General features: G+C 45.0%; 1 protein-coding gene across 2 annotated transcripts; it reads right to left on the reverse strand.

Annotated features, from left to right (window-relative positions):
* Window positions 1–30283: 30283 nt before the first annotated feature.
* DYNLL2 (dynein light chain LC8-type 2) lies at window positions 30284–38993 on the reverse strand. Of its 2 annotated transcripts, none has more exons than XM_027625059.2 (3): window positions 38500–38993; window positions 34337–34475; window positions 30284–32392 (listed from the first exon to the last, which is right to left on the reverse strand). In XM_027625059.2, the coding sequence occupies exons 2-3, from the start codon at window positions 34466–34468 to the stop codon at window positions 32255–32257; spliced, it is 270 nt and encodes an 89-aa protein (XP_027480860.1). In that variant the 5' UTR covers window positions 34469–34475; window positions 38500–38993; the 3' UTR covers window positions 30284–32254. The 2 variants fall into 2 exon arrangements, with proteins under 2 accessions (XP_027480860.1, XP_027480859.1); XM_027625058.2 differs by lacking the exon at window positions 38500–38993 and adding an exon at window positions 37349–37615.
* Window positions 38994–72089: the final 33096 nt, after the last annotated feature.

Here is a 72089-nt window from a genome sequence, read left to right on the forward strand (position 1 = left end):
ATGGCAATTACAGAGGTGGAAAAAACTATGGAAGAAATAATACAAGAAATTTTCCAATTGTAAAGGCCCACCAAATATCAGTAGAAGAAATAAAGCCCATACTAAACACTTCCTTGTAAAATTTCAGAACACTAAAGACAAAAAAGAGGTTTTAAAAGGGTGAGAATAAGAGATAAAACAAACAAACAAAAAAAACCAGAACAGCTTCAGATTCTTCAGAGCAAGCTGGATGCTGGAAGAAAATCAAAGAATATCTTCAACATTCAGGGGTGGGAGGGATTATTTTCAATCTACAATTCCATTATCAGCCAAAACATCAATTAAGTGTGAAGGACTAATGGAAGGACTCTGCAATGAACTGAAAGTTTAAGTTACCCAAAAATTCATATGTTGAAGTCCTAGACCCAACGTGATGATATTAGGAGGTAGGGCCTTTGGGAGTTAATTAGGTTATGAGGGTGGAGCCCTCATGAATGGGATTAATACCCTGATCAAAAGGACCCTAGAGAGCTCTTTCACCCTCTTTCCATCATGGAAGGGCACAGTGAGAAAACAGCCATCTACAAACCAAGAAGTGGACCTCACCAGACACTAAATCTGCTGGCATCTTGATCTTAGACTGTCCAGCCTCCAGAACTGTGAAAAATAAAATTCTGTTGTTTATAAGCCATCAAGTCTATGGTATTCTGTTATAACAGCCCAAACTGACTAAGAAAGACTCCTATTGCCCTCTTTCCTCAAATGTTTAACAGTCCCTGCCTAGGCATTTATGTGTAAGATGCTGTGAGAATTGAAAAAAGCAAGAATGCTCATTTTCACTACTCCATTCAACATCATACTGGAAGTCCCTGCCAGCAAATTAAAGCAATAGAAAGAAATTGAAAAATCACACAGATTATCCCTATTCTAAGAAAACATGATTGTCTACACAGGAAGTCCAAGGAATCTATGAAAGTACTCCTAAAATTAATAAATGAGTTTAGCAAGATGGCAGTATATTAGCAATGAACAATTGAAAACCAAAATATAAAGAAAAACATTTAAAATAACTCGGAAAATGAAGCATTCAGGTATAAATCTAACAAAATGTGTACAGTATTTGTATGCTGAAAACTACATAATGTTGATCAAAAAAATCAAAAAAGATCTAAAAAAAATGTAGAAACATACTGTGTTCATAGACCAAAAGACTCAGTATTGTTAAGACATTAATCATCCCCCAGTTGACATATAGATTCAATGTAAACACAATCAAAATCCCAGGTTTTTTAGTAGATATTGACAAGGTGATTTTATTTTATTTTTTATAGATTTTATTTATTTATTTATTTGACAGAGAGAGACAGCGAGAGAAGGAACACAAGCAGGGAGAGTGGGAGAGGGAGAAGCAGGCCTCCCGTTGAGCAGAGAGCCCAATGTGGGACTCAGTCAGGACCTGAGCTGAAGGCAGACACTTAATGACTGAGCCACCCAGGCATCCTGACAAGGTGATTTTAAAACATACATGGAAAGGCAAAAGATCTAGAATAGCCAAAACAATTTTGAAAAGAATAAGAATGGAGGAATCACACTACCTGATTTTAAGACTATAAAGTCAAAGTAATCAAGTAGAGTGTATTGATAAAAGGATAGACACAGAGATTAATGAAATAGAATAGAGCCTATAAATAGACCCACATAAATATGGCCAATTGATTCTTGACAAAGATGAAAAGACAATTCGGGGGAAAGGATATTCCTTTCAACAAATGGTATTGGAACAATTGGAGATCCATATGCTCTAAACTTCACACCTTATACAAAAACATATTCAAAATATTTTATAAATCTAAATGTAAAATTACAAATCTTTTAGAAGGAAACATAGAAGAAAATCTTTGCGACCAGGAATTAAACAAAAAGTTTTTAGACATGACACCAAAAGCATGATCCATATAAGAAAAAAATTGTAAGTTGACCTTTATCAAAACTAAAATTTTGCCCTGTGAAAGACACCAGTAAGAAAATGAAAAGACTATCTCACGCTGGAATATACTACTTGTAAATCACACGTTCAACAAAGGATTTGTAGTAAATATAACAAACTTACAAAACTCAATGGTAAGAAAACAATCCAAGCTTAAAATGAGCAAGGCATTTCACCAAAGAGGATTTACAGATGGTCAATAAGCTCATAAAAAAATGCTCAACATCATTAACCATTAAGGAAATGCAAAATAAATCACAATGAGATACTACAACCCACCTATTAGAAAGGGTAAAATTAAAAAAATAATAATAGCCTGACAATACCAAGTGTTGACAAGGATGTGGAGCTCAAACATTGCTGATGGGAATACAAAATGACATTGCCACTCTGAATAACAGTTCGGCAGTCTTATAAAGTTTAGCATATACTTACCATATAACTTGGCAATTCCACTCCCAAGCATTGAACCTAGAAAAAAATCTGTTCATACAAAAATCTATAAATGAAGATTTATAACAACTCTATTTGGAATAAAAAAAAAGAGCTGGAAACGGGGTGCCTGAGTAGCTCAGTTGGTAGAGCATCTGACTCTTGGTTTTGGCTCCGGTCATGATCTCAGGGTCCTGGGATGGAGCCCCATGTCTGGCTCCCTGCTTAGCAGGGAGTCTGGTTGTCTACCTCTCCCCGTGCTCCTCCCCCTGCTTGTGCATACGCTCTTTCTCAAATGAATGAATAAATATTTTTTTAAAATGTCCTTCGGTGGGTGAATAGATAAACATATGCAGTACATCCATATGATAGAATACTGCTCAGTGAGTATGAACTACTGATACATGCAACTACCTGGATGAACCTCAAAGGCACTATGCTGAATGAAAGAAGCCAGTCTCAAATGATTACATATTGTGTGATTTCATTTATGTAGCATAAAGAAAAAGACAAAACTATAGTGATAAAGAATATATCAGTGGTTGTCAGGGTTTAGGAGTTGGGGGAGAGTGTAACTACAAGGGGTAACATCAGGGAGGTTTTGGAAGTGATGAAATTGTTCTATATCCTGTGTTAAATTGTTCTATGTCCTGTGTTCTATATCAATGCATGCTAAAATTCATAGAACTGTATACCAAAAAAGTCAACTTTCCTATATGTAATTTAAAATTAAAATTTTAAATTAAAAACCCTGGGAAGATAAAGACATTTTCAGATGTGTCAGGTTTTAAAAATTTACCACCCACATACCCTTTCTCCAAAAGCTACTGAATGATGTGTTTTCATGATATCATCATGAAAAGATCAAACAAGAAAAAGGAAAACACGGTATCCAGAAAACATGAGAATCAATGCAAGAAAAAAATGTAAACTTTCTGAGTGATGTTAAATAAAAGTACTAAGAAGACAGCTGTGCAGCAGGTCTAAGAAGCAACCTGTCCAGTTTGTAATAAGTGTAGTAAGAGAACATAGAACTCCTGGAGGATTGGTATCAAGAGAAAATTGGAATAGATAGCTCATTCAGCGTGTCTGGACATAAGCTCAAAAAAGATTTTCAGTTCTGGTGAAAATTTTCAGAATGAATTAGTATATAGAAACCTAAGCAAACAAAAAGGAGGCAATTGTCAACTCCAGGAAATATAAAAAGTTGAAATATAATTATAGGGCGCCTGGGTGGCTCAGATGGTTAAGCGTCTGCCTTCGGCTCAGGTCATGATCCCAGGGTCCTGGGATCGAGTCCCACATAGGGCTCCTTGCTCAGCAGGGAGTCTGCTTCTCCCTCTCCCTCTGCCTCTCCCTCTGCTTGTTCTCTCTCTGTCTCTCTCGCAAATGAATAAATAAAATCTTAAAAAAAATTAAAAAAGAAATATAATTATAGTGCAGTATATGGTTTGTCTATCAATATTAATTGCATTATCTTGGTAATAGGAACACTGAACCATCTTCTGAAGTGTCAGGTGGTTCTGGTGAACAGGGGACACTGGGAGGAAAGAAAGAAAGAAGAAAGAAGAAAAGAAAGAGAGAAAGGAAAGAAAGAAAGAAAGAAAGAAAGAAAGAAAGAAAGAAAGAAAGAAAGAAAGAAAGAAAGAAAGAAAGAAAGAAAGAAGAAAGAAAGAAAGGGAGAGAGAAAATAAAAGGGAGAAAAGAAAAAGCAACACTGAACCAGTGGCATACCAAAAGCAGGATGGTGAGAACAGTCTGCCCCAAGCACAAACAATAAGGGGCAGCAATAATTCTCTGCAAGTAATTTAAAAATAATAATGAAACTTACTAAAAATCAATCTGGTTTTCATTGTCACTGTGCCGTAGAATTTCTAGATAATGTCAATGATAAAACACCCCTCCCCCACAAAAAATTTGTTATTTGTCTAATTTATAAATAAAATTTTAAGTTACTGTTGAGCTTTAATAATATATCTGCAAGCTTCAGGGTGACACATTTTTATTATTTATCTTTTAATGAACATTTTATGTTACATGAAAATTAATTTGAGGAATTCCCAGTTCTACAGATGGTCTCCAGTACACATGGATTCAGTTATATGCAATTGTTTTGAGAGTAAATTTCTAATGGCTCAGAATCATTGTTCAGATTCATTTTGGTTACAGTTCATGTCTCCAACCTTGTGGTACCGCATACCCTTGCTTTTAAACAGTAGATTAAAGTAACGGATGCAATCACAGTAATCGTAAAAGCAAAGAAACAGAACTTGAGTTACCTTGTCATTTCATGCAACCACGTGGAGTTTTTATTTGTGATTAAAATATAAAACAGTGAAACAGAGTGTAAATTTCAAGGTGTAATAAATTTGGTTGATAAATACAAATTCTGGTTCATAATGTTTTATTTATTTCAATAATTTTACGTGTATCTTCTTTTCTAATAATTCATTTTTTTAAGCTAAAGAATGAATCCAGAAAATTAGTGACATTAGAGGTGTGAGTACTAATTTCTTAAATTGTACCTTTTGGAGACATTTCAGTTTTATACAGAAAAATCACTTAATTGTTATTGGATGATTATTTACCTAAAACATTATTATACCAGACTGTAACCAAAGGATACAAAGTCTCTTAAGCAGATATAAAAACTCATAGATAAGTAGTTGTGCTTTTTTTCCTGCAGGAACTTGGGTGAGCCTGCAGTCATTTGTAATATTGTGAATCCAGCAACTGATTCAGTTCATCATTATTTTGAATTCCATAAAGAAACTTGAAGGGCAGTACCCATACTAACATGAAACAATATTAATCTAGTGAAGTTCAACAAGGAAAATGTGAAAAAGCAATGTATGGATCTATTTTGAAACATATAATACCTTCAACATTACGTAAAGTTAATGAAAAAATCTGAAGAAATGCAAGTTGGTACATCCAAAGCACTTTGCTAGAAACAACACAAAATTATCAAATGATTACTTTTCTCTTTTTTGTACAGTAATTAATTGTTTTTACTGGCATAATATATATGAAGTTCAATAAAAGAAAATTTTTGCTCTTTGTTTCTTTTCTGGCCCTTATTGTTATTTATTTTATTTCATAATTATTCCTGAAAATAAAGTTGTCATATAGAGGAGGAGGTATCAGAAAAATGATCCAATCCATGTGTATGCCTCTGCACTGGATATTGATTCATTGGAAAGTGATGATAATTATATTGGGAGGATGGGAAGAGGTTGAGTGTATGCATGTGTGCTAGGGAGAGTACCTAGTAAATTACCTAGAGCTTCAACTGCCATAGCAGGAAGTCAATGCTTTGGAATATGAATGTGATAGCAAAGGACATCACTGTAGGAGATGGGGATTACTCCCTCAGAGCAGTGAGATCTGGATGGGTAAGAACATGGAGCAGAGAAATGCTATCTTTCATTTAGAGCCAAGGAGTAAAACTTGACTTTTTAAACTATGTGCATGTATTACTTTGAAAGGAAATAATTACAAAACCAGAAGAACTTAAGAAGGAGAAGCCAATGTAAAAACACTGGGCAGTCAGCTTTAGATACATTTAATTATATAATCTGGAAATTATAATTACAAAACATAATAGGGATAATATAAACCCTGATGAAAGGAAAAGCAACGGAAGTAACAAAATCGGGAGGTTGATAAAGGTAGGAAGTATAACTGTGCTAACCACAGCACCTTTTATATCAAAGAATCAATCAACACTGCCTCAAATTGAAATGTGAGGTTTGAAAAATCAATGACTCTAACCTCTTTATGGTTTTATGGTTTTCATAATCACTTTTCCTTAACCTTGGGGGGATCTTTTAGTAATTAATTAATATCTCTTGTGGTGGAAAAAATATTTAAAGTACAGCATTTCCTTCAGATATTTCTCTTCTGTTGAGTTTGATTAAAATTGAGCTTACATTTCGATAAAATGTAGAGTGGGGATCAGCTTTTACAAAATCATTTTGGTCTAACTTTATCTAAAACTTTCCTTCATTTATCATTCTTCTTTTTGTATATGAGCATAAAGATTTTGAAATAATGTTTATCAGAGGTTCTGTTTTCATTCATTCTAAACTGCAGATTTCTTTTTCCCACATGTAAACAACTTTGAAATCTAGCAAGCTCAGGCAAAGGCTGGTGGCCAGGTACCGGTAGTGGAGCAGTTGTTTTTGCTGACACCTTCTGGCAAGATCAAATGCCAGCATCAAAGAACTGGGTATCAGTTCTTTGAATGAAAAGCCCAGAGATGATAGCTGAGCACTCTTTTTTCTTTAAATTTTTTTTATTTATTTAATTGACAGAGAGAAAGGGAGAGTGACAGCAAGAGAGGGAACACAAGCAGGGGGAGTGGGAGAGGGAGAAGCAGGCTCCCTGCCAAGCAGGGAGCCCGATGCGGGGCTCGATCTCACGACCCCCCAGGATCATGACCCGAGCCGAAGGCAGACGCCCAACCGACTGAGCCACCCAGGCGCCCTGGAGGTGGCTCAGTTGGTTGGGCGACTGCCTTCGGCTCGGGTCATGATCCCGGGGTCCTGGAATCGAGCCCCGCATCGGGCTCCCTGCTCGGCGGGAAGCCTGCTTCTCTCTCTCTGCCTGCAGCTCCCCCTGCTTGTGCTCGCTCTCACTCTCTCTGTGTCAAATAAATAAATAAATAAAATCTTAAATTAAAAGAAAAAGAAATGCAATACTCCATCACCTATGGGTGATGCACAAAGGGTTATATTGTATTGACACACACACACACACAATGACTTAGAGTCAAGAAGTGATTCAGAAGAGCTAAACTCTAAATGTGAAATGGTTTTGGAATATTTTGTCCAATTTGTTTCACTTCTATTTGACTTTTTATGTTTGCATAAGAATGATATATTATAAAATACATGTTTAAGTAAGTCTAAAAGAGTTCTTTCAATAAAAATTCTAAGTGATAAAAAGAAGCACTGTGTGATGATTTAATTGGCAGCATTTTTTTAGTGATAAAAAATGATTTGTCTTAGAATCAAAACCTAGATTTGATGAAATATGCTATTTCTGAGTGATAGAAGTGGATAGTTTGTTGCTTTCTTCTTTAAGGTTTTCCATATGGCTCAATTTTATAATGAATATATGATAAGGGGGCCCCTGGGTGGCTCAATCCGTTAAGCGTCCACCTCTTTTGATTTTTAGCTCATGTCATGATCTCAGAGTGGTGAGATCCAGCTCCATGTGGAATGCTGAGCTGTACGGGGAATCTGCTTGAGATTCTCTCCCTCTCTCTCTGCCCTCCCCCAACTCGAGCCCACTCTCTCTAAAACAAATAAATAAATCTTTAACATATATACATATATATATACATATACACACACACATATGATAGGAAATATCATTGACCTTCATGTAATACTATATAATTCTAAGTACATATCAAATAGAATATTTTTATGCACAATATATTATATATTATATTATACATTATATACAATGTGCATAAAACATACAATATATGATAGTTATAAATATACATATTATATAATATGTAAACTTTTCTATGGCTTTACTTTCATAATAAGGAAATAAAAGCTATAGGCCTTTTAGTATAATAACTGATATCATTTCACTGGAACCATCTTTTTTTTTTAAGATCTTATTTACTTATTTGAGAGAGAGAGAGAGAGAGTGAGCACAAGTTGGGGGGAGGGGCAGAGGGAAAAGGAGACAAGCCGAGTCCCCACTGAGTAGGGAGCCTGACACAAGGCTCCATCCCAGGACCCTGGGATCATGGCCTGAGCCGAAGTCAGACGTTAACCAACTGAGCCACCCAGGTGGCCCCTCACTTGAACCATCTTGATATTATTCTCACTTATCCATACTCACCCACATTTGCTTAGCTTGGTGTACAAAGTTCTCCATATTCTTCAGCTTTTCAGTATTTTGGCCATAGACCAGGTCTAGGGTGAGATTTCTTCCATGGTAGAAATAAATATTTCAAAACCAAAGAAACCTTTGACACTCTTTTCGGCCCGTTCCTTCTAACAACCTCTGTATATTCTCTCTCTCTCTCTCTCTCTCTCTCATTTTCTCTCTCTCTCCCTCATCTCTTACTTTTCTCCACTTTTTTATTCCCTATTTCAGGATCTCTGAGAGATGTTCCTGGGTTAGAAGAAAGTCATTTCTGGGGTACCTAGGTGACTCTTGATTTGGGCTCAGATCATGATCTCAGGATCAAGAGACTGAGTCCCAAGTCAGGCTCCATGCTCAGCATGGAGTCTGCTTCTCCCTCTCCCCCTGCCCCTCTCCCTGCTCACACTTGCTCACTCTCTTTCGCTAAATTAAAAAAAAAAATCTTAAAAAGAAGAAGGAGAACGTCATTTCCTAAAGATCAGTGGTGGCAGCTCGGGGGCACAGACATTTACCCACGGCCCTGGGTGCCTGCCAAGCTCCCAGACTTCAACCTGAAGGTTCCACCGGGATCTGAGGAGCAGCAGAGAACACCCTTCTAATCCCCAGTTAGTACCTTCTTCTCCTCACTGCCTCTACCCCACAAGGTCTTCACCATTAAAAATCATCCCTGTGCTTAAGGTTTCCAAGACTCCAATAACTATTATTCAGGAAAGCTAAAACACCACACATCTTTCCTATCTTAACCAAGTTTCTCTTGATTTGCAGTAACAGGAACTCATGCAGACTATCTCGGGCAGAAAAGGGAAATTTACTTTAAGGACACAGGTGTATCGCACAGAACCCAACAGCAGGACCTCCCCGGGGGCGGGGGGCAGAGTAAGTTGGTGTATTTTAAATAGTCTTTCCCCAGGGCACTTACCTGAATACGAGCTGGGTACTGGGCACCACAGCAGGCCCTGCGATTGGTCAAGCACAGAAGAGATAAGGTCTGTTCTGGCAAGAATGTGCGGCCTGAATGGAACGATCAGACGTGACCCACAAACTAGAGCAAAGGTGGGAGCTGCTAGGAGGGAGTAGGAGTTGGCTATGTGGGGACAGAGAAGGATGATCAGGGACCAGGCCCAGAGGGGACAAAGCCATGATGTCCTTGGCTAAATTATGGAGCAAGGGAACATGTGTGGTTAAGAAATAGGATGGGAAAGTAGGTTAGGGTGAGATCATAAAGGGCTTGGGTGCCAGGAAAATGAATTTAGCTTTTATCTAGCCAAACAAATTAGAAGCCACTGAAAGACTAAAGACGGTAGAGGGGTGTGATCAAACGCGGGCCTCTCGAGGGCCCGCCTGTCTTCGACCTGAAAGAGGAATGGGGACGCGGGAGACCATGGAGGCAGGGAGGCTTTCGGAACAGCCCAGAAAGGAAGGGACTGACCAACCAACTGAGAAACAAGCTGCGTGGGGACAGAGGGTATCAGCGCTTACAAGCTCCCCTACACACAGACCCTGACACACTGACGTCTCCTTCTGAGTGTGTGTAAGCCCTACGGGGCCCAAGAGGAGGGGCCCTGGGCCAGGACTTTCCTTTAGGGGGACAGAGGGTGAGAGAGGGTCAGGAAGCTGCATGGGCAGCCCCAGGGCAACAAGGACCAGGGTGGGGGATGGACACGTAATGGTGGTGAATACAGACATACCTAATCAGAATCTCACACACGCACACACACATGCACCACCCCAAGCACACGGTGCGGTGACTAGAGCAAAGGCTCAAACAGAGGCTGATTCAAATCCTGACTCTGCCTCTCCCTGGCTGGGAGATCCTATGCAAGTCCCTCAACCTCTCTGAGCCCCCGTTTTCTCATCTGTAAAATGTGGCTAAGATCTACCCCCTGGCTTGTGGTGGAATAATAATAGCTATGAAGACTAACCCTTAAAAATGGCTACACATTCTTGCCCTCCCGTATTTATGCCATTGCAGGGTGACCTTGTACTTCTCGTCATCAAGAGACTGTTTCTCAACTCCTTGAATCTGAGTTTGTGACTTGCTTTGGCCAAAGTGACAGTAGCAAAGGTGATGCTAGAATAGACTTGAATATTGCTCATTACCGGGGCTTGCTCTCTTGTGCTCTTGGAACCCAGCCCCCATATGAACAAGCCCAGGCTAGCCTGCCCGAAGATGAGAGACACATGGCCTCTGCCCCCATCACTCCAGCCAACAGCCAGCAAATGTCCAAGAAGGGGAGCCACCTCCCTGACCCACAGCTGACTGCAGACCCCAGCATTAGCCCAGCCAAGACCAGCAGAACTGCCCGGCCACGACTGCCAACCTCCCAAAACATGAGCAAATAAATAGTAGCTTTAAGCCACCACATTTTGGGTGGTTTGTTATGCAGCAAAATCTAATTGTTAGACTTATGCTTCTGCCTGAGATGAAGTAACAGGGATCACATGTCTCTTCCTACCTGAAACAACCAAAATAACCAAGCTTAGGCTCTGGATATTGGGCGGGTAATGAAGGACTGTGATTCCCAAAAGACAGGAACATAAATGATGTGAGCACCAAGATCGCCCCAGCTTACTGCCTAGAAAAGGTTTCCAGGTGGCATGCAGAGGGGGGTGGGGACCCAGATGGAGTCTGGGGAACTCCTGAGTTGAGGAGACATAACGGAGAGTCTGGGGAGACCAAGGTGGGTAAAGCTCTCAGGACAGAGCATGGAGGAGAGAGACCCCTGGAGATGTGCAGAGGGTCCCTTTCAGAAGGCGGATCAGCGCAGGCACACGAGGAAGTTAGCTGAGGCCAGGGAGATAACCCCGTGAAAGGAGAAAGAACAATGCCCTGCACTCTCACAGAGCCAGAAATGGAGGCTGCCACCACCAGCCAGACTGTAAAGACTCATAGTCGCAGGACAGTGAGTAGAATACTCAGGAAGGTCATGCCTCCGTAGTGGGGGATACTTAGTCCTAGATGGACCACTCCTCCAGACCTGCTTCCTAAAAGCAAGATCTAAACCAATCAGACTGTTCATAAGTAACTTCACTGCATCATAGAAAATCTAACTAAAGCTAAAACTTATGGAGTGCTTGCTATTTTACATTGCATTTTACATATATTACTCCATTTATATTACTTTATACTGACCCCTTGAAACAGCTGCAATTCTCATCCCCATTGCGCAGATGATGGAGTTTAAGATAAGACATATGAGGTGCCTGGCACATAGCATGTTCAATAAATGGTATTTCCCTCAACTCCCTACCCTTGCTCCCCAACAACCAAATGACTTCTTCTAAATTGCACATCCACTTCAAAGAGATTATGGCTTTAAAAAACCCAAACATTACAGCCTTTGGGAGGAAAGTGGTCTCTAGCTGGGGTCCAGGGAAAAGTCCTGAATGAAGAGTCAGGAGTGCTGGTTCCCGTCCAGCCACTGCCACTACCTTGCAGGGTGACCTTGAGCCAGCCCTTCACCTCTCTGAGCCTGATTCCCCTATCTCCCACGGGGAGGCAGGGGAAGGTGTAGATTAGACTTCCTCAAAGCAACCCTCTCATTCCAGAGGCCCGATGCCTCAGCCATCCTCAGGCTAAAATTCTCATGGTGGCGGATAGCAAATTTGGAAAAGCAGAGTGGTATGTAACACATACGCCCACACCCACACCCACACACACACACAAACTCAGGGAGCCTCTTGTGGAGCTCTCTTCAGAAGGTTCTCGCCACTAAGAGAACTAGCTTCCCGCTCCTGCAGCAGTGCGGCATTACCCACTTCGGCCAGAAGATGGTGTTGCTTCTCCGTGCCCGTTCAACCGCATTTCCTCTGTGCGCAAAATGTTCCCTGGGGCAGAGTTGAGTTTTCTTGACAACCTTTTAAAAAACTGAGCGTTCTGATTATGCTTAGCGATGATAAAAGTATGAAGTAGGTGCTTGGTAAATGTTGATTTGAGTTCCACTTTGTAGCTTTCACAGCATGGGGCACTTGGGTGATGATCAGTAAGTTTGTATTGATTGATTGATTGATTGTCACTGCAGGGAGAGACCCAAAGCATAAGGCCAGGGTGGCAGGACCAAAGAGCATTCAGTCCAAACACTACAATTTCTAGATGCAAAATGAGGCCCGGAGAGAGATGGGAAGAAAAACAATGTGCCCTACACAGAGCAGCTTCTCCTCAAACATCTGCTGAATTAATACATAAAGTGCATCACCACTTACTCCGAGAGGTAATAGTTTTCATACCCACTTTACAGATGAGAGAACTGAAGCTACCATAAGAGACCTGGCCAAATCACAAGGTGACTTCAAAGCACACTGTGCCCCACCACTAAGATTAATAGCTGATATTTCTATTATTCTTGGTAACCTGTCAAGCACTTTCATATACACTCTTTCATTTATTTAAACCCTCACAGGTGGGTCGCCTGGGTGACTCAGTCGGTTGAGCATCCAACTCTTGATTTCGGCTCAGGTCACGATCTAAGGGTTGTAAGACTGAGCCCCACATTGGGCTCCACGCTCAGAGGGGAGTCTGCCTGAGATTCTCTCTTTCCCTCCCAGTGCCCCTCCCCCTGCTTGCTCTCCTTTTCTCTCGAAAATAAATAAATAAATAAATCTTTAAAAAATTAAAAAAAAAAAACCCTCATAGGAACTCTGAGGAGTAAGTTTTACTACCGCTATTTTGCAGATGAAGGAACAGGCTGAGCAAGACTGTCTGCCCAAATACACATGACAGCCGAGGGGGCAGATGGGAAGATGGAGACGGCAGCCTCTGAGTCTGCCCCTCTTCCCCTGCATCGGTTTGACTCAAGTGTTCTTGGGGTTACAAGAATTCACTAGAATAATTTTTTACTTTATGTTTTCATTTAGTAATTTTTTCCCAGGTTTATTGAGCTATAATTGACGTATAACATTGTGTAAGTAACTTTGTGACTTTTAACATGTGGTGATTTGAATCATGTATTTAGTGGGAAATGTTGACCACAGTAGGTTACTTCATACACCCTCCACCTCACACAATTACCATTTGTGGCGGTAGTGGCGGTGGTGGTGGTGAGGACACTCCAACCTTTCCTGCCATTAAATACATGTATCAAATCACCACATGGTACATGTCTCAACTTCCAAGTACACAGTACTGTGGACTAACGTCCCCGTGCCCCACATTAGATCCTGGCACTTACTCATCCTAAATCCGGCAGTTTGTACCCTCTAACAAACATCTCCCATTTCCCCCACCCCTCAGCCCCTGGCCACCCCCCTCTACTCCCTGCTCTATGAGTTTGATGCTTTTAGATTCCACATATAAGTGAGACCATACAGTATTTGTCTTTCTCTGCTCGACTTACTTCACTTAGATGAATACCCTCAAAGCCCAGTCATGTCGTGGTGATGATAACTTTCTTTTTGTAGTGAATGCTGGGTGTTCACTTTAAAACTAAGAGCTCCCTCGCCATTTTAACGTCCCTGTTTCTGTCCCTGGTAGCTTTGGCTTCTTTTGTTATTCAGAGCCAATGAGAGGAAAATGCGCTCATTTGGAAAAGCCAAATGACCCCAAGAAGCACCGTTAGAAGGGAGGATTCATGGGGGCTCACATCAAGCCGAGTGGGGGCAGAGGTGAGCGGTTGTCCTGGCCCAGGCCCAGACAGCATGCTAGGTATTGCAACCCCGCTGTGGCTGGCAGGCACGCGTTCCTGGCAGCAAGTGTGACTTAGACACGGAAAGAGAAAAAGATCGCATTAGTGTCGTTCGTTTGAATTTTATAGGTTTTGTAATTTTGTTGGTATTTAATTTGCCAATTTGCTTTCGGTTTCATAGTCACATAAGAGCTATAAGCATACATTTATACCTAGTTTTATGCTTATACATACTTAAGTAATATTATAACAAAATTAGTCAACACTGGGAGTGCTGGGAAATGTTTCCCTTTAAAAGGATCGTGTTCACAATCAGGTTAGAGAAACACTGGCCATATGCGCTTCCCCTGGGAAAGAGGCTATAGCCACAGACATTTCTTTCCTCTGGATAGGAAGGAGACCTCTCCCTAGAGAACAGGGCAGAGTTCATCCCCAGGTCAGATGCAGGACGGGAGAAAGGGAGTTCCTTCTCTTATTAGTCTTTGCCTGCTAGCAGGGGCTGGAGGCTGTTGGCTCTAAGGCTAAAACGGGGGTTTCCTGTTGAAAATGGGTGACTCTCACCTGGTTTAATAAAAAATGCAAGGGGTGGTGGACCTCAAAACTGAGGGTGAAGTGGGTCCACCTTCCCCTCTAACCTGACTTGCTGATAAAAGATCCAGGATCCACCTCCAGGCAACTGAGAATAAGGACAGACCCAAGATTTCCATTGGTTTCCTTCCGAATTTTACTAAACTCTTCAAAAGTCACAAAAGTAACTTATGTTTATTGCATCTAATGAGACAATCGTGCACTTGAAAAAGTAATTAATCTTCTCCGAGCTCCCCTCAATACTAGCAACTTGGATGTAGCTCTACCTCAACTCCACTCACACAGCTGTGTCCACACACACGTATCCTATTTAGAGGGTGCTTTGGTCACGTTTGTTTGACAACATAAGATCGTGCCACACGCATGTCTTGGCCCCTTGCTCATCTCACCCAACATCAAGTCAGCGGACAGACACTCATTCTTTCTGAATTGCTGCATAACATTCCAGAGTATGGATATAACACAATTTATTCACCCCTAAGGATAGATAATTGGTTGTTTCCAAGTTTTCCTTCTCAACTGTTATAAGCAATGTTGCAATAACCGTCCTTGGATCTATGTCTGTCTCCCTTACACCCACTTTCTGATGGATTCCTAGAAGTGAGCTAGGTCAACATATGTGGGTCATTCTTTCTCAGTTCAATAGCTGTTTCCTATGTTATTCTTCACTTGTTCTTTTCGCATATATGCACTGAGTGTCTGCTGTGTGCAAGGCACTGTATTGGATGTGCAGAAGTAAACAAGACAAGGCTTTGCCCTCCCGCCACATAAATACTAAGGGGTATTCATATAGCTAATCTATATTAGTTGCCTACTAGTTATATATTGTATAACTGCATTTACATGATTCTACTCAACAAAGTGATAGTACCCTAAAAAGGAGGTAGGTAGAGATAAAGGACAAGGGCAAACAAGAGAGTGACTCAGAGAGGCTATGTCCAGCTGGGGCAAGGGCCAAGGCCCTGGCCCCACTCTTCTCCTCCTCCTTGGTTGCCCACAAGAGATAATCTCTGGAATTGGAGGACATTTTCCCCGCTCATACTAGCCTCTATTTATTATGGTGGCCTTCTATGTGTTAGATGTTTCACATATATTCTCTTATTCATACTAATTCTTAGAAACCCACTGCATTCGTTATCTATTGCCGCATAACAAATTCCCCCCGGGACTTAGTGGCCCCAAACAATAAGTATTTATTATCTTACAGGTTTTATTTGGCCTTTTCTGTCTGGCTTCTTTCACTTAGCATAACATTTTCGGGGTTCATCTATATTATAAGCATGAATCAGTATTCCATTTCTTTTTATGGCCAAAAAATATTCCATTGTATGGATACCATACTTTTTTTATACATCAGTTAATAGACATTCTTTTATTTTTACAAATTTTTTAATTTCAGTGTAGTTGACACAAGATGTTACATTAGTTTCAGGGGTATAAGATAGTGATTCAACTTCCCTATACATTAGTCTATGCTCACCACAAGTGTAGCTCCCATCTGTCACCATACAATGCGATTGCAACATGGACTAGATTACTATACCATACCTTTTATTCCTGTGACTTATTCATTCCATAACTGGAAGGCTATATCTTCCATTCCCCTTCACCCATTTCCCCCACCCCCCTCCCCTTTTCCTCTGGCAACCATCAATCTGTTCTCTGTATTTATAGGTCTGACTCTGCTTTTTGTTTGTTTATTCATTTGTTTTGTTTTTTTAGATTTTACATATAAGTGAAATCATATGGTATTTGTCTTTCTCAGTCTGACTTATTTCACTTAGCAGAATAATACCCTCTAGGTCTATCCATGTTGTCACAAATGGCAAGATCCCCTCCTTTTCGTGGCTGCATAATATTTCATTGTACATACATATCACATCTTACTTATCTATTCATCTATCATTGGACACTTGGGGTGCTACCATATTTTAGCTATTGTAAATAATGCTGCAATAAACATAGAGGGGCATGTATATTTTCAAATTAGTGTTTTCCTTTTCTTTTTGTAAATACCCAGTAGTGGAATTACTGGATCATATGATATTTCTAATTTTAATTTTTTGAGGAACCTCCATACTGTTTTCCACAGTGGCTACACCAATTTTCATTCCCATGAAAAGTGCTTGAGGATGTAGGGATCCGAAGGGGTACGTGCTCCCCAATGTTTATAGCAGCAATGTCCACAATAGCCAAACTGTGGAAAGAGCCAAGATGTCCATCGACAGATGAATGGATAAAGAAGAGGTGGTATATATACACAATGGAATATTATGCAGCCATCAAAAGGAATGAGATCTTGCCATTTGCAACGACGTGGATGGAACTGGAGGGTGTTATGCTGAGTGAAATAAGTCAATCAGAGAAAGACATGTATCATATGACCTCACTGATAGGAGGAATTCTTAATCTCAGGAAACAAACTGAGGGTTGCTGGAGTGGTGGGGGGTGGGAGGGGGGTGGCTGGGTGATAGACATTGGGGAGGGTATGTGCTATGGTGAGCGCTGTGAATTGTGCAAGTCTGTTGAATCACAGATCTGTACTTCTGAAACAAATAATGCAATATATGTTAAGAAAAAAAAAAAGAAGATAGCAGGAGGGGAAGAATGAAGGGGAGTAAGTCGGAGGGGGAGACGAACCATGAGAGACGATGGACTCTGACAAACAAACTGAGGGTTCTAGAGGGGAGGGGGGTGGGGGGATGGGTTAGCCTGGTGATGGGTATTAGAGAGGGCACATTCTGCGTGGAGCACTGGGTGTTATGCACAAACAATGAATCATGGAACACTACATCAAAAACTAATGATGTAATGTACGGTGATTACCATAACAATAAAAAATTTTTTTAAAAGTGCTTGAGGGTCCCTTTTTATCCACATCCTCACCAACACTTGTTATTTCTTAATGGACATTCTCTTAATTAATATTTACAAAGCACATATTTTTCTATCCTACATTGTCCTTATTAAAAATTATAGATAAGATTAGAGTTGCCTTACACTCCAGCCACCCAAAGCCAGTTCCCTGCCCAGAGGATTAAAGTTTATCCAAATTTTTCTCTGTACATGTATTCAAATGTTTATGTACCTATACTAAGTTATCTATTGCTGTGTAACATATTACTCTAAAACGTAGTGGCTTAAAACAGTAATAAACATTTATTATGTCACGCGGTATCTAAGAATTAGGAATTCTGGAGTGGTTTAGCCTGTTGGTTCTGATTCAGACTCTCTCATGAGGTTGCAGTCAAGATATTGGCAAGGACTGCAGTCCTCCTGAGGGTGTGACTGGGGCTTCCCAAATGTCTCACTCACATAGATGAAGAGTCAGTGTTAGCTGTTGGCCTCAGTTCCCCTCCATCCAGGGCTGCCATATTTAGTAAATAAAAATATGAATGCAAATAGTAGATAAATCAGTTCTGGAGATCTAATGTATAGCACAGTGATGATAGTCAACAATACTGTATTATAAGCTTCAAAGTTGCTAGGAGACTAGATCTTAATTGTTCACATCACAAAAGAGAAATGATAATTATATGACATCATAGAGGTGTTAGCTAAGCTATGGTGGCAATCATGTTCTAATATATAAATGTATCAAATCAACATATTGTACACTTTAAACTTACACAGTGTCATCTATAAATTTTACCTCAATTTTTTTTAAAAAAAGAAAGTAAAACCCAACTATATGCTGCTTACAAGAAAGTTACTTAAATATAAAAACACAGATAAGTTAAAGTTAAAAAGGTGGGGGAAAGATATACCATGCTACCTGTAATCAAAAGAAAACTAGGGGCGCCTGGGTGGCTCAGTCGGTTAAGCATCTGCCTTTGGCTCAAGTCATGACCCCGGGCTCTTGGGATTGAGCACCAAATCGGGCTCCCTGCTCAGCAGGGAGCCTGCTTCTCCCTCTCCCTCTGCCTGCCGCTCTCCCTGCTTGTACTCTCTCTCTCACTCTCTCTCTGTCAAATAAATAAATAAAATCTTTAAAAAAAGAGAGAGAGAGAGAGAGAGAAAGAAAGCTGAAGATGCAATAGATTTCAGAGCAAATAATATTACCAGGGATAAAGAGAATCATTTCATAATGATAAATAAATCAATTCATTGAAAGGATATAACAATCCTAAATGTTTATGAGGAGCTTCAAAACACATTAAACAAAAAATGCTAGAAATTTAAGGAAAAATAGAGAAGTTCATAATTATAGTTGGAATTCCCAACACTCCTCTGTCAATAATTTAGAGAACAAGTAGAGAGAGATCAAATTGGCCCAATGCCCAGTAGCAGTAGGATATGCATTATTTTTTCATGTATATTGAAAATTTACTATGTTAGACCATATTCTGGGCCATAAAACAAATCTAAATAAATTTTAAAGGATTCAAATCACAGAAGTATATTCTCCTACTACAATGGAATTAAATAAGAAGTCAGTAACAAAAGATAACTGAAAATCCCCAAATATTTGGAAACTAAATAATTTACTTTAAATAATCCATGGATCAAAGAAAAAATAAAAAAGAAATTAGAAAGTAATTTGAACTGAATTAAAATCAAAATACAACCTATCAAAATTTGTGGATGCTGCTAAAGCTTAGAGGAAAATTTATAGCACTAAATGCCTATATTAGAAAAGGAGAAAGAACTCAAACAATGACCTCAGTTTCCACAAAAATAATAAGAGTACATTGATCCCAAAGTAAGCAGAAAAAAGAAAGATTGGAGTGGAAATAAATAAAATAGAAAACATAAAAATTAAGTAAATAAAAGAAACCAGAATCTGGTTTCTTGAGAAGATCCATAATGTTGATAAACTTCCAGCAAACTAATCGGGGAAAAAAGAGGGAAGAAAAAATTACCAAAGTAGGACCGAGAGATGACATTATTATGGATTCCATGCAAATAAAATGATGATAAGGAAATATCATTAACTTTTTGCAGATGAATTCTATAACTTAGATGGAATGGAGAAATAACTGTAGAGATGCAATAGCAAGTTTACTCAAGAAGAAGAAGATAATCTGAATAGCCCCAAATCTACTCAAGAAATTGAATTTGCAGTAAAAAAAACCTATGCACAAGGAAACTCAAGACACAGATGGACTCACTGATAAATTCTATTGAACATTTAAGAAAGAAATAATAACCATTCTGCACAAACACTTGCAGAAAATTAAAGGGGAGGAAATAGTTCCTAACTCATTCTAGGAGGCTAACCTGATTCTGATGACAAAACCAGATGAAGACCTAACAAGGAAAGAAAACTACAGACCAACATCCCTCCTGAAAATAAGTGCAAAACTTCTTCACAAAATTTTAGCAAATAAAATTGAACAACATATAAAAAGGACAATCATCATGACAAAGTGGCATTTATTCTAGTAATGCAAGTTTGCTTTAACACCTCAAAAGTCAATCAATGTAATTTCCCATATTAACGGAATAAAAAAGAAAGACCACATGATCATCTCAACAGGTGTGGAAAAAGCATTTGGCAAAAAGTACAATCCACCAAGAAGACATAAGAATTTTGAACTTTTGGGACACCTGGGTGGCTTAGTCGGTTAAGCATCTGCCTCCAGCTCAAATCATGATCCCAGGGCCCTGGAATCGAGCTCCATGTTTGGCTCCCTGCATGTTTCTCCCTGTCTGCTCCTCCCCGCCCCACCCCACTTGTGCTCTCTCTCTCTCTCTCTCTCTCCCCCAAATAAATAAAATCTTAAAAAAAAATAAAAACTTTAAAACATTTTAGAAAAAAGTAGGAGGAAAGCTTTGTTACCTTGGGTTATCAGTGTTCTTAGATACACCAAAAGCACAATGCAAAAACGAGATAAATTAGATTTCATGTTTACTTTGTAAGAGACAAGAGAATGAAAAGACAAGCCACAGACTCAAAGACAATATTTGCAAATCATGTATTTGAGAGTGGACTCAGATCCAGAATTTAGAAAGAGTTCTTAAGGGGTGTCTGGATGGCTCAGCCGGTTAAGCAACTAACTCTGTTTCGGCTGAGATCATGATCTCATGGGTCCTGAGTTCAAGCCCCAAGTCAGGCTCTCCACTCAGCAGGGAGTCTGCTTGAGATTCTTTGCCCCTGCCCCTCCTCCCACTCAGGTGCTTGTCCTCGGGTGTTCTCTCTAAAATAAATAAATAGGGCGCCTGGGTGGCTCAGTTGGTTGAGCGACTGCCTTCGGCTCAGGTCATGATCCTGGAGTCCCGGGATCGAGTCCCACACCGGGCTCCCTGCTCAGCGGGGAGTCTGCTTCTCCCTCTGACCCTCTTCCCTCTCATGCTCTCTGTCTCTCACTCTCTCTCTCAAATAAATAAATAAAATCTTTAAAAAATAAATAAATAAATAAGGAATTCTTAAAACTCAACAATGAGAAAACAAACAACCTAATAAAAAGATGAGCAAAGATATAATGGTAACAATCACATAAGAAGATGCTCAACATCATTAATCATTTGGGAAATATAAATTAAAACCAAAATTAGATACTCCTACACACCTTTTGAAAAGTTAAACTTAAAAATTAAAATTGACAATAGCAAGTGTTGACAAGATGGGGAGCAATGAAAATCTCACACACTGCTGGTGGGAATGTAAGATGGTGTGGCCCCTCTGGAAAATAGTTTGGCAGTTTCTTTTAAGGTTAAATATATGCTCACCATAAAATCCAGCAATCCCACTCCTAGTTACTTACCCAAATAAAATAAAAGCCTACATTAACACAAAAACCTGAATACAAATGTTTATGGCAGCTTTAGCTAAAATTGTCAGAATGGAACCTCAGACGTCCCTGAATTGGGGAATGGATAAATACTCTGTGGTATATCCATATGACAGGACTATTCAACAATAAAGAATAAACTATGACACACAGAAGAACAGCATGGATAAATCTCAAAATAATTATGTTGAGTGAAAGAAACCAAACTCAATAAAAAAGAATACATACCATATGATTCCATTTTTATAAAATTCTGGAAAATGCAAACTCATCTACAGTGAAGAAAAGTAGATCAGTGATTGCCTGGGACTGGAGGGAGGCAAGGAAGGGAGAGGAGGGGTTACAGAAGGTCATGAGAAAACTTTGGGTGGGTGAGAATGTTTGATATCTTGATTGTGGTGATAGTTTTAATGGCATATACATATGTCAAAACGTACCAAATTGTATTCTTTAAATATGTGCAATTTATTGTATATCAATTACGCTTCAATAAAGCTGCTTTTAAAAACGACTTGCCTCTTTGTACATGTTTAGATTCTTCTATGAGAAGGTATAACTTTCTCAGTTTGCAATCCGTGATGGTCAGTTGTATGTGTCAACTGAGGTAGGCCATGGCAATTAATTATTCAATCAAACACTAATCCTGGTATTGCTGGAAAGGTGTTATGTGGGTAAGATTAACATCTACAATCAGTTGATTTTATGGAAAGGAAATTATCCTGGATGATATGGTGGGCCCGATCCAATCAGCTGAAAGGGGTGCCTGGGTGGCTCAGTTGGTTAAGCGACTGCCTTTGGTTCAGGTCATGATCTTGGAGTCCCAGGATCGAGTCCTGCATCGGGATCCCTGCTCAGCAAGGAGTCTGCTTCTCCCTCTGACCCTCTCCCCTCTCATGCTCTCTATCTCATTCTCTCTCTCAAATAAATAAATAAAAAATCTTTAAAAAAAAAAAAAGAAAGGCATTAAGAACAGACCTGAAGTTTCCCTGAGGAAGAAGAAATTCTGCCTGTGGACTGCAGCTTTAGCTCCTGCCAGAGCCCCAGCCAGCCAGCCTACAGACTTCAAACTTGCCTACCCAGCCCTCAATCACATAAGCCAAGTACTTGCAATAAATACCTTTATATATATTATATATGTTAATATATATTTTATATATATGATCTATTAGGATCATATATTATTATCCTATTGATCCTATATTATCAATAATTATAGATATGTATCATATATATATATATATATGATACTGGTTCTGGATAGGATATATATATATATATTTCCTGTTGCTGGTTTAGTTCTTTTTTTTCTGGTATCATAAAGTGGCCCTAAATGACCATAGTCCCTACTGCCACCACATTACCTTCCCAGCCTGCACCTATGGCCTCAGGGAGAGTTCCCTTGGACCATTTGACTGAGGAGCAGTAACTCAGGACTAGTTTACAGATGGTTCTGCACAATATGCAGGCACCACCCAAAAGTGGACAGCTGTAGCACTATAGCCCCTTTCTAGGACATCCCGGAAGAACAGTGGTGAAGCACTTTGAGCAGTGCACCTGCTTGTTCATTTTGTCTGGAAAGAAATGGCCAGAGGCATAAGTCTATACTGATTAATGAGCTATGGCCAAAGGTTTGGCTGGATAGTCAGGGACTTATAAGGGACATGATTGGAAAATTGGTGACAAGAAACTTAGCGTGTAGGTCTCTCTGAATGGGCACAAAAGGTAAAGATATTTGTATCCCATGTGAATGCTCACCAAAGAGTGACCTCCACAGAGGAGGATTTTTAAATAATCAAGTGGATAGGATGACTTGTTCTGTGGATATAAGTCAGCCTCTTTGCCCAGCCATGCTTGTCATTGCCCATTGGTTTATGAACATAGCAGCCAGGGGGCAGGGATCGAGGTTATGCATGGGCTGAGTAACACGGACTTCCATCCACCACGGCCAACCTGGCTACAGCCAATGCTGAGTACCTAATCTGCCAGCAGGAGAGACCAAAACTGAGAGCCGGCGCTATTCCCTGGGGGATCAGCCAGCTACCTCATGGCAGGTTGATTACATTGGACTACTTCCATCATGAAAGGGATAGTGCTTTGCTCTTACTGGAACAGACACTTACTCTGGATGTGGATTTGCTTTCCTTGCATATAATGCTTCTGCCAAAACTACCATCTGTGGATTTCCAGAATGCTTTATCCACCGTCATGGTATTCCACACAGCATTGCTTCTAATGAAAGAACTCACTTCACAGCAAATGAAGTGCAGCAATGGGTCCACGTCCATGGAATTTACTGGTATCACCATGTTATCCCATCATCCTGAGATAGCTGGCTTGATATAAAGGTTGAATAGCCTTTTGAAGATCTAGTTACAACACCAGCTAGGTGACAATACCTTGCAGGACTGTAGCAATGTACTTCAGGAGACCGTAAATGTTCTAAATCAGCATTCCAGGTATGCTGCTGTTTCTCCCACAGCTAGCATTCATGCTTCCAGGAATTAAGGAGTGGAAATGGAATGTCACCACTCCCTGTTACCCCCAGTGATCCACTAGCACAATTTTTGCTTCCCATCCTTGCAACATTATGCTGTGCTGGCCTATAAGTCTTTATTCCAAAGGGAAGAATACTTTCCCCAGAAGGCACAATGATTCTGTTGAATTGGAAGTTTGGACTGCCAGTTTGGGCTCTTCGTGCCTCTGAATCAACAGACCAAGGAGGGAGTTACTGTACTAGCTGAGGCGATTGATTCTAACTAGCAAGGGGAAATTGGGATTCTACTACATAATGGAGGTAAAGTATGTCTGGAATATAAGATAGCCCTTAAGGAATCCCTTGGTACTACCATGTCCTGTGATTAAAACCAATGGAAAATTGTAACAACCCAATTTTAGGCAAAACTTCTAATGGCACTTCAAGACCCTTCAAGAATGAAGGTTTGGGAGCACTGTGCTAGGAAAAGAACTATAACCAGCATTAAGGTGCTTGCTGAGGGCAAAGGAAATATGTAATAAGTAGGGGAAGAAGGTAGTTATAAATACCAGCTATGACTACCTGACCAATTGCAGAAATGGGGACTATAATTATTATTTATTCCTTATTTTATTATAAATATATTTTTGTGTATATGTTTTTTCTTCCCTCTCTTATCCTTGTATTCTAACATAAAACATATTAATAATAGCTCACTTTAGGGGTGCCTGGGTGGCTCAGTCAGTTAAGTGTCTGCCTTTGGCTCAGGTCATGATCCCACGGCCCTGGGATCGAGTCCCACGTTGAGCTCCCTGCTCAGCCGGGAGCCTGCTTCTCCCTCTCTGCTCCCCCTGCTTGTGTGCTCTCTTGCTCTCTGTCAAATAAAAAAATCTTAAAAATAAAAAAAAAATAGCTAACTTTAGATTATTGAAGTTACAGGATTATCAAGGAGCAGAGTGAACATCACCCAAAGACTTTGCATCCTCTTCTGGGGAAAGGGTTAGCACATTTTCAGTTGTACACAGGATAATTGTATCATGTTAGGTGGAAGTATGACTTGTTATTAATTTGGAAATTAAGTACAGTTTAAAGAGATGCATATGGGTGCTGGGTCGACAAGATGTGGACTAAAATGATCAGTTTCATGTGATAACTTGGCTTGGCTCTAATACCTAGATATTCAACCAAATACTAATCTAGGTGTTATTGTGAAATTATTTTGTATATGTCACTAATATCTACAATCAGTTAACTTTATGTAAAGATTATCTCAGATAATCTGGGTGGGCCAAGTTCCAACCAATTGAAAGGCCTGAGGTTTCCCTGAAGAATTCTACCTGTGAACTGCAGTGTCAGCTCCTGCCTGAGCTTCCAGCCTCACCTTCCTTACAGCCTGCATGAATATTCCAGAATTGCCTACCTGTACCCCACAACTGAGTAAGCCAATTCCTGGTAATAAAGCAGATAGATTAGATAGGTGGATGGATAGATGCATAGATGCATAGATAGATAGAACAAATAGATAGCCTTCCTACTGGTTATGTTTCTCTGGTAGAACAGGTAAAAACCACCTAAAAAAAATTGCATCCCCAAGAGTCAGAGCTTGTTTTTGACCCAAAAGGGATTACCCAACATATTCATTAGGCATGATCCCCAGAACTCCCAGGCAAATCCCAGTTCAAAAGATTATCCTGATGAAGGCATGAATTGGGCATGTCAGGGCAGCACCTGTACAAGAGTGTTCTGTCTTTCAGGGCATGCCTTTGGATATCTTAGTCCTTACATGTTTATTAAACTATATGCAACACGTTGGAATATTGCATAGCCACTTAGAAATACACTTTTTATACACTGAAAGGGAACATAAAATCTCACATCATTAATTGCTTCTAAGGAGGGAAACCCAGTCAGTGCTGGGGGACTGAAGTGGGAGGGAGAATTGTTACTTTCCTACCTTTGGAATATTGTTTTTGAAGATTTAATTATTTGAGAGAGAGAGAGAGAGAGAGAGAGAGAGAGAGAGCAGGGGTGGGGGATGGGCAGAGGGGGAGACAGAATCCCAAGCAGACTCCCTGCTGAGCATGGAGCCCTGTGTCGGGAGCTGAGACCCTGAGATCATGACCTGAGCTGAAACCAAGAGTTGGACGCTTAGCCAACTGAGCCACCCAGGAGTCCCTACCTTTGGAAAATTGAATCATGTAAATGTATCATCTAGACTAGGGGTTGGCAAACTATGGTCCACATGTCAAATCTGGCCCACTGCCTGTTTAAAGTTTTACTGAAACACATCCATGCTTATTGGTTTATATGTTGCTTATGGCAGCTTTCATGCTACAGTGGCAGAGTTCAGCAGTTGTACAACCACATACATGATGTCATATGGCCCACAAAACCTAAAATACTGTCTGACCCTCTACAGAAAAAAAATTGCCCATTTCAATCTAGATTTTAAAAAATGGAAAAGTAGGGGTGCCTGGGTGGCTCAGTCATTAGGCATCTGCCTTTGACTCAGGTCATAATCCCAGGGTCCTGGGATTGAGCCCCATGTTGGGCTCCCTGCTCGGCGGGAGGCCTGCTTCTCCCTCTCCCACTCCCCCTGCTTGTGTTCCTGCTCTCGCTCTCTGTCAAATAAATAATTTAAAAAATCTTTAAAAAAAAAGTAAATTGACATTAAAAAAAATAAAAGGTGCCCCAAGATAATTAAAAACATATACATGAATGTTCATAGCAGCACTATTCACAATAGCCAACATAAACAAAATGTGATATATTCATATGATGGAACGTTACTTGGCCAGAAAAAAAGAATGAAGTACTGATAAATGCTACAACACAGATGAGCCTTGAAAACATTATGATAAGTAAAAGACACAAGACACAAAGGCCACATTTGTATGATTTCATTTATATGAATGTCCAGAATAGGCAAATTCAAAAAGACAGGAAGTAGATAAGCAGTTTCCAGGGGCCAGGGGGAAAGAGGAATGAGGAGTGACTACAAATGGGAGCAAAGTTTCTTTGGGGAGTGATAAAAACATCATAGAATTAGATAGTGGTGATGGTTGCACAACTCTGAGTATGCTAAAAACCACTGAATTGGGGGCGGCCGGGGGGGCTCAGTGCCGAGTCTGCTTCAGATTCTTTCCCCCTCTCCCTTTCCCCACTGGCGTACACTCACTCTCCCTCTCTAAAATAAAACCTTAAAAAAAAAACCCCAAAACACTGAATTGTACACCATCACCAAATACAGGGTATTCCAGAGTTCAGTAGGGGGCTCAGCACCCAGTGGTGAATCTGTCCCCTCTACCACCTCAAACTATGATCAGAACTGGCCCGGGAGTCAGGAGACCAATCTCTACATCTCAGTTGTCCCCAGCATCCGTGTGACCTTAGTTAAGTTTCTTTCCGTCTGGTCCTTCATTTCCTTCTCTATAATATGGGTGCATTTGGACAGGGAACAGCAAGGCTGGGGTGACAAGATATGAGGGGGTATCTGAAGGACCTGACTCCCCAGAATCCTTTATTCTTTCCCCAAGCTTTCTTGTCACAGAATCTAATAGTCAGTATCCTCCTCCTCATCGCTTTCCAGTTTCAAAGCGCATTCATGTACAGGTCATTTAATCCTCATAACCACCCTTTAGGATAGATAGGTATTATCCCCATTTTCAGATGAAGAAACCAAGTCTCAGAGAGAACTTGCCCAAGTTCATACAACGGGCAAGTGTTGGGAGCCGGGACTCAACCCCAGGTCTTCTGATTCTAGATCCTGGGTTCTACCCACACTACGACACTGTCTTTGCATGTTTAGCCTCTCTCTGGAAACTCGAGAGCGCAATGTCTAGCAGCTTCACCACAAACACTATACAGCTTTGGACAAAACAAGAGAAGGGAGGCACAGGGAACTGGGGTCCTCTTTGATCCCTTATGAACCTGTCTATACTGGTACAGTAGCAGTCTAAGCAGGGGAGCATGCCTCTACAGCGGTGTGGACACCAAGCCCAGGACATCACAAAGATAAACATACAGGTACACTTGACCTCTTCAACAGGTGACATAGCACACTCCTTACCAGGGTGGTAAGGAAGCTATACCTTTAGTTCAGGGGAGGCTGAAGAGGTCAGAATTCTGGGATTCTGTTCTCTAAGTCCACAAGATTTATTTACCCCTCTGGTGAGACCTCAAGGAAGGGGCAGCTCCTCAATCCTTAGCATATGGGAGGAGTGAGAAGGGAGGGACAGGGACCTATCCTCCATGCCCTTACCAAAGCCGAGCCCAGGAAAGGGAGTATCAGTGGAACCAGGGACTTGCTCCTGAGCTCAGAGAGCTGGGCCTCAACCTCAAGGATTATCAGTGAGACCACTGCTGCCAAACCCAGTTGAGCCCTTACGAGTCACAGTGCCTGGGCTCTAGAAACACTACCAGCTTCATGGGCTCTGGCAAGTCACTCACCCTCTATGATTCAATTTGCTTCTCCAAAAATGTGGCTAATGACTGCTGGGTCTAGCTCAGAGGGGTGCTTCGAGGTTTCCAGGACATAAACAAACTGAAATGTTTTAAAATGTACTTTATGAACACATGCTTTCATTCTTCCACAGCTGGCAAGGGGAGTGACCCACTCACTCCTTTCCAGGCAGCAGGAAATTACACACAGGTTGGGAAGCAAGAGGGCATCAAGCCAGAGTCTCTTCAGGAAAGACTGGGCTGCCCTGAGGTAGGGGGGCTGCCCATGCTCGCTTACACTCTTCCTTTTCATTTGACCAACCAACATTTATCAAGCATTTACTACAGGACAAGTGCTTTTCTGTGTGAAGATAAGGCAGCGAAGGAAAGAGAAAATGGCCCTGTCACAGTTTATTCTAGTTGTGAGAGACCAACAAGTAAACAGCAAACACGTCAAACACTGGCAGGTTCTATGCTGAATTAAACTGGGTAAGGTGAGTAGTGGTGGTAGGGACGCACTATTTCATACAGGATAACAGGCTGCCTGAGTAAAGACATGAAGGAAGTGAGGGGACAGTTTGGGGGACAGCCACACCTTAGGTCTAGGCTAGTGGACACTAAAATTCTGGAGACACACATATCCATGGCAACAGAGACAACTCCCTACCATGCTGGTTCGGTTTGCTCCCCTTGGATTTATTCTCCACTCTTCTCTTTCCTGCTCTGTTGCCTCCAGATTGCATCCCTGGGTCAGCCTTGCCATCTGCCTTTCAGTTATGTTTAGCCAAAGGCCCCAGAAGACTGAAGAGGATGAAAGAAAGGTAGGCTATGGACAATCCCGCTCTCTTTGCCTGGCCCCAGTTCTGACAGTGACGGCATTCCTCTATACCACAATGTCCATCTGCCTTCCACAGCTCCTTCTGGAACCCATCCCCACAAAGCCTTGCAGAATTAGCCTTCCAGATGTGCAGGTGTACCTACCTGTGAAGGGATATGTTGTCCATGGATACCAGCTGGATGGCCTCTCCCACCAGGGCAGGAAGGGGAGTTTGGGTGCTAGAGATACCCGTCACAGACAAAATGTGAACCATGGCCTCACTCCCATCCCTCAATGCTCCAGCTCTTATCAAATTATTCACACCAGCAAAAGCAGAAACAGAATTTGGGGGTTCTAGAGTCCCTTAGGCCCTCACTGCCCCAGACGCAGAACCCTCTCCAAGATCCAGCCCAACTTCCCACCTGAAGGAATTCAATCTACCTACCTCCAACAATCAATAGCTCATTACCCAATTTATTTCCTTGATTGTACATTTAGCACTATTGGAAAAAGCTTATCAATGTGTAGGCCTGCTCTACCTGATTAGACTATGTATGCCATTGAAGCACAGAACTTATCTTGCTCTCTGTGACAGCATCCTAGGCTCAAGCACACAAAACTCAGTAGATGTTTTTGCGTCAGTGACAATGGAAAGGAGTACAAAGCACCTCTGCTCCCTGACACTTCCACAGGGATTGTAACAACTGCTTGGCATCAGGGGTGGGCAGATACTCTCAGAAGTACTGCCCATCTCTTCAGGTGTGTGGGGGCAGGAGCCCCCAAGTGGGATAATGCAGGAGCCAGAGAATCACTCAGGTTTCTAAAGATCTAAAGATCCCCCACTTCTCCATTTCTAAGTGGCTACAGCCACTTAGCTGATAGTGTACAGGCCTCAGGGAAGCACAGAAGGAAGAACAGGAGGGCTACGAGCTCCTTGGCCAAAGGTTCTAAGAAGCTAAGCTCCTCCAGGTCCAAGACAGCAGCTGGAAAACTGCCATCTGGACCTGGGGCTGGAAAACAGGGAAGGCAACATGTGCTATACCAAAAACCCCAAATGTGGCTCAGCTGGTCATCTCCAACAAGGGACCTAGAAAGCCTTGTGGGTGAGTACTGCTGGCTCATTTTCCCAATTAAGGGGCCTCAGACTAGACCCTACAAATAAGACCTGATTCAAGCCCATCAGTCTCTCTTTGCCTGATCTTCTCTTCAGCCCCCATTCCACTCCACCCTACCCTCTACCCCCACCCATGTGTGGCACCACTGTCACCAGGGCAGCCCTTTGGACTCCCCTCCCCTCCAAAAAACCCAAACAGCTCAGAAGTGCATCAATCGACCTTTAATGTCCAAAAGAGGCATGGATGCAGAGCATAGGAGATGTGGTGGGGTCTCAGCCCCTGCTCCAGAAATGAGGGAGAGATGAACACAAACCAGACATTTCCAACTGGCCACACAAGTCTGGGAAGGCAGGGGGAAACACAGATTTGGACATTCATAAAAAAATGAAACCTAAAACCAAGCACTCAATCTTGTGCCCACTGAAGGGTTTGATATGGGGAACTCACTCACCATCCCAGTACCCACCCTCCCCTGTCAGCATCAAAAAGAAAGCTCGGCACACACTAAAGGCTTGGGGAGGGGGAATTCTCCTGCCTCCCCACCAGCCCCAAGGATGGACTCAGAGGAAAAAAAAAAAAAAAGAAGTAAGAATGAGCTGGATCCCAACCACCCCCCTCCCACAGTGCCAACCCTACAATGAGAGTTTTAGATGCAATTTACAAGAATCAGCAGCCCTGTCAGCAATGACCCCCCCACCCCCATCCCTGTTTGATCAACAGACAAGATTTCCCCCTGCACTCTCCTTGGAATCTCCTCCCACTAGCGGCCCTGCTCACGTCCTGATACCTGGCTTCACCACTGCAAGACTAATCCCCTCCAAAGTTCCTCCAAAGGTCCTTGCAGCCCTTTATCACTTCCATCCCCACCTCCCACAAGGACTGCAACCACCCACAAAGTCACTTTCCCTCTCCACTAAGAATCAGTTCCAGGGCAGATGGCATCATGGCCATCTCCTCATGGGCTATCCTCCCAAAGCCTTCTGGGGAACAGACAGCCATAGGGCAAGCAGTGTCTGGGCCAGATGCGTGGGGGGGGGGGGGGTTGACAACTGTCTTCACCCCCAAAACAGACACCCCCCAGAGATTAACATAAAGGCCCAATTAGAACTAACCATGCAGCCTATCTACCCATACACCCTAGAGATTCCACACTGCCCTGCCCCTCCCTCCCCTCTATCCCAAACCGACACACACACACACACACACACACACACACACACACACACACACACACACACACGAGAATCAAGGGAGACACTGATTTGGTTTGATTGCTAAGACTTAACTAAGGAACTACAGTCACCAGAAATTCCCTTGCCAGCCAACTAACAGGGGCTGCTCTAAGAGAACTCCAGAGGAATGAGAAAACCAAGGGCTAAGCAGGGAGCAGACAGAAGGAGAGAAGAATGAATAGAAGAAAAATCAAGCTAATCCTACCCCCAACATCCTCCTAGCATGAGCTCTGGCAGGAAGAATAGAAGAAGGTAATCCACAAAGACACAGCCCTTACTTAGAAACTCTTCTGACAAAGACAGCAAGACAAGTCTGCTCCCCACTCCCACACACCACAGACAAACACGTCTCAGGGCCCCTCAAAAGAATCCACCCCCACCCCACCCTCTGCCCCAAGTCGTGGAATCACAGTTCAGTGGAATATTCTCCCTGGTACTAGAGATCAATCCCCCTAGCCTCCTTCCTATCCCTCTCTCCTTGCCAAGCCTTATGCTGCCCCCCAGCAGCCTCCCTGGCCCTTCCAAAGCAGCACCCACCACCAGGAGGTGGCTGCACAGTTTGAGTTCTGCCTCCAGAAACCGACTGCTCTCCCCCTGCCCTCCTAGTCTTACAGGCTTCGTTGAGGGCTTTTTTTTAGTTTACGTAGGGAGAGAAAGAGAAGAGGGAGGGGTGGGAGAGATTTCCTAGTGCAATACAACCAAAGAAAAGATTCTGAAGTCTTGAAAAATAAACATAAAGCAGCCTTCTTCCCCAGGCAACTAAACAGAAAGAAGTTTGGTTTTGTTTACTGCGACATACACATGAAATCGAGTATACAGTCCATGCAGTAGCACAGCCATTGGAGAGGACATCCTGATGCTGGCCCCGGTGCAAAACAGTCCCAGCAACGCCGCCTGCCTGCCATCGCTGCCGCCGCCACGGACACCTCCACTGCGGCCTCCTAGCCGGACTTGAACAGGAGGATTGCAACTTGACCCAAGTAAAAATAGATGAAGTGCTTTGTCTCGTGTGTAACATAGCTGCCAAAATTTCGGCCCACGATACAATGCCAGGTAGGGTTATATTTCTTGTCAAATTCCTAAAAAAAGAATAAAAGAGAGAGAAGAAAAGGTGATTAGGACAATTGGAAGATGAGAAATCACAATAGGAATCTGATTAATTTAGTTATCACCACCCCCCACCCCACCCCTAGCTCACAGCCTCAGCTCCCCAAACCTCAGGAGCTCAGGTTAAGGCTGGCTAGGACAACTCCTTCCTTCATTAATAATGGAACACCGCAAAGGCTCCATTATTTCTCTCTAGCACTTTACACCCCGATTATCTCTCCTCCTCCTCCTAGCTACCCTACTCCGTAGTCCACCCTGTGATTCTTTAGCAAAGGAGTCAGGAAAGCCCAGGGCATAAGAGACCACTCCAGTGTCACACAGCATGAGGAAAACAGAGGAGAGCCTCCCCGACTTGCCACCTGCTGCCTCCTACATTACTAAACCAGCATTTCCAAATGCCACGAACCAAGACCCTAGAGCCAAACATCAGGAGTACCAGGAAGCGGTTCTTTGTAAGTCAACGTTAAAGGCACTCTTGTGTGCCAGGTACTGTGTGGGCTATAAACAGCAGAACAAGGACATCGGCCATGAGATCAAGGCAATTCCCTCACTTCTCTCAGGGGCACAAGTTCAGCATCAAAGCAACCTAGGAAATCCTTATGACCTAATCAGACAGGCAGTTCCCGGTCACTCCATAGATCCAGCAGGAAACAGATGGCTCAGTAGATGCACCCCGCCATGCAAGAGACCTCCACCATGGACCCAGCAAAGCTGCCAACCCTGGGACTGTCCCCCAGGTTCTTAACTTACAACTTGTTTGGCCTCCTCACTGCCCCCTACACCAAGGGACTCCAAGAGGTATTAGGGAACAGTGGGAAGGGGATGGGTCACCAAATCCAGCCCTAATGCTGACTCTCAAGACTCTGAAACATAGGACAGCCCTGGTCACTGCCCTGGTTCTCATTTTCCCCATCAGCAAAACAAAGAAGCTAGGCCAGATATAATCTAAGGATTCTCCTGACTCAGAGTCCATGATTCTGGATCCTCCTCCCTGTACAGGACAGATAAGGCATCACTCAGCAAGGAGCCAGCACCCCCAGCTGGCTCTTCACCCACTGGCTCCTTATACAGATAGTCTCTCAGGACTCGAGTTTCCTCTTCTCATCCCACCCCGCCTAAGTAGGAAAGCAGATCTGTAAAATTTAAGGATGCCCTACCACCTCTGTGGACCAGAAAACCACTACACTTAGGCATCCCTTTTGGGATACTAGGGCTGAAAACATCAAAGACTAGGATTATGACACCAGCAGACATGGATTCTGACTGGGAATCAGAGGCCCTGGTACTACTTCTCACTTCTAGCTCAGCGGCTTCCTGTGTTAACCATATTCATTCATCCATTCGCTCAGGAATTTTTCAGGGACTAAACCTATTACCCCAATATTGCTCATCCATTTTTAGCAAATTATATATTCAAGCCCACCATTAAGAAGGTGGGGAGAAAGAGATGATATAGTACCTGAGTCCTTTTCAAGAGAAAGAAAACTTCCTATATGATAGGGATTATTATAGGGATACCCCACTTTAAATGATGCAGTTCCTTGAAAAACTTGTATATGATCTTATATTATCTGTTCAATTATCCTTGATCTACATTTTGAATAGTTCTGAATTGAGCTAGTTACATTTGATACTAAGCTTCTCTCCCCAATGCCTTGCAGTCACATAATTATCTATAAACACACACACACACACAGACACACACATAAGCACACCTCAGCAGAGTTCCTATTAAGAACTCCTAAGGTGAATGCTTTGGCAAGAATCACTCCCTAATTTGTCTGCTTTGCAAGCTCATGGGTTTTGTTTGCGTGGACTATACCTGCTTTCCTAAGCCCTCAGTTCAGATCTCCCCGGGGCACAGCTCAGATGCCCATTCCTACCCCTAGCCTAAAGCCACAGCATTCTTGGCGCACCTTCTTGATATAGGCAGCAATGTCCTTCTCTATGTTGTACTTCTCCATAGCCTGCGTGGCGCAGTCGACAGCATCCTGTTGCATGTCCTCAGACATGTCTGCGTTCTTGATCACTGCCTTCCGGTCAGACATCGTGACACTGCAGAAGAAGCAGAGAGGTCAAACTGACAACCCCATACGCTATGCAACAAACATTAGCAGCTGAGTGTGGAGCCTCAGTGGGAGAACAGAGTACAGAAGGTGATGACAACAGAAAACACAGACATGAGGCATTATTAGAAGAGGGAGGTCCTAAGCTTTTAGCAAAGACCTGGTCCCCAAACCTGAGAAATACAAGGTAGATAGGAAAAAAAGACAATAAGCCATCAACTTTTATCATTTGTAAAATAAGGTTTTCCCAACTCTAAATTTATCTCTGATATTTTAAATAGCACCAATTGCCAAAATATTACAATATTATCACCTATTAACTGTGTCCTTGGGCAAGTTACCCTTTGTGCTTTCATACCATCACCTTGAAATGGAGACTACAGGGTTACTGAGGGCAAACCAGGTGGCCTTAACACCTGAACACAATAAGCTCTTGATTTAATGACCATTATTGCATCACTGGTAACACAGTGGAAAGAAGATGGACTAGAATCAGTAGGCCTGACTTCTGGTCCTGACTATGAACTCTTGTAGTCTTGGACAAGTCACTCAGCCTTACTGCATTCATTACTTCCATTTTAGCAATGAAGATAGCTCTCTATCAGGGGTTGTTGTAAGGATTAAGGTTATATGAAAACATCTGCAAACAAGGACAATCTACACTGAGGTCTGTTGGCCTGATTCAGCCCACCACCTGTTTCTGTAAAGTTTTACAGAACAGTCAACAATGGCAGAGTTGAGTAGTTGCAAGACAATGCAAGGCCTGTAAAGCCTAAAATATTTACTATTCGGCCTTTCACAGAAAAAGGTTGTCAAGGCCCAGCAGTGACAGAGATAACAAAAGGTGAGGAATTATTTTAACAGCCCCGTTTCATATCCCTGCTATCTAAGCCTTGGCATTCACATCCTACAGCAACCAGAATTCTGGGGTAGACCTTGCATGGTCCGTTCCTGGGATGACAGGAATCCCAAGAAGGCTGGTCAGAACCTGCCTGGCAGTCTATAGCATGTGAGTGCTTTGCGTGAACAGAAGAGATGAGCTGCAAAAACCAATCCTCTGTCCTTGACCACATTCCCATCACACTGATCCCCCACACCCCCCCCAAAAAGAGGACTCTGTCACCCAGCCCAGTAGACAAAAGATGTCGTCATTCCAGCCCTGTCTGATATTGAGGCTACACAGGAGGCCTGCCTGCTCAAGAAGAGATCCCTGGTATCATTCCAGGCCACGCTGATCTCTGTGTCCACACTAGCCTGTGTACTGGGTGGACTGAAAGGGAAGCAAAACTCACGATTACTCCTTTAGCCTGCACCAGATGCAAAGGAAGCATACATGCCAGCTGCCAGCCACACAGCCCCTGACCGCACCTAAGGCACTTCAAACTAAACAGGGCTGGTTCTACTTCAGCAGAGACTGTCAGAGGAAAGGGTTAGCGGACCAGCAAAATCTGACCCCACACCCCTACGAGGAAAAGTCAGAGCTTCAAAGAGTATGTGAGCACCACCAGGTGCTGAGGAAAAGGTCAGGAGAACCCTGTTCAAGGCCTGACTGGCTACCTACATGACCTTGGGCAAAGCAACATTCTTCATTTTATAAAAACGGATAGTTGAAATAAGATAAATGGGGAAACTTCAATGAGTTTGAAAAGATATACAACAGCAGAAGAGGAAGAATGTTCTGATTATTATAAGGCTCTTTATATTTGAAGAAAACTAGTGTCACCTGGTGGCCTATTCCAGGTTACCACTCAGAAGGGGGCACTGTTTACAAACGCAAGGGTGGGGGTGGGGCCTGGTTAGAGACTGTGAAGTTAAAGCATGAAATTGGCACCGGTTTTCCCAGCAAGCTCACCTGCTCCACCGCCTCATCCCCAAAGTCCAAAGGAACAACTTTGTCACAGTAATTAAAAGCCACCTTACTCTCTAGTAGCAGAGAGCCTGCGGTTACATAACGTCGGTCTTGTGACTACAATGCTACGATTCTTCACCCCTGGGCCCCCAGGCGTCTGAGGGCTGAGGCCTAGCCCCAACCTGCCCTGTCCAAGGTGCCAGTGAGAAAAGGATGAGGAGGTGCCTGGCCTACCCACCTCCCTCCTGGGACAAAAAAGCAAGGAACCTGGGCCTCCGACAAAAGGTGACCAGAAGGCCCCAGGCCAGCTCCTCAGTTAAAAGCCAGGGGCTCTTTGAAAAAGCGAAGAGGGCACTCCAGGACAGCTCCCCATCCCCTATCCCCGGTTTTGCGACAGGAAAGGCCAAGTCTCCGAAAGACCTGGACCACCCTCCCCAGCCCCCAACACACACAAATGCTGGTATTTCCTCCCCTGAGATCTCCAAGGGGGCTCATCCCTCCACCATGCCATCCTCCGGAGAGCTGCGGCCCCCAAAGGCCAGCACCTCGGGCATGAGAAAGCATCCTCCCCCCAACCTCCGCCCCGGTGGGTCAGCCGCCCTCCCCCGCCCGGCCTGGAGCAGCGCCGGAGTGACTGGGCGTCCTCGCTGCAGGAAGGACGCCCCAGAGGGTGGCGGCGGCAGGAGGCGCCGCGTCACGCCCGAGCCCTCTCCACCCCCTCTCCCTCGGCCCCGAACACCAGAGGCCTCCACGCAGCGCAGGGAGACTCCCGGGAAGGCGGGGGGGGGGGGGCGCGGGGAGGAGGCGGGGAGCCGCGCCTCCGCAGCCCGGGCCCTCCGGCCGCGCCCGAGGGTCGCGAGGGCACAGGGTGGCGCAGCCCTGGGAAGGAGGGGCGCCGAGGGCGTCACGCCGAGGCCAGCTCTGCTCCGGGCCTCGGAGCTGGGCCCCGCGCGTGGGGCTGCACGCTACCGGCGCGGGCCGCCGCCCGGGGGACGCCTCCACCGACCGCTCACCTTCACGGAGGCTAGTCCGCGCGGGGCCCCGGGGGAGCAGCAGCGATGGCCTGAGGCAGGGCGCGGGCAGGGGCGGTGTCCCCTCGGCTCCTCCTGCAGCAGCAGCAGCAGCAGCAGCAGCAGCCGCCGCCGCGGTCTCCGGCTCCCGCGGCCCCGGGCCGATCGCTCGCCGCCGCCGTCCGCCCTTCGAGCTTCCCCGGCCGCCCGCGCTCCGCCTCGCGCCCGCCGGCCAGCCCGCCTGCTCCTCGCTGGCGCCTCGCTGCTCCGCTCCGCTCTGCCGCTGAGCACGGCCGACGCGCGGCCCCCCCTGAAATAGCGCCCCGCCCCCGCCCCCCCGCCGCGCGCGCCGCCGTCCGCGCTCCCCATTGGCTGCGCCCGCCCGGCCCCGCACTGCGGGCTTCTCCCCGCGCCGCTCTCGCCCCACATCTTGTTTCCTCCCACAATGCCTCGGGGCGGAGGGAGGGGGAGCGGGAAAGGGTGGGGGGAGGGAGATGGGGCCTTAAGAGAAAGGAGGAGAATGCAGACCCCTCCACCCAGGGCTAGGAGGCAGGCCTAAAAAGGAATAAGGAGGAGAGGCTTAGAGAGAGGGAGGGGTGTAAAGACCCCAATGCCAAGAAGAATAAAGGGAGAGAGAGGGATGGAGATTTCAGACCCTGGGAGTAGATGGTGAAGGTAGAGATCCTAACCTGAGGAAGAGGAAGGGAAAGGAGGTGAAGTCATCAGCCTCAGAGGAAAAGACAGGACACCCCTTCCCTACCCCCAGATCTGTTGGAAGGAGCAGAACAGCCAGCTCTATGGAGAGGTAAAGGCATAAACAGCCCCAGGGCTCCCCTCCCCTTATATTCAGGAAAAGTCCCTTCCCCACAGCAGCTCAGCCTTTGTTCCCGAGTCTCAAGGCCACAGGACCTCAACTCCCAGCTGGAGCCCCAGCTGCTGTTTATCATCGAGAGCAATATGGAGGCAGACCCTAAGCACAGTTGTGAGAAGGGAGGTTGGTCTTTGGCATGCAGGTTCCTGGAGTAGAGGTGAGAGTAAGCCATTTCTGGTTGGTCAAGACCTGTCGGGGAGTGCCTAGAACCCCCAAGAAGAGCGAACTGTAGTCTGGCAGAGCTGTGAGGAAACTTAAAATTCAGCCCATCCATATTCCTCACCTTACAGAGGAGAGAACCAAAGCACAGAGGGGGCAGAGCCCTCCCCAGATCACCGCAGGTCAGGCCTGGTCTGGGCTTCTAGGCTGAAAAGTGGTGCTTCTAGGCAGTGGCCCCTCTGGTGGCTGAAGAGGCTCTGTGGGAGTGTGTGTAAATGCCTGTGAACTTGGGGAGAGGGCCTGCCCTCCACTCTACCTCACCCACCTCCAGAGAACAGGATAAGTCTGCCTTTATCTTCCCCTCTGTTTCACAAAGGAAGTGTCTACCTAAAGGGGTGGTGAGAATCTTTATAGGGAGCCACGCATTTGGGCCACACAGTGAGGATTAAGAAGCTCCCCTTCCCATCATTTTCCCCTCATTGCCCCAAACTTTGGTCAGGAAGTCGGACTTGCTCTGGCCGTGGTCTGCTCTGGTGTGGAGCATTATAATTTAATATTCATTATGTGTCAGGGGAAACCTGGAAAATCATGCCCTCCCACTTCTGCTTTCCACAGCTCTGTCATCTCCCAGCCTCAGTTGGCATTCCAGAGAAACAGACAAGCCTTGATGTATCCCCTCACGCCCAGGGTATTCTGATGTCAGCCTCTGTGTGAATGAATGGGGGGCGGGGCACATCTGGGTGAGAGGGAGGAGATGAAGGATACTTGATCACCTTAAGGCTTGTGGAGAGCTGGTATCATGGACTACTGGGAAGAGAACTTGTACCCTCTTTCTCCAGTGGTCATTAGCTTCCAGCCCATTCTATGGCCTGAAGGTCAGAACTGCCATGTATGGTTGTGCAGGTTGTTCACTATACAATGACATTCAGCCTAAAGAGCAAGTGGCAGCTAAAATATAGCCTGCACTTCACTTGCTAAGCTGTGTGCCCTGGTACAGGCCAGTGTTCACCCAAAAGATGCATACTTTTTTTCAACTGTGCATAAAGGTGACTGAACTAGTGGTGGCCCTTCCAAGGCCATACTGCTGGCATAAAGATCCTCCCTCTCCCTGGCCCCATTGCCTAGAGTAGCAAGTGTTTGGTCATTCCCAGTCCTGGGAGATGGTGGGGTGGAGGTAAGGGCACAGAGAACTTCAACTCATAGGCATCAGAACAAAGGCTTTGACTTTTAAGAAATGTGGGTGTCCGCGTGTGTGTGAAATATGTGTGAGAAAGACTTAAGGCTCTGGGATGTCAGGAAGACTTGCTAATAATAGTATGGTTTATAGATAATAATTAATACTGTGCCAGGCTCTAGTCTAATTGTTTTCAATGTATTGTTGCATTTAAATCTAGAACAATCGCAGTGAATAGGTATTACTGTCTTCTGGTACAGATGTGGAAACTGCCTTAGAGAAGTTCAGTAACTTGCCCAGGATTACCCTGCTTTTGTCAATGCAGGTGTCAGCCCCAGGCTCTCTGTTCCCTGGGCCTATACTCTTAGCCATCCCTCTATCCCACCTCCTAACAGAGAAAAGAAAAAAGTGTAAACCGGGGGGTTGGCTCTCTACCTGAATTATACCAGCATTTTGTAAACTTACCTGATTCTGAAGCCCTTTTTGATGCAAACATTTATTAACCTCTCCGGGAACTACTATTCCACAGGACACAGTTAGGGAAACGTGCTATAGTAATTACGGCTATTTATGTGAAATGCTTACTGTTTAGGGTAATCACTGTGCAACGTAATAACTGTTGTCATTAATATGTCAGCTTAACTTGGCAGACCTTTTTATTTGATGCCACTACACACCCGTGATTGCCCAGTTATCTGTTGCCCAGATGGCAGAACCATGTCTTCAGATTTAAAAATCAGAGTGAGGGGCACCTGGGTGGCTCAGTCGGTTAAGCGGCTGCCTTCGGTTCAGGTCATGATCCCAGGGTCCTGGGATTGAGCCCCGCATGGCATCAGGCTCCCTGCTCGGCGGGAAGCCTGCTTCTCCCCCTCCCACTCCCCCTGCTTGTGTTCCTGCTCTCGCTCTCTCTCTCTCTGTCAAATAAATAAATAAATAATCTTAAAAAATAAATAAATAAAAATCAGAGTGAACTTTCGTTCTTGTCTTCTCTGCAGGCTCCTTACCCTCCCCCTCCTTCTTTAAACTAAGAGTTCCCCAGGGCACTGTGCTTTGGTCACTGTTCAACTTAAGTAGTTTCATCCACATTCATGGTTTTTTACCATAATCTGAGTCCTGATGGCCCCCCTAATTCTTAGCCCTCTTTACTGTGGGTGTCCCACAGACTCCTTAGACTCTTCACATACATACATATAAAGCCTAGTCATTAGGACCATTGGCCCTGGGGCCAGAATGCCTGGGTTTGAACCTCTTTCCACCACTCTACCAGCTGTGCAGAACTGGTCAAGCTATTCGTCATCTCAAAATTTCATTTTCCTCGTGTATCAATCAAGAATAATACCTATTTCATAGTTATGAGAAAATGCATTAAAAACTCTTGGCATGATGGCTGGTCCATAGAAATGATTAATAAACATTAGCCGTCATCAACATTTCTTTTCCAGACTTGTTTCCCTTCCTTATATTTCTTACCTCAGTTCACGGCCCCATTATCCACCCAGGGACCAAGTCAAAAACCTGTGAACCCCTTCACCCACCCCATGTCTGTCATCACTCAGCTCTTGACTATTTTTCCAGCCCCCGTCCCCTTTCATTGTGAATACCCTGCATGGGGAACTCATCATCTCTTCTAGTTGGTTCCCGGCCTGCAATCCTGGCGGCTCCTCCCCAATCCACACAGAGTGATCTATCTAAAATACAAATCTCCCAGGCACTTCCCTCTTCTCTGCTCAGAAAAAAAAGACTGCTCTTTCCCATAACTTACCTCCCCCATCTCACCCTCCACATCTCCCCACCCCACCTTCTCTCCCCACACTTCCCATCTCCCTCGTTGTGCTCTAGTAACACCCAGCTACTGCCTGTGGTTTCCCCCACACCCAGATTCCACACCTTTGTTCATGTGATTCCCTTGCCTGGGAGGTTTGTGGCTTTCTTTGCTGGCTAACTCCTTGGTTTGAGTGTCCTCTATGAAGCCTGCCTGCATCCCAGGTGTTTATCACTAACCACCTTCTAGTAAACTTGTGAGGCTTAAGTTTGTCTGTAGTTCCTTGCAGACAGGGATTACATCTATTTATGTGTGGGCTGTAGAACCTAGCATAGTTCTCGGAACAAGGGAAGTTCTCTGTCTGTATTGGTTAAATTGATCATGCTTATCAGGGTAGGACCTGTGGAACTCCCACAGTGGAGAGGTCAGGACTTAGGGGGCCACCAGGGCCCACATGGTGGTAAAAACCATGAATGTGGATGAAACTACTGCATGGATGAAAAATATGAATTAGGACACTTCATCCCTTCCTCCACCCAAAGAACCGTGTTAGGGTTCTCCCGTTTCTTTCTCTAGAACTAGCAACACCTGCTATTTACACTGGGGGCCTTCCTGCCCAGAACAAGTTGCTAGCTAAGGTAAGTCATTGTCAGTGCTGGGAAATGCCTAGGCCTGACTTGTGAATGGATTTCCTCCTTATACTTCCTGCTGGGTAGTTGGCTGATATTCTGACCCTTACAGGTAAAGACAATCAAAGGCTCTCCACCCCAGTTGACCGGGTCACCCAGAAGAAAGCATGGCAATGACAAAAGTCATTTCACCAAGCCCTTCAGCTGTTGGCTTGCTTCAAAGACTCCAAAAGGATGGGGAAGGGTGGGAATATACCTGTGTCATATACCCTGACACTTGGTGAATGCAAACCCTGGTGCCAGTCCCCTCTGCCAAGTCCCCAGTGGGGGGGGGGGGTGGAAATGAAGAAAGCAATATGACGAGAACTACTGGAATCTGTCCCAATTCCTCACTGATTTCTTGAGTGGCCTTGCAAAACATACTTTCCTAGGCAATCATTTACCAAGCCCTAAATATCACCCTTCCTCCTTCCCAAGTGCCCTGAAACCTGGAGGAGCCAGTCAAGGTCAACAATGTGCCTGAGAACTAGTGAGATGAGCACTGGACTGGGAGTCAGAGAAGTCCTGAGCCCAGTTTGGCTCTAGTCAAATAATTTCATTTACCAGAATCTGGATTTCTTCATCTAGAAAATGTAGGACTGGATAATCTATAAGGTCCCTATCAGCCCCCAAGTCTATGATTCTCTGATTTCAATACCCCATCACAAATGATGCTTTCCCTGTGGGCCAGAGAAATTTCTCTATCTGTAGCCAAGATTAAATACCCTCTTTTCTGATCCTTCTCTCTGATCCACTTAGAATTCAGAGAGCATTTCTCTGCACTCCCATCATCCAACAAAGTTGGTATATCATTCTGTTCAGCTGTGTATTCCTCTCAACTAACAAAGCGCCTTGACATAGTTAAGATTCAATGAATGTTTGAGCTTCAATTAAAATATTAAAGCAAGTGGTCATCAAGAAAGAACCAAAGAGAAGATGTTCCAATGCAAATAGGGGTTTCTAGATCATGACTCCTCCTAATTTAGGAGTCCTCCTCCTTCACTGTCTGCTCAATCCTGAGGAACCCTGCCTCTGCCATAGGAGAACCAAGACAATAATATAGAAATTTTCAGTCCTTGTCCAAAAGATCAAGTTAGGGTTCTTGGATGCAGGAAACATCTGAAGAAAAAAACAGTACCAGAATAGCCCCCCTGACTCCAGGGAGCAGGAACCATGGAATGGTTTCCTCAGGGCATCCCAGGGGGGCAAATCACTGGCATTTTCCTTGAGTCACCCAACTGTCGATTCAAATTCCCAAAGAAGGGCATCTGACTGGACAGATTGGGTCACAGGTCCACTTTTTGGCCATGGAAGTGAAGAGCAGCCCTTCTAAGATCAAGGGGGGAATATCTGACAGAAGGAAAATCCACATGAAGTTACAAGAAGCAATAGAGTGGGTGCTGGGCAGGCAGAAACACAGATGTCTACTCTTGGAGATCCTCCAGGGTGGGAGGCGAGATTATTTATGAGGGAGTTCCTTGTCCCCACTGTCATAAAAACAAACACTAAGCTCTCTCACCCTCAGTCCCATAGAGTGAGGTGGGGAATGGTGGGGGGGAGGGTCCTAATAAATGAGGTCTGTACAACTTTGCCTTCCTCTCTGAGAACAATTTTGAAGAAAACCTTTGCCTTGTTAGGCATATTGCAGTATATTCCAGTGGGCAAAAACTTAAACAAAAAATCTTCTCGCCAGGAAATGGAGGCCCACCTTACATTTCAACGTAATAAGTTCTATTTTTACATATATAGCAGCTTTATTGAGATATAGTTCCCATACCATAAAATCCACCTTTCTAAAGTTCACAATTCAGTGGTTTTTAGTATTCACAGAGCTGTGCAACCATCACCACTGTCTAAATTTAGAACGTTTTCACCACTCCAAAAAGAAACCCTGTATTCATTGGCAGTCACTCCCCCATTTCCCCCTAGTTCCCACTAATCTCCTTTCTGTTTCTATAGATCTGCCTATTGTGGACATTTTGTATAAATTGAATCATAAAATATATGGTCTTTTATGAGTCTTTTAGTTCAATTAGTGTAATGTTTTCCAATGTCATCCACGTTATTGCATGAATTTGTACTTCATTCCTTTTTATGGCTGGTTAATGTTCCACCATATAAGCACACCACATTTTCATTTTCCATCCATCAGTTGATGGACATTTGGGTTGTTTCCACTTTTTAGCTGTTATAGATAATGCCTTTATAAGCATTCTTGAACAAGTTTTTGTGTGGATATATGCCTCCAATTCTCTTGGATATATACCCAGGTGTGGAATTGCTGGGTTTTGTAATAACTCCACGCTCAACCTTTCGAGGAGCAGTCAGACTATTTTCTAAAACAGCTGTGTCATTTTACATTCCTACCAGCAGCATATGAGGGTTGTGATTTCTCCACATTCTCACCAATACCTGTTATTGCCTTTTATATTGTAGCCGTCTAGTGGGATGAAACAATACCCACCAGTAGCTTTCATTTGTGTTTCCTTAGTGGTTAATGACCTTGAGCATCTTTTCTTGTAATTGGCAGTGTGTATGTTTTCTTTGGAGAAATGTCTGTTCAGATCTTCCCCCCTTTTTAAATTAGGTTATTTGTCTTTTTTTTTAAGATTTTATTTATTTACTTGTGAGAGAGAAGAGAGAGCACAAGCAGGGGGAGCGGCAGGCAGAGGGAGAAGCAGGCTCCCGATGTGGGGCTCGATCCCAGGACTCTGGTATCATGACCTGAGCCGAAGGTAGACACTTAACCGACAGAGCCACCCAGGCATCCCAGTTATGTGTCTTTTTATTATTGAGTTGTAAGAGTTCTTTATAGAGGGCACCTGGGTGGCTCAGTCGTTAAGCGTCTGCCTTCGGCTCAGGTCATGATCTTGGGGTCCTGGGGTCTCAGCAGGGAGTCTGCTTGCCCTCTCCCTCTGCCCCTTCCCCCGCTTGTGTGCGTGCTCTCTCTCTCTCTCAAATAAATAAAATCTTAAAAAAAAAAAAAGTAGGGGCGCCTGGGTGGCTCACTTGGTTAGGCGACTGCCTTCGGCTCAGGTCATGATCCTGGAGTCCTGGGATCGAGTCCCACATCGGGCTCCCTGCTGAGCAGGGAGTCTGCTTCTCCCTCTGACCCTCCCCCCTCTCATGCTGTCTCTCTATCTCATTCTATCTCTCAACTAAATAAAATCTTAAAAAAAAAAAGTATGGAACCAGAAAAGACTCTGAATAGCCAAAGTAATGTTGAAGAAAATCAAAGCTGGAGGCATCACAATTCTGGACTTCAAGCTGTATTGCAAGGCTGTAATCATCAAGGTAGTATGGTACTGGGGCCCCTGGGTGGCTCAGTCATTAAGCATCTGCCTTCGGCTCAGGTCATGATCCCACGGTCCTGGGATCGAGGCCCGTGTCAGGCTCCCTGCTCAGCGGGAAGCCTGTTTCTCCCTCTCCCACTCCCCCTGCTTGTGTTCCCTCTCTCGCTGTGTCTCTCTCTGTCAAATAAATAAATAAAATCTTTAAAAAAAAAAAAGCTAAAAATAGAACCACCCTCCGACCCAGCAATTGCACTGCTAGGTATTTATCCAAAGGATACAAAAATAGTGATTTGAAAGGGCACATGCACCCCAGTGTTTATAGCAGCAATGTCCACAGTAGCCAAATTACTGAAAGAGCCCAGATGTCCAACAACAGATGAATGGATAAAGAAAATGTGGTATACGTATACAATGGAATATTACTCAGCCATCAAAAGAATGAAATCTTGCCATTTACAATGACATGGATGGAACTAGAGGGCATTATGCTAAGTGAAGTAAGTCAGAAAAAGATAAATACCATATGATTTCAATCATATATGCAATTTAAGAAACAAAACAGATGAACATGGGAAGGGAAGGAAAAATAAAATAAGATGAAAACAGGGAGGCAAACCATAAGAGACTCTTAACTGTAGGGAACAAACTGAGGGTTTCTGGAGGGGAGGTGGTTGGGGGGATGGGGTAACTGGGTGATGGGCATTAAGGAGGGCACTTGAGGTAATAAGCACTGGGTGTTATACACAACTGATGAATGACTAAATTCTACCCCTGAAACTAATAATACACTATATGTTAACTAAATTGAATTTATTTTTTTGAACATTTAACATATTTAATTTTAATTCCAGTATAGTTAGCATACAGTGTTATATTAATTTCAGGTGTACAATATAATGATTCAACAATTCCATCCATCACCAGTGCTCATCATAAGTGCACTCTTTAATCCCCATTACCTATTTTGCCCATCCTCCCTCCAGCTCCCCTCTGGTAACCACCAGTTTTTTCCCTATAGTTAAGAGTCTGTTTCTTGGTTTGCCTCTCTCTCTTTTCTTCCTTTGCTTGTTTGTTTTGTTTCTTAAATTCCACACATGAGTGAAATCATGTGAAATCATATGGTACCTGTCCTCTGACTGACTTATTTCACCCAGGATTACACTCTCTAGCTCCATCCGTGTCATTGCAAATGGCAAGATTTCACTCCTTTTTGTAGCTGAACAATGTTCCATTGTATAAACATACCACATCTTCTTTATCCATTCATCTATAGATGGACACTTGGGCTGCTTCCATAATTTGGCTATTGTTAATAATGCTGTTATAAACATTGGGGTGCGTGTATCTCTTTGAATTCGTGTTTTTGTATTTTTTATAAAGATTTCATTTATTTATTTTAGAGAGAGCATGAGTGACTAAATTGAATTTAAATTAAAAAGAAATTTTTAAAAGCCACCTTTAAATATATCTATTGATATCTATCTTTTGATAGAGATTATGTTGAATCGTAGATCAGTTTGGGGAGTATTGTTATCTTAACAATATATTAAGATAATTAAGATAATGTTAACATGTTCTGATCCACGAACATGGGATTCCTTTCCATTTATTTAGGTCTTCTTTAATTTCTTCTAATAATGTGTTGTAATTTTCAGTGTACTTATCTTTCACTTCTTTTGGTAAATATATTCCTAAGTATTTCATTCTTTTCTTAATGTTATTGTAAATTGAATTGTTTTCTTTATTTCATGTTCAGATTGTTCGTTGCTAGTGTATAGAAATATCATTGATTTTTGTATATTGTATTTTGGGGTTTGGTTTTTTTTTTTTAAGATTTTACTTATTTATTTGACAGAGAGAGAGATAGAGCACAAGCAGGCAGAGAGGCAGGCAGAGGCAGAGGGAGAGAGAGAAGCAGGCCCCCGGCCAAGTGGGGAGCCTGACATGGGGCTTGACCTGGGATCATGGCCCAAGCTGAAGGCAGACACCCAACTGACTGAGTCACCCAGGCACTCCATTTTTGTATATTGTATTTTGTATTCTGCAACCTTGCTGATCTTATTCATTAATTACTAATAGTTTGTGTGTATGTCCATGTGAATTCAGAATTTTCTCTTTACAAGATCAAATCACATATGAACAGATAATTTTATTTCTTCCTGTCTAATTGGGGTGCTCTTATTCTGTTTTCTTGCCTAATTGCCCTTGCTAGAACCTTCAGTATACTGTTGAATAGAGTTGGTGAGAGCAGACATCCTTGTCTTATTTCTAATCTTAGGGGTAAAGCTTTCAGTCTTTCAACACTAAGTTTAATGCTAGATGTGGAGTTTTTATAGATGTTCTTTATCAAGTTGAGGAAGTTCACTTCTGTTCCTGGTTTGTTGAATTTTTTTTTTTTCCATGAAAGGGTGTTGGACTTTTTCAAATACTTGTTCTCCATCTATTGAGTTGACCATGTGGTTTTGTTACAATACAAATACAATACAAACACAATCTTGTATTACATTGGTTTTCAAGTATTAAACCCATCTTGCATTCCTGGAATAAGTCCCACTTGGATATGTATAATCCTTTTTATATGTTGCTGGGTTTGTTCTGCTAGCATTTTGTTGAGGATGCTAGCGTCTACATTCATAAGCAATATTGATATATAGTTTTCTTTTGATGTCTTTGTCTAGTTTTAGCATCTAGATAATACTGGACTGCTTTGGAAAGTATTCTGTACTATACTATTTTGCTGGAAGAGTGTGAAGGATGGATATTATTCTTTAAACACTTCGTAGAATTCAGTAAAGACTTTTAGGCTTAAATTTTTGTTTGTGGGATGTTTTAAAAATTCCACAGCAACCTACTTCTTTTAGGTCTATTCAGATTATCTATTTCTTGAACTAGTTTCAGTAGTTTGTCTCTTTCTAAGGATTTGTCCATTTTATCTAGGTCACCTAATCTGATAGCATGTAGTTATTCATGGTATTCCTTTATAATCTTTTTATTTCTTTAAGATCTATAGTAATGTCCCTTCTTTCATTCCTGATTTTAGTAACAGTCTTCTCTTTTTTCTTGGTCACTCTAGCTAGAGATTTGTGAACTTTGTTCATCTCTTCAAAGTACCAGCTTTTATTGCATTAATTTTTCTCTTCCTTTTCTAACAATAAGGTGGTTCTTGAGCACTCAGATGATACAAGCTGCTTGGGTCAGGGGAAGCTCAGACTGTGACTGTTTCTTTGAGCAGCTGGATTCAGACTCAGCTGCTTGTCCATTTCCCTCTAGATCAGGGGTCTCTCTATTTCAGTGTCTCCCTCACCCCCATAATCCCTGCAGTGATGTGACAAAGAAGACAGAAACCACACTATTACTTGGGGGCTATGAGGGACAAAATTCCATGAAATCACAAAGACTTCTTAAACAAGCTCTCTGGAAGGGGGACGGGGATGAGTATCCAGGAGCAGCTTCAGACTTCTCTAAGCTCACAGCCTAGTCGGGGAGACACACATGTGCACAACCAACTTGACCCCAGGCTAAACTACAATGAAGGCTGTGATCGAGAGTGAGCAAATGCCCAACGGAGGACACAGGGTTGGAGGGCAATCAATCTATCTAGAAGAATCAGGGAACGGAGGAGTTGTCATTTGAGGTAAGTCTTGAAGTATAGTAGGATTTGAAGGAAAAAAGACAAAGAAGGGAGGGGAGATTCTTCAGTCAGAGAGAAGCTCACAAGCTAAGGCAGGGAATGGTAGAAAGTCGGGCCTGGCAGGAGCACAGCATTCTGGAGAAGGAAAGAGTCTGGACAGAAAAGCTAGGGCCAGACTTTGGAGGTGGCTAAAGGATGTGCTATGGAGCTAGAACTTTATCCTTAAGAAACCTGGAGCCCACCGCAGGGCACTGAGCAGGAGGATGACATGACCAGCCTTTCCAGCCTTTGTTGGAACTTGTGGCTGTAAGAGAAACCTAAGTTGGTTTACTCAGGCTGTCTGGTGCCATCCATACCTACAGAAGCAAGCAGAGACAGCTGCCTTTACCACTGTTGATCACACCCTCCTTGGGACTCCCCACTCCCTAAGCGTCATGGCACAGTACTTCCCTGATTACTTCCTACAACCCCGGCTGCTGCTTCTCAGTCTCCTTAGCAGGCTCCTCTTCTTGTGCACATCTTCTGTTGGTGCTCCTCAGAGTTCTGTTCTAGATGCTTTTGTCTTCTCACTGGACCACCTTCCCTTGGAGATCTTGTACGTTGCCATGGCTTCAATGACCAACTATGGACTGGGAAATCCCAAATCTATGTGTAACTTTCTCAGACCTCTCTCCTAATTTAGATCCATCAGATCTACCTATCCACTGGACATCTCCATTTAGCTGCTTTGTTCTTTAAAATTAGATCCAGATGTGAGTAGATAGAAAACCTCAAGTAAAATGGCCCAAACAAAATAGGAGTTTATGTCTCATTCAGATAAATGGAATCTCCAGGTATTAAGTCCAGGCCTGATATGGCAGCCTGGGAGTCATATCTCTGAAATCTGTCCCTTTGTCTCTATCCCCAAGCCACCATTCTCCTCCAGGTCAACTGCAGCAGCTCTGCCATTCTTGCTCCTCTCAAATGCATGCTCACCATCTACACTGTCCAACATGGTAGCCACTAGACACATGGTGCTATTGAACACTCGAAACATGGTTCGTCCAAATTGAGATGCACTGTAAGTGTAAAATACACACTGGATTGTGAAGGCTTAATATGAAAAAAATGTAAAATATCTTAAGATTTCTCTATTGATTATATGTTAAATGATAGTATTTTTATATATTAAACAAAATATATTATTTTTAAAAGTTTTACCTTTTCTTTTTACATTTCTAATGTGGCAACTAGAAAATTTTAAAATTCATATGTGGCTCACATTTGTGGTTCTCCTCACGTTTCCACTGAAGAGCACTGCTCCACACCAAAACAGATCTCTCTAAAACACAAATCTGAACAAGTCACACATCTTCTTAAATCCTGTCAGGGGCTTAACCATTGTTTTTAGGATAAAGTTCATTCCACTCCGTACGGTTCCCAAGGCTTCATGACCCAGCCCCAGCCTCACCCTCCAGCCTTATCTTTTATCACCCCCCTCCTCCCCGACCCTTTGCACGCTGGACTCCAGCCCTGCATACTTCTTACGGTTTCGCTCTTTTTCTTTTTTTAAGATTTTATTTATTTGACAGAGAGAGCACAAGCAAAGGGAGGAGAGGGAGAAGCAGCCTCCCTGCTGAGCAAGGAGCCCGATGTGGGACTCGATCCCAGGACCCTGGGATCACGACCCGGGGCCAAAGGCATCCGCTTAACCAACTGAGCCACCCAGGCGTCCCCTTCTTTCGGTTTCTTAAATGTACCAGGTGCTCTCTAGGCTCTTGGCCTTCACACTTGCTATTCCATGTCTGGAGCCCTCTTTCTCCTCTTGGGTTCTTAATGTGCCACTCATCTTTCCATCTTCAGCTTAGACATCTCTTCTCCAAGGCCTTCCCAGCTACGCTGTTTCTCTGAGCACCCTGTACGTCTCTATCTTGACCTCACTCTAACCCACTCTCAGCCAGCAGTTATGCCAGCTGTGTCCTTTTCCAGACTAATTAGAATCTTGCCTGTCACATTCACTGTGGTATCCAGAGGAAAGGCTGACATGTGGCCAGTAGTCAGTCAACAAGTATTTGTTGAGTCAATGAATGAATCAATGAATGACTCACCCCAAAGCCAGATAAACAAAGTTTCAGAGAGCAGTGCCGGACCAGATGACTTCTAAGTCTCAAAGAAATGGTCACCTAGTGACCATGAGGTTCCCAGTCTGGGGAGTGAGGCAAAGGGAAACTTGGCAACACATTGTCCTGTCTCCAGTCCTGCTCCAGGCCTGCACTGGCTCATTTACGGAGACGCAGGCCCACCGCTGTCTCTTCCTCTTCCCAGGAAGGGCAAATAGTGCTTTCCTCCCAGGAAAGCTCCCTGGCATGTGCCCCAGCATTTTTCAGAAAGAGCTGTGTTGAGGATTCTCACCAGAAATGAGCTTCCTCCTGGGCGGGGGTGGGGTGGGGTAAGTAGGAATGGGGGAAGGAGGTGAGAAAGGTGCCCATTTTGCGTCGCTGTCTACCTAGCACCAGGAGAATGGATGTGCATGTTGCTAATAAAGTGCGAGCCTCTCTGTGGGAATTTTCTTTGAGGAGACGGGAGGTGAAGGAGATGGGGAGATGGGGACACAGAACTGAAGGCAGGGAAGTACTTGGAGTCACGAAGCCAGAGAGGGGGTACCTGGGTTTCCATTACTAATTTGCTGTGTGACCCGAAACAAGTCACATGGCCCTCTCTGGGCCTCAATTCCTTATCTACAATCAAAAGAATCAGCTTTCTGCCCCTTTGGAAGGGTTGTTGTAAGCATGATAGAGGCACCTGACTGGCTCAGTTGGTGGAGCATGTGACTCTTGATCTCGAGCCCCATGTTGGGCATGGAGCCTACTTTAAACAAAAATTAAAAATAAATAAATAAAAATTAAAAGCTTTACTTAAAAAAAGAAGAATGGAAGGCAATAATGGACGTAAATGGGTTTTGAAAATACAAGTATCAGAGTAAAACTACCATGCACAGGCAAGGTTTTTCAGCTATTGTTCTATTTGGGCAGGAGATGTACACAGTTGTGGCAATGAGGCTGGGAGTTCTGGGTGAGAACCTACGTTCTCTCACCCAAAGTGAGTCTACATGAAGGCAGAGCGGGAAAACTTCCTCTTAGCCATGGAGCCTGATCTGCCTATTGGGCCTTGGGCCAGAAAAGCTGAATCCTGAATAGAGCCTTGAGGAAAGTGGGCCCAGCAGGGCACCTCAAGGCCCTGAAAAAAAGCACAGTCCCCTTGTGGCCTCCCTCACCACTTCTGACACATTCAGGAGAGCACGAAGGCACACACACACACACACACACAAATACACACCCTTCGTAGATGACACCCACACTCCAGGTCCTCTGCCCAGTGCCCTGAACCTCAGAGCTTCCTGTTACCCCTTCTCAACTTGGAAGGACCCCCAGTGGATTGACCCTGCCCTTAGCCCAGCTAGAGACCACCCCTGCCACGGGCCGCTCCATGTGGAGTCCCTGATCCCCAAGGAGTCCATCCAGCACAGAAACGGTGGCTAGAGTCCTCTCTGAGCTAACGAAGTGGGTCTTGAAGGTGGGCTGCGCACTGGAGGCCCTCACTCTCGGGGTAGACCCCGCGCCCGGCAAAGCTATCCCTCACAAGTTTTATTATTCTCTTCTCTCTCTTCCTTTCATAACGATGTCAGTTCACACAAAGCAATCAGGGATACCTGCAGTTCCCAACCTGGAGAACTGAAAACATTCCCCAGCATGCCGCCAGTGTGAAGAAGCTCTGTAATTAGAGACGGGCAAGGGTTTGTGTTCCTGACCTCACTCATCGATGAAACACTTCCGTCCCCTTCACTTCCCATGGCGCCTTTATCAAGAAAGTGTGAAGCTGGGCCCTTCAGAAAAGTGAGTTCCGACTCCCTACTCCCCCATGGGCAGACGCTAGACCTCACCATGATTCAAATCCACTGTCATGTCTTCATTCCTTCATCCAACACACATTTAATGGCCCCCTGCCATGTTCCAGCACAGGCACACACCTAGTGTGACCCAACCCCAACCGTTGAAGAGACCATCGTTTAGGAAGGAAGTTAAGGTATATGATGTAAATAGCTCCAGTAAAAAAAACAAAAAGTGATGTGTGATAAGGAAAGTGCAGGCAAAATCCTAGGTAAGAGGAAGATAATTTGGGGAAGGGTAGCTGTTTCTTGATAGGCAATATAGTGCAGCGGCTGACAGTATAGACCCTGGGACAACAGACCTGGGTTCAAATCCTGTCTTTGCCACCCTCTAACTATGTAGCCCCAGAGAGAAATGAGGAGAATTTTGAGGTTTTTGTGAAGATCAATTGCAGGGTCCAGCTATACTCAGGGAAAGTGGCATAGAACGTGGGTTTGCTGCATGTGTGGAACCAGAAGGTAAGGCATTCTAGAATGATAGGGCCACAGGAAGGAAATGTGGTGCTTGTGTGGAATTCCTTTTAGCTACAACATAGGCTGTGAAAAGGGAAGAAAAAGAGATGAGATTGGTAAATTCGGTTGGGGTTAAACTTTGGAACACTGGATGCCAAAATGAACGTAAGAAGTAGAATGAAGTAGGGCAGAGTGCCCACCTAGCCCCAAGCAGTGGCCCTCATCTTTAGAGCCATGTTCAATCGGGCCAAACTTCAGGGTCTCCAAAGTGGGGAGCCAGCCCTTGGGTCTTGGTGCATTGACCTGTCTCCTGGATTCTGCGCACCTAAAAAGACCATTTCCAACCTCTCTAGCAAACAGCCCTGGAAACAGGGCCAAAGAAGAGCCTTCATTTTCTTTCACAAAGACACACGGACATGGGCATCTCTGCCAATCTGAAGGCTGGCGTTGGGGCACAAAGGATGGGAGACACCTCTGGAGAAGTGGCTGATGGGAACGGAGGTGGGAATGGAGAGTGGATTCAGCCAGGAGAAGCTGAGCAGGCTCATAATCACTATCGTTAGCCTCTGTTTTGCTCTGGGGTTACACATAACCCCCTCCATGCCATGTCGGAGTGGGGCAGGCTGAGAGCAGAGAGTTCATCAAAAACAAAACAAAGGAGAGGCTGCAAAAGGGGCCAGCTTCCCAGAGAGGGATTCCTAGCTCAGCACCACCCCCAATCCTGGGTTGAGGGGGCCAGACTGGGAGGCCACCTGGTACAGCGCTCAGTGTCCTCACCTGGGGCAATCAGGAGGCCTCAATTCTTGTCCAGCTTGTGTGTCTCTCTTTGTGTGACTTTGGAGAGATCACCTTCCCTTGGTCTCTCTTCCTTCTCAGTAAAACAGAAGGGTTTTCCTGGAAGGATCTCAGAGGTCTTTCACAGCTCAGAAATCGAATGTCTGTACCCAAATTAAACAATGCCCTGCTGTGAAGATTTAGGGTTTCAAGTGTGTCCTAAATATTGGAAGGAACCCAGAACACACAGATGTGAGAAAAGAAACTAGAGGGGTTGTCTGGAGCCCCCAACCGTCAGTGCGCTCAGGGGTGAGGGCTGCAGAAGGGGTAGGGGGCGGAGGAAGAGCCAGGGGAGGGAGAGCCGCCTATCTGAGCACCTGACATCTCAGAGCAAAGGAAGCTAACTGGTAAGAGGATTCTTCCCCCAACTCCAGCCCAGGATCCTGTGGAAAAGCTGCATTATAATCGATAGCCTCGTAAATAAATAAATAGTCAACGCATCCTGTCTCCAGCTCAGGGCTTCTTCAGGAAAATTGAACCTCGCCCCACTTCTGCTCGCTCATTCTGGATTTCTATGGAGGCCTCTAGAGGGAAGGAATTCTTACAGGTCATCTTGGGCATCCCCCTGCCTCGGGGCCAGCCTGCCATCAGTCAGGCCTGCAGGAAAGAATTAGGACGGTAAATCTATAGCTAACATACCCACCACGCTTCCCCCGACACAGAACAAAACAGTGTTGTTTTAAGCTATCTACACTGTATGCAGTTCCTTTCCCCCAGCACTGACAATTGGGGTTTAATTGTCTCAGGGAGGAACTCAGGCCTCAGAAGCGGTCAGTGATCCAAACTCCCGGCTCTGGTTTGGCTATCTCACAACTAGCCGACGGAGCTCTGGCTGCCTGGAAAGTGGCAAAGGACTCATTCTCTGGTATTTTCTAAGAGGCGAGCGTGGCCAGTAGCACAGTTTAGTGGACTCGTAAAGCTGGTTACTCATTTGCAAGGCCGCATTAATGAACTCCCCCGAAATATGGGGAACGTGTCTACACAATAGACTTCCTACCCTAGGAAGAGACTATGAATTGCAGCACACCAACCTTCAGTCAGCTCTTCAGGGTCCAAAGAGTCCACAAGAAATGATTTGGCCTGGCTCTCTCCCTCTGAGCAGCCCCCAAGATCCAGCCCTGAAGTTGATGGGCCTCGGGTCTGATGTAGGGCAGCCGGGTCTGGCCCGGGGCTTCCCGCTCTCCCCACAGCAGGGGCTGGGGCTGGGGCTGGCGCTGAGCAGCCACACGGCTTGTGGCTGCCACCAGAGAGGAACTGGCAGCAGACACAGCAGACTCTGTTTTCTTTGCAGGCTGGGGGTAACTAGAGGAAGCTGAGAATTCCTCTGCTCTGCTCTGCCTCGGCAGGAAGAGGGGAGCAGGGAAGGCCAGTGGACTCTGCTTCCAAAGGAGGAACTGTTCAGCTCCTAGAATTAAGTGAAGTTGCGCAGGCCAAAGATGGACGGGGAAGACAAGCGTAGGGCCCCATGGTGTCCCTGGGGAGGGTGTCAGGAGCCTGGGTCCCTTTCTGGAGTTGCTCTGGGGCGATGGTGGGAGCTAACATTCATTAAATGCTTGCTCTACGCCAGGCACTGCGCTAAGAACTCTTGTCCCGCGAAGGCAGTGGGTATAAGGGCTCGAACAGGGCCTAGGTGACACAGGACTGGGTCCAAACCTAACTCTGCTACTCACTAGCTCTGTGACCTTGAGTGAGTTACTTAACCCCTCTATACCTCAATTACTTCATTAATAAAATGGGAATAACAGTACCTACCTGATAAAGTCATTTGAAGATTAAGTGCATTTACATACAAAAGCTCTTAACACAGCGTCTGCCATGGAGCAAGGTAAGTTTTTGCCGTTATTACTTTGTTGAATCCTCACATAAAGCTCTGGGGAGCTATTAATCTGAGGCTCAAAGAAGTCTAATGACTTGCCCGAGGTCCCAGGTCCGTTTGACAGACAGCCTGGGTGCCCTCCTAAGATCCTCTCTCTCTCTCTCTCTCTCCCCCGCTCAGGGGAAGCAGCTTAGAACCCGCCAGCCCCCACCCAGGCCCACTCCTGTCTGTAAAGTCCACGGCTGCTTCAGCAGCTGCAGGAACAAAGATGGATCTCTACCCTGCCTGTGGGGCCTGGCATGCCTCTTGGCGGGGGCGGGGGGGAGTGGGTTGGGGCTGGGGGTGTCCAAACCACCGACCGGGGGAGTCTTCCAGACGCCCCACACCGCACCACGGCCCCAGGGCCTTCCCTGGAGCCTCCCACCTTCCGGCACAGTCTCCCCTCCTCGTGCAAGATGCCGGCTGCCAGACTGGAGGGATCAACAAACCGGCGCTCTGGCCCAGCGCTGAGCCGGCTGGCTGCTCCCCGCCCCCCGCAATCCGCAGTGCACAGTCGCTCCGTTCCCCTGCCAACTTGGCAGCGCGGCTCTGCTGTTACTATCAACACCTCCGAGGGAGAGAGAGAGGAGTGCGTTCTGATCGCCTGGCGCACCGAGCAGCAAATTTCGCGCCGGAGCCAGCCCTGGAATGTCTCCCACGCTCCCGGGGCTCCTGGTGGGGAAGGAAAGGTGCGCCTGACCGCAGAGGCCCCGGCTGCAAGCCAGCCTCCAGCAGGGGGTCTGGGCCCACCAAGGCCGCAGCCCCCCAGGAGCAGGCAGCTGAGAGAGAAAGGGCTGCAGGGGGAGGGGTGCCGTGAGGCCAGGCCAGTGCACTGGAGGGGTGTCAGCCTCACCCCAGCGCTTGCCCCGGGGTGGGGGTGGGGGTGGTAGCTCAATTCCTGACATGGTTGGCCGGGGCTGGGGGGCAGCCTATGACCAGGATAGAAGAAACAGGTCTTTCTTTCTGCGGACTGGGAAGTCCTGGAAGGTGTGGACCATGCCTCCTGTCTTCCATCTTTCTTGGACTCATGTGCAGAGCTCTTGCCCCCCTTGTAGGATTGGATTGGGAGCCCCTAAAGGACCACATTTTCCCACCGAATGGAAACTTCTCACAGACAGAAGCCACATTTCCTTTTCCCAACCCTCTCCCCCAGGCTCTCCAGCCCTGCCCCATGGGCTCCCTAAAGCAGCCGAGCCCCCCCTCAGCACCTGCCAGAGTCCTGGGGCCCCACTGGGAAGAAGAAAGAACCCATATTTCCAGGGACCCAGTGCTCCACCTCCAGCAAGGCCCACCCACAGCCCCAGGTCTGTGGCCAGTCATCTGCCCCTGACATGACCCAGGGTGGTCACTGTGCAGCCTCTTCCAGGAAGGATTTGCTTTCCCAGCTTTCTGGCTGCTTGGGAAGGGAATACCTTTGTGTCCTGCTTTTGGCATCAACAAAAATGGTAGGTTCAGGGGAAACTTCCTAACCCTTATACCACCCAGCCAGCTGGTCTACCCAAGGATGAGCTGTATGCTCCCACTCTTCATGTGCTACCCGCCTGTCTCCCCTGTAATGTAGCAATAACTTTTCATAACTCCCTGGGACACAGCTGATGGTGATAAAGACATGCAGATGATGCTTATGTTTCTAGGGGTGTGCCTGGCACTTGGAATCAGTATGTTTTCCTTCCTGCTTTCCTACTCGCCTACCTCCCTACCCCCTTCCCTCATTTCTTTCTCTGCTCCTTCCAGGAGTCGTTCTCCCAGATATGAGACCAATCCTAAGACCATCTCTATTCCCTGCTCCACAAGCCTAAAACCACCAAGAGAGACACAGCCACCTATCTGGTGAAGAACCCCCCACCCCCCAGGTCCAGAAGGCCAGCTGGCTTTCCAGGGCCAGGAAACAGGAAAAGAGAATTCATTCAGTGAGTCAGGATGTAAATAAGCCACAAGAGGCTGCGCCATTCCGGGCTGCACCTGTGAGCATCCCTCGGCTGAAGCCGTGTCAGCGTTTCCATGACAAACTCATATTTCTGGATGCCTCTCTTCCAGCTTCAAGAGCATGCCTTGTGCTGAGACCTGACACCGAAAAATGCGTTCATCGTGCTTTTTTCCCCCTAAAAAGGATTGCACACTCTAAAAATCCACCTGCTTGTGATATCTATTTGCTTTTCTTTCTGAGAGTTTTGTGGACATTCTATTTGTATGGTAGATGTGCAAGCAAATGATAATACACATGGGAGTTCTGGGGCAGAGAGCATCCATGGCCCAGCGTACGGCACAGTAAGATGTCCCCCCTCCCTCCCTAAAACAGCTCTCACACCCACTTGCCTGTCCCAAAGCCTGAAATTCTACCATCAGAGACTTACTGCTTTTGAACTTATCCATCCCTAAGAGTCTACTGTGACAAAGCACCAACCCCTAAAAGGGACAAAGCTGCCATCTGATGAGAGGTTAGCAAAAGAACCATGAGGCATCAGGAAAAATGGCGAAAGGGTAGGAGAGCCCTAAAAAAGTAGATGAGAGCCATCCAAGATATGTTCCCTATTTTACAGGTTTGCTAGGCCTGCTTATTGGAGTGCGCACACATGCGTGTGCAAATACACACACACAGTGCTCTTTATGTACAGCGGTTGTTCCAAAAATCTAAGTGGTATTCAGATTCACCTGGCAATGCTTCCAAAAATGCAGGTGCCCAGGCCCTGCCCCAGATATATCCAATGAGCCTTTCTAGGGCTGGAGAAGAGCCCAAGACTTTGCATTACAGGGAAGCATCCGGGTGTGCTGCTGATCAGTCAGGTTTAGAAACCACTGCTATAAAGGATAGAGCACCAGGAGAGAAAACAGAACACCAAGTCTGGGCAACAGCATGCTGTTTCCTGAGGGACCCTGGGCCCGGCACTCTGTGAACCTGGGGGCAACATGTGAGACCCAGCTCCCATGACCCGTATGAGGCAGTGTGTTCTAGAATGCCCACTGAAAACCAGCAGACGATGCAAATGGTCATTGTTACCCCATGCACTCATGGCTTGTAGCATGCTCAGATGCATTTCATGTGTATACATGGACCTGGGGCTCCTACAGAGAGGGCAGGTCTGGGCTTCGTCATTCTCCTTCACCTAAGCTCATGTCTGCCTTCACTTCCAGATGGACTCTCTCACCTCAGGACAGCGCCCTGCTCACCTCTCCCAATAGCTTGGCACAGTCCCTGATCACTTAAACGTGATTTTTTCATCTAACGGGTTTATCCGCTGTCTACGATCTCTCTGATGCCCATCCCTTCTGGGGGAGAAAGAAGGAAGAGGAGTAGTCACTCTGTTTTATGACAAGGGGAAAGCCAGGCAAGTGGGTTTAGAAGGCTTTATACCATTTAAACAGAGCAGTGATTCTTTTCTTTTGAAAACCTGGTGAAAATGTACTCACAAAAATTCCTAATACAGTTTCAGGGACTTCCTGATATTTTTACACGGACCGTCTGGGAGTAAAGAACAGCTGCCCCACATGGCTCTGGCAACCCAAGCCCTTGGAGCTCCTAGAGGGTCACGTTCAAACGCATGAGCATCTTTTCAGTTGTGCCTTTGCTGAATAACGGACTTGTCACCCCTCGCCAGCCAGCTGTGAGATGAATTTAACTGACTTTCCCTCCCTCCCCAAGGAAGAGAGTTAAAACCCAGTGACACAGTGACATATCACCTGTGTTGGACAGAATCTTCTCAGACCCAGACTATGCCTCCCTGTTCCTGTTCCTTCAGCACAGAGGCTAAGCTGCCATAGGGTATCAGGAGGATGGGTGGGCTTTACTGCAAAAACAGAAAACATGGCTCAGACTGGCTTAAGCAATAAAAGGAATCTATTGGTCCATGACAACAATAAAGTTGTTCAGGGTGGGTGGGCTTTTCTGCAAATGGTCTGAGCCGTTTGCTCTGAGTTGTTTTTTTTTTTAAGATTTTATTTATTTATTTGAGAGAGAGAGAATGAGAGATAGAGAGCACAAAAGGGAAGAGGGTCAGAGGGAGAAGCAGACTCCCTGCTGAGCAGGGAGCCCGATGTGGGACTCGATCCCGGGACTCCAGGATCATGACCTGAGCCGAAGGCAGTCGCTTAACCAACTGAGCCACCCAGGCGCCTGCTCTGAGTTGTTCTTGTCTGTTTGTTTGCTTTTGGTCTCTCTGTCCTCCCCCATGGTGTCAACTTCATCTGAAAACTTTCGGTCTTCAAGGCTGCAGTGTGGTCTTGCCAGCAGCAACCAAAGCTGGATACACCTTCATCCCCACGTAGAAGAGAGAGCAAGCTGCTTCTCTGGTAGTATCCATGAAAGAAAATGGAGGCTTCTTTCTTTCCAGAACCCCTCAGTCAGTGTCTCCCACATGGGGAAACATCCCATCCCGATTAGCACCTCTGACGGGGCAGTGCTGCATGGCTGGGAAATTCAGAACTTGCTAGAGATGGCGTGCCTCAGTGCTCAGACCTCCGGTCCTAGTCTTTGGGCTCAGCCTCCTACACCTGTGCACTTTAAACTGCTTTCAAGAAAGAGATTAAGGACTCCAAAGAAATGATTTTATTTTATTTTTTTAAGAGACTCTTTTTTTTAAGATTTATTTATTTATTTATTTGAGAGAGAGAGAGAGAATGAGAGATAGAGAGCACGAGAGGGAAGAGGGTCAGAGGGAGAAGCAGACCCCCCTGCTGAGCAGGGAGCCTGATGTGGGACTCGATCCCGGGACTCCAGGATCATGACCTGAGCCGAAGGCAGTCGCTCAACCAACTGAGCCACCCAGGCGCCCCAAAGAAATGATTTTATAAATGCTCAGGTTCCAGTCTTGTCCCACACCAGCCCTTGGCAAAAGCCTGAGCCTTCTCAGGAAGGTAAGTGAAAGTGGATTTTCACTTTCCAGAAAGGGAAGGAAACAGAATTCGCAGCCAGTCAGCTGAGCAGAATTCAGGCGGCACAGGGATTCAGAGACCTGCGCTGTGCCTCCTTTCTCTTTTAGTCTTTTGGGTGATCATGAACAACCTGTTTATCCTCTCTGGCTTCTGTACAGAAAGAGTAAAATGGTCATCCCTTCCATTTACAGTGGTCCTGTATAAGGAGCAACAATTTAGAAGGAAGATGGATTCTCAGAACATTCCAGGCTTGTGTGCTACTGCTCAGAGCATAGAGATTGTGGTGTGTGGAGTGGTTTCTGACTAGTGCTCACTTGTCAAAACCATACCGAAGGTTTTTTAGTGTAACTCCAATAAAATTATGGGTCCCCTGAGGGCCCTGGCTCTGCTTGGACACTCATGTAAAGAAATATGGTTCAGGGGCACCTGGGTGGCTCAGTTGTTAAGCGTCTGCCTTCGGCTCAGGTCATGATCCCAGGGTCCTGGCATCGAGCCCTGCATCGGGCTCCCTGCTCGGTGGGAAGCCTGCTTCTCTCTCTCCCACTTACCCTGCTTGTGTTCTCTCTCTGGCTGTCTCTTTCTGTCAAATAAATAAATAAAATCTTAAAAAAAAGAAGAAATATGGTTCAGCAACTGAAAGTCATTTAAAGAGGAATTCCAATTATTTATTAGTGTCTTTTGAAAAGATATAAACACTTTGCACATTTTTTTTTCTGTAGCCCCTTTTTCTCCTCCCTAATTCTGTCACATCTATAGCTACTCAAGGGCCTTTTACGTGTCAAAATCTCCACTCTCTCCAGCACCCAAATGTCTTCCCTTTTTCTGAGTTTTTTATTAGGAAGGGTGATCTAGCCTCTTAGGTCAGGTCCTTCCCCTTTTCCTCCAGTTTCTCTCCATACCCATTCTCCCAATTCTCCATCTGAGAAGATCTGGATATCAGTTATTAAGCCAAAACTCTCTGTAGAATACTCACACTTCAATAAATCTTGTCCCTGTGACATAAGCATCATTTGGGGAACAGACTTGCAGTCTCATACACACATAGATTATTCTAATACTGGGTATTAGGGTTCTCCAGAGAAACAGAACCAATAGGATGTAGAGAGGTATGTATAGAGATTTATTAAAGGAATTGCTCACATGGTTAGAGAGGCCAGGAAGTCCCATGATCTGCCATCTGCAAGCTGGAGAACCAGGAAAGCTGGTGGTATAATTCAGTTCAAGCCTGAAGGCCTGAGAACCAAGAGCTCTGATGTCCAAGGGTAGGAAAAAATAGACATTCTAGATCAAAAACAGAGAAGGAAGAGGTGCCTGGCTAGCTGGTTCAGTTGGTAGATCATGCGACTCTTGATCTTGGAGTTGTGAGTCTGAGCCCCACGTTGGGTGTAGAAATTACTTAAACAAAAAGAGAGAGAGAGGGAGGGAGAATTTGCCCTTCCTCCACCATTTTGTTGTATTTGGGCCCTCAATGGATTTGATAATGAACACCCACATTGATGAGGGTGGATCTTCTTTACTCAGTCTACTGATTCTCTTCCAGAAACATCCTCACAGACACACGCAGAAATAATGTTTTACCAGCTATCTGCTCATCCCTTAGACCAATCAAGTCGACACATAAAATTAACTATCACATACCCCATCCTGAAGTAGAACATCAGCTTTAGTTGTATTTGTTAGTAGAGACAGGGGGTCATAAGCCAACCATCTTGAGAACATTACCTTATAACAGCTTTGACTCCGGGAGCTATTTTTCAGAACAAGTCTGCAGAATATTCTCCACTGGCCTCTCCAGCTCCACTCTCCAGCCAGTTCCACTCTCCAGCCGTCTCCACCCTGCTCTGAGATTCAGGAGGCTGAGCTACCAGTGGTCTATCCCAAGAGGCTTTCTTGCCCTCTGGTTTCTGGCTGGCTTTGACCACTGCGGGGCATTGATAGGAGATGGGAAGGAGGAGGAGGTCAGGATGTTTATTTGGCCAGCTCACCCTGGTGAGCTGATGGTTGGCCAAGTCTCCTGTCTCAGACTCTCTCCTAGCTGCAGCTGCCCCTGGGATCTGGTCATTACTCCCCACGGGCCCCTTCAGCCTAGAGGTGGTAACAAGTCCCCATTGTTGCTGGTCCCTGCAACTCATTACCACCTTCCCTTGCTTTCTCACCCTTGCTGCTTCCCTGAACCCCGTAAATAGCCCTTGCATCCAAGTCTGCTCCCTACCCAGAGTGACAGGACCCAGACTAACTCAGTGCCCCTGACTTCCACAGCATTGTCACCTCATTGAGGCTCATCTTATCAATATAAAGTAGAGGGGGGAGGGAGGTAAGATTATAATCTTTTTCTTATGGAGGATCTGACATGTGAAATTTTAAAAATGATTCAGTCAAATGTCAAGGTCTAACTTGCTTCTCTGGACCGGAATATCCACCATTGTTGGCCAAACTAAGGGTTTAGTCAGTGGCTGAAGAACAGTGTCTCTCTGAAAAGCTAAGCGGAAAAATAATCCACAGCTTGTCACTGCCGTGAACTAATTGGGCTGCTGCAACCAGGCAGGAGCCACTAAAATTTAGGGTGTGGCTTTGCGGCTCTAGTCAGCCAGTCTACCTTATCCTGACCACAATGAAACCAAAAAAGAGAAACACCAAGGACCTCCTACAGAAAGACTGAGTCAGCGATCAACATGATTTGAGCAATTGTAGAAAAGCCTCTCACCCTCAAAAATACACTCACATCCCCCATTTCCATCCCAGGCTTGATGAGGATGAAACCATATCTGTCCATATCTGAAATTTCATCAGTAGAGAGGCATAACTTTGCCTTTGGCTAAATGTAAATATAGTTCCCTGAAAGGCATAATTTAGTTACATTTGATTAATATTCCCATTATGTGCAAGGCACTGTGCCAAGTGCTAGTTAACGTTGTAATCCTATCAGTTACCCCTGACTATGAATAAACTGAATATCAGAAGAGAGAGAAACTGCAGAGAAGTGGGGGAGAAACGTGCCCCACAGGGAGGAAACTGAAGACACACTCTGCCTTTCATCATCCTGGGCTCAGGAGAGGCTTTGGCTTAGAGATATAACTAGAGGATCTTGCAGCGTGTGGATGGTGTTGAAAGCCATGGGATTAGATCAGGCCACCCAGAAGGAAGGAAGGGAGGAGAGAAGAAGGGAAAAGAAGAGAGAAGAGAATATCCAAAAGCTAAACCCTAGGGCATCCCAATCTTAATGCTGGCGAAAGGGGATAAGTGAATCCATAAAAGAAAATGAACAAGGGAGGGGCGCCTGGGTGGCTCAGTCAGTTAAGCATCTGCCTTTGGCTCAGGTCATGATCTCGGGGTCCTGGGATGGAGTCTCGCATCAGGCTCCCTGCTCAGCGGGAAGTCTGCTTCTCCCTCTCCCTCTGCCTCCCCCATGCTCTCTCTCACTCTATCTCAAATAAATAAATAAACTCTTTTAAAAAAAGAAAAAGAAAAAGAAAATGAACAAGGGAGAGCTGGTGAAGTAGGGGGAAGATTGGTTGACTGGAGTGTCTGAAAGCAACTGAAGAAAACCTTTCAGCAAGGCGGTGATCAAATGACGGAAATTGCTGCTGATGGGTCAAGTAAGAACAGAGAACCGACCACTAAATTTGTCAGCATCGAAGTCATTGGGAACCGTGATAAATGTGGTTTCACTGTCATGGTAGGGGGAACAAGCCTGATTGGAGTATGTGTGACAGATAATAGGAGGTGAGAAGATAAAAACAGTACATTAAAAAAATTTTTTTTAATTTATTTTAAGTAATCTCTATGCCCAACATGGGGCTTGAACTCACGACGCTGAGATCGAGAGTCTCATGCTCCCCCAACTGAGCCAGCCAGGTGCCCCAAAACAGTATAATTTTTTTAAGTTTTGCTGTGAATGGTTAGCAGAAAAATGACGAAGTAACTGAAGGGGAAGGTAGAGTCGGGGATTTCTTTTTTTAAAGATGAGAGTTATAGCACATTAGTGTGTTGATGGGAATGGTCCAGTAGAGAAAAAATTTGACAATGCAGATAAGAAGGTGGATAACTGCTGGAGTGATGCCTTTTAATAAGCAAGAAGGGATCCAGTGCACAAGGCAAGGGCCTGGCCTCAGTCACATGGATGGTCCATTCATCATAAGAGGAGAGAAAGCAGAATGAGTCTGACAGCCTGAATCTGGAAGGTTGGTATTTTTGGTGGTGGGAAGATAAGGATTTTTTTTTTTCCCTGATTTCTGTCTTCTCAGTGGGGAAAATATAATATCAATGTCTGAAAGTGAGAGGCAGGGGGAGTTGTGGGAAGGCCTGAGGAAAGAGGAGTGTGGAGCACTTATTCCAAGGAGTAGGATAATGACTTGCCTGGGGGATAGATTGTAGGATTGCTGGGCAGTGTGGTGTCCTCTGAGGTCAAAGTCATGACTTTAAAGGGAGGCCTTTCACCACATTCAACAGGTGGGGCACAGGTGTGGAAGAGGTAAAAGATTGGACCCATGTTAGTGTTTTACTAGGCTTATAGGTTGGGAAGGAAGAAGGTCAAGATGGTTGTATTCATTATCAATTGCTGTTAAACAAATTATCCCAACACTTAGTGTCTTAAAACAAGAGACATTTCTTAGCTCATAGTTTCTATGAGACAGAACTTGGAATTTGGAAGCAGCCTGGCTAGCAATTCTGGCTTGGCATTTGTCATAAGGCTGCAGTCAAGATGTTAGCCGGGCTGTAGTCATCTGAAAGCTCGACTGGGCTGGAGAATCTCCTTCCAAGATGGTGCATCATGATTGACAAGCCAGAGGTGGCTGTTGGCAAACAGACTCAGTTCCTCTCTATGTGAGCCTCTCCAAAGGCTGCTTGGATATCCTTGCAACCTGACATATGGCTTCCCACACAGCTAGCAATCCAAGAGGAAGAACTAAGCAGAAGTTATCCTTTTATGACCTAGACTTGGGTCACATTGCATTACTTCTGCCACATTCTATTCCTTAGAAGCAAGTCACCAAGTCCACTCCATGTTCAAGTGGAGGGAAAATTAGACCCCACCATTTCAAGTCAGGAGTATCGTAATGGACTGAATGTTTGTGTCTCCCCAAGATGCATACATTGACTCTCTAACCACCAGTATAGCTGTATTTGGAAATGAAGCCTCTAAGGAAGTTATTACGGTTATATGAGGTCGTGGAAGTGGGGCCCTGATCTGATAAGATTAGTGGTGTCTGCATAAGAGCAGACACAGAGAGGTCACTTGCTTGCTCTCTCCATGTGCACACGAGGAAAGACTATGTGAGGACATAGCAAGAAGGTGACCATCTGCAAGTCAAGAAGAGGGCCTTTGCCAGAAACTGAACTTGACCAAAACTTTGACCTTAGACTTCTAGTCTCCAGAATGGCAAGAAAAGAAATTTCTGTTGTAGAAGCAACCCAGTCTATGATATTTTGTTATGGCAGCCCAAGAAGACTAAACAATTGTCAAAGAACTTGCAGACATACTTTAATATCGTTACAAAGGACAAGGATATATGAAAGTGTGTTTATTGTGATGGACCACGGATTCTAAGCTGAGAAGGGAGGGGGATGAATGAATAGACTGGAGATCACTGAATGGAAGAAGTTCCTGAGTGGGTGGAGGAATGTAGAAGTGGGAAGTAAATTGAACAGATACGTGGCCAGAGAGAACGACTTGAAATGGGGATTTGGGGACATGGTACAGCTGATGCTGCTGACAAGATCTAGGATGAGATGTGGGAGGAGGTGACTGAGGTGGGAAGGAAGGGAAAGATTGTTGGTGGCAAGGAGATTAATTAACAGAGAGGCAGAGTTTTGGCAAGATCATTTAAGAGACATTGAAGGAACCAGGATGATGCTGAAGGTAGGGATGGAGAGAAGGATAGTGAGGAAGGCATAAGGTCTTCAGTGAATGGGGAGTGATAGAGAAGAGAGTAGTAGCAGGGGGCAGAATTCGACAGCAGGTGGGACTCGAGGGGACATTCCAGGTTCTAGTCTGAGTCTGGGGGTAGGGTAGTGGTGTTAGTACTGAAGTAGCCATTAAGGAGCCAAGTTAGGAGGAAATGAAGGTTCTGAGAAAGCTTGATAGAGAGAAGAGGAGGAGAAGCAGAAGATCTGAGCACACACAGACGCACACTCCCACATACAACCAGATAATAGTACATATCTCAGGGGGTTGATAAAAGGACTGAGGAACACTTCATGCTTAGTGCCTGACAGTGTTTTCTGACACAAACCATTCTCTGACAGCTACTGGGTGTCCAACAATTCAATTCTGACACTACGCATACTTAGCATCAGGGCCCAGTCCCACAAGACTCCCCCCACTTCAAATGCCAGCCATGAATGGGTTGCCCAGACTTCCTATATTTCTGCCCAGATGACTTCAAACTGGGGGGTTCCTACAACCTCCACTCAGGGTCAGGAATTTGCTAGAATGACTCACAGGACTCAGGATAACACTTTACTTACATTTGTTCATTCATTATAAAGAATACAAATGAAGAGTCAGATGAAGAGATACGTACAGTGGGTCCAGAAGGGTCCCAGTGCAGGTGCCTCTGTTCCTGCGGAGCCGGGGTGCACCACCCTTCCTGTACATGATGTATTCACCAACCCAGAAGCTCTTCAAATCTTGCTGTTCAAGAGTTTTTATCTTGAACAATCTCCAGCCCTCCTCCCTCTCTGGAGATTGGGGAGTGGGGCTGCAAGTTCCCATCCTCTAATCATGCCTATTAGTCTTTCTGGTTTTTTTTTTTGTTAAGATTTTATTTATTTATTTGAGACAGAGAATGAGATAGAGAGAGAGATAGAGCATGAGAGGGGGGAGGGTCCGAGGGAGAAGCAGACTCCCCGCCGAGCAGGGAGCCCGACGCGGGACTCGATCCCGGGGCTCCAGGATTAAGTGACTCCGAAGGCAGTCGTTTAACCAACTGAGCCACCCAGGCGCCCGCCTATTAGTCTTTCTGGTGGCCAGCTTCTATCCTGAAGCTATCTAGGGGCCCCACCCTGAGTCATCTCATTAGCATAAACTCAGAAGTGGTCAGAAAGGGCTCATTATGAGTAACATAAGACAGTCCTATCACTCAGGAAATTCCATGGTTTTTAGGAGCTCTGTGTGAGAGCCATGTAATTATTTATTATACCACAGCCCGCCACGTAGTAAGTGCTGTATAAGATACCAATAATCCCTTGTTACAGATGAAGCCACTGAGGTACAGACAGGTTAACCAACTTTATGGACAACTGGCCATTAAGGACCAGAGTTAGGGACTCAAACTCAGAATCGTGTTAAATGAGAGAAAAAGCCAACTTACTGAAAGTGCAGCCCATCCAGAGGGTTTTAGGCAAACCCTCCCTGCTACTGTTCTTTCTCCTTCTCCCTCCTTGTCCTTCTTCTTTTTCTTCTTCTTGAGATAGTCTGAGTTGGTTTCTGTTATTTACAACCCAAAATGCTCTGACCAGAGTAACTACACCAAGGGGCAGAATAGCCTATGGGAGTGGTACACGCTGTTCCTCTTTAAGAAATAATTGTCTGAGTCTAAAATATGGGCTTTCAGACATAAGCTGCAAGTTGAGGGAAGAACAAAAGGAGAGTTGAATTGCTTTGCTTAAAAATCAAGAGGATTTTTTTTTAATTTGACTTCCTAGGAAGAAATTTTAAGTTGCCTCCAACTTGACTTTATTATGAAGCCGTCATGAATAAATAAGCATCACTGTACCCAAAACTTACATCATATCTCTATTTCCTTCATACCAGATTTTAAGAAGTGGAATTATTTGGGGGGACCTGGGTGGCTCAGTCATTAAGTGTCTGCCTTTGGCTCAGGTCATGATCCCGGGGTCCTGGGATCGAGCCCCACATCGGGCTCCCTGCTCAGCAGGAAGCCTGCTTCTCCGTCTCCCACTCCCCCTGCTTGTGTTCCCTCTCTCGCTGTGTCTGTCTCTGTCAAATAAAGAAAACCTTAAAAAAAAAAAAAGAAGTGGAATTATTTGGTCAAAGGGCATGGATATCTTTAAGGCATTTTTTTAGCTCATACCAAGTTATCCTCCAGGAAGACCAAAACAGTTTAGGGGTGCCTGGCTGGCTCAGCCAGGGAAACATGTGACTCTTGATCTCGGGGTTGTGAGTTCAAGCCCCACGTTGGATGTAGAGACGACTTAAAAATAAAATCTTAAAAAAAAAAATCAAAACAGTTTATGCTCTGCCAACGATGAATGAGACGTCCAGTTTCCCAACGTGTTCATGTCTTTTTAAATCTTTGAAAATAGGTGAAAATTGCTTTCTTTTGTATTTTGATATTACCAGTAAGACAACTTTATTTTAATGTGTTTATTGGCCGCATCTATTTCTTCTTTTAAGAATTGCCTGGCCTCTGTTTGGTGCTTCCCATCTTTCTGATGAACAAAATCCAGGCAACTCCTGTTGCCTGCCTACTCTGCCCACATCGGTTTACTTATCGCCACTTCTCACAGGGTGACCAACTTGTTGGGGTTTTTTAAAGATTTTATTTATTTATTTTTGAGAGAGAGAGAGTGCATGTGGGGGGGAGGGGGAGAGGGAGAGGGGCAAGCAGACTCCCTGCTGTGGGCAGAGCCCAATGTGGGCCTTGATCCCACGACCCCAAGATCATGACCTGAGCCAAATTCAAGAGTCAGATGCCTAACTGACTGAGCCATTCAGGCGCCCCAACTTGTTGGGTTTTAAAAGTGAAAATCCTGGGGCACCCGAGTGGCTCAGTCGGTTAAGCGTCTGCCTTCGGCTCACGTCATGATCCCAGGGTCCTGGGATCGAGCCCCACATCGGGCTCCCTGCTCTGCAAGGAGCCCACTTCTCCCTCTCCTCCCCACTTGTACTCTCACTGTCTCTCCTTCTCTCTCTCTCAAATAAATAAATAAAATCTTTAAAAAAATAAAAATAAAAAAATAAAAGTGAGAATCCCATGTCCTGAAATCCCCTCGATCCCAGGTATACCAAGACGGTTGGTCAGCCAACTCTGGGCCTTAGATCTTCACCTGGAAAATGAGGACCTGAGGTCCTCTCAGGTCCCTCCTGGATGTTCCTTCATTCACCCCACAAATACATACCAAGCTCCATTGCTTCTGCTAGGGAGGCATTAGAGATTCCCTAGGGAATGGGACCCAAGTATCCCTAACATCCATGATGGTTCCCCAGAGGGATAATATTTTGATGACTTTTCAACTAAGACCCATGCAATTGGTTGATAGCTGACAAGGAAGCCCTAATATGGGAGTGGGAAGAATGGTCCCCAGGGCACACGGGAGGGAAGTTAGATGCCAGGAAAGTTCAGAGGGGGATGAAGGGGCAAAGGTAAATGCCATCTACTTTGAAGTTTGGCCAAGGATCCACCTGTCCACAATTCAGACTGGGAAGGGTTAACAGCGTAAATTTCCCCCAAATCAGAGGCAGCTGCTCCGCCATCTGGGGCTGTCTATTCCCTCACACCCTTCCCAAAGTCCTGAGCCCTCAAAACAGGCATTTGAGAAACTCCTCCGGGTTCCAAGGCCTCTAATGACTTACTGACCCAGGTTCACACTTGCCAGAATTCTGAGGGTTCCTATCCCTGGGACGTCCTGTAGAAATGAGCACCCCTAGAGATCCTTTTTACAGAACAAGTACTTTTGTGCTCCCCATTATCGAAGAGCAGAAAATAAGTTTCTGCAGCGCCCAAGAAAGGCCCTCAGATAGAAGTAGCCAAAGACACAAAACTGTCCAAAACCTTTCTCCTCTCTGCCAGGCTCCAGTGGGCCTGGCTTTTGTCGATTCCAATCAAGAGACTGCTGGCGGGACGGTGAGCTCACGGAAGGCGAGAGCAAAGTTCTGCCTCCCATACCCGTGCAGCACTGAGCACTGAGCCCTAAGCCATGACTGAATTGGGGGCCCAGGCTCGGAGGAGCGGGAGGAGGGAGCTGGAGCCCCGAGCTCCTGCCCCCGCCTTCAGGCGGCAGGGAGGTTCTCATGAAAAGCCTGCCAGACCTCTAACCAGAGCTAAGCCGCCAGCGGGCTGTGATTGCTCATTGTTTGGTTATAATTAGCAGCAATTTCTGCAAAGCTGCAGCCTGCCACCCGCAGGAGGAGGGTTCTGCCACCCTCGCTGCCACCAGCCCCTGGCCCCCGGCTCCCAAGCCTGGGCTCCTTCACTCCCTGGCCCTGCCTGCCCTGCAGCCAAAGGCAAGGCCCCTGGCTGGCCGAACTTGATGGTGGCTACTGGTCAACACCAGACCCTTTCCTCAGGCCAGAGACGAACTGCCTACAGGGGTTGCATGAGCGCAAGGGCTGAGCAATCGGGCACACCCGGGTGTGAGACCCAGTTTTTGTCTGCCAAGTACCCGCTGTGTGTCTTCAGGCATGTTATTTAAGCTCCTAAGTCAGTTTCCTCATCTCTAAAGTGGTGATGGTAGGGGCACCTGGCTGGCTGAGTTGGTGGAGCATGCGACTCTTGATGGCGGGGTCAAGAGTTCAAGCCCCATGATGGGTATAGAGATTACTTAAAAGAATTTAAAACATAAAGAATAAATAAAATGGAGATGATAGGGAGAGTACTCATCTTCCTTGGGGGATGTGGTGAGACTCAAAAGGGATAACTCACTTAAGGCACTTGGTAGAGTACCTGGTGCCCCGTTGGTGCTCAGGGCAACCCGGCTGCTGTGGAGGTGATGGGGAGTGGGTTCGACTCAGAACCCTCCCTTTCCTCTCTCCTTCCTGCACTCTCTATCCTCCCACCCTTGGCTAGGCTCCTCACGCACAGGTGCTCAGCAGCCTGCTACTCTTTCCCCTTCCCTGTGGAACCAGCTCTCAGGGAAGGGTCTGCCTTAGCAGACTCAGTCTCAAGGTGACCTCTCTTAGGAGAGTGGTCTCCACCTTTTTTTTTTTTAAGATTTTATTTATTTGAGAGAGTAAGAGTGAGAGAGCATGGGGTAGGTGGGGGAAAGGGGGGCCGTGACTGTAGAAAGAGAAATTTGGGAATCGATTCCATTTACAATAGCACCAAAAACCATAAGATACCTTGGAATAAACAACCAAAGAGGTAAAGGATCTATACTCTAGAAACTACAGAACACTTATGAAAGAAATCGAAGAAGACACAAAAAGATGGAAAAACATTCCATTGCTCATGGATCAGAAGAATAAACATTGTTAAAATGTCTATGCTGCCCAGAGCAATTTATACTTTCAACGCCATCCCGATCAAAATACCAATGGCGTTTTTCAAAGCGCGGGAACAAACAATC

The sequence above is a fragment of the Zalophus californianus genome, chromosome 16 (assembly GCF_009762305.2).
Source record: "Zalophus californianus isolate mZalCal1 chromosome 16, mZalCal1.pri.v2, whole genome shotgun sequence".
Taxonomy (NCBI): Eukaryota; Metazoa; Chordata; class Mammalia; order Carnivora; family Otariidae; genus Zalophus; species Zalophus californianus.

Coding starts and splice junctions, on each gene's coding strand:
- DYNLL2 (XM_027625059.2), bottom strand. CDS start 34,468: ATGTCTGACCGGAAGGCAGTGATCAAGAACGCAGACATGTCTGAGGAC. Junction 32,393..34,336: donor TTGCTGCCTATATCAAGAAG/GTGCGCCAAGAA, acceptor TTCTTTTTTTAG/GAATTTGACAAGAAATATAA.